Raw genomic sequence first — 72,089 nt, forward strand, 5'->3', positions numbered from 1 at the left:
TTCTGGTTTGTTCACACAGCTGTTTGTGTCTGAAAAGCCCAAGTAGCTACGACAGTGCAGATCTAAAAGCTCAGAACGCGTCGCGGATGCGATGTGTTGTGAGCTTGTAGATCTGCTCCTTTGAAAGCCAGACCCGCTGTGCTGTACGGAGAAGTATAACTCGGGCAGTCAGGCTGTGTCGCCTCTCCACTGTGGAGAGGCGACTTTTGGGAAGATGATTGCAATATTTTGGCTTATCGCCGAACCTTAATTAATAGATACGGGGGTGCGGTAATTACCGCAGTACCGGCGGTAAATGGGAAGACGGTAATCGCGGTAACAAAATGTCCATACCGCCCCAGGCCTACTCTAGTCTCCATGGCGTGACTAATCAATAGAAAAAAAGTCATTTCGGGGGTGAACTACTCCTTTAAGACCAAATGAAAAGTCAATATTATATTGAATCCTGGCCAGAAGCCTTTTTTTTTTAGATATGTTGTAAAATGAAGTGATGCAGACAATGTAGCACAATTCAATTTACTTGGGAGGGTGAATTCCTCCATGCTGGCTCTCAATCATAAGGCCAGACATTCTGTGGCTGCAGTCAGACATGGATCTTTGTTTCTTTTTCATTATTTATCATTCCCTCTCATATCGCCTTTTTTTATCCCATGTAGAACGGGTACACATTTTGTGTATCATTATTTTATGCTTTAACTATTGAAAAATAGCAGATATACAAGCTCACAGCGCGGCACCGAGTGCCGCGCTGCGAGCTTGTAGATCTGCTATTTTTGAAAAATCGTGAAAATTAGAATTTTGACCCGATTCTATAAGTGTCTTTTGAATCCTTCTAAGATGTTTGGATAAAACCTATGTTTCTATGTCAGCAATCTGGCCAGCCATCGTCAAAGAAAAGGTCCTTTTCACTTAACTGGAGCTCAGTTAGTCTGTTCTTGAGAGACTACTATGTCAGTGGTTCTCAAACCTTTTCATGTGAAGGACCCCCAAAATGATATTTATTTGGCCACGGACCCCCATTTCAAAATATTTAGTTCCAGGGACCCCCCAGAAGCAAAAATGTAGTTACAAACGTTCGCTTTGAATATACATATATCCAAAGATTTGCACACATTTTCACGGCTTTTTCAAAAATAGCAGATCTACAAGCTCGCAGTGCGGCACTCGGTGCCGCGCTGTGAGCTTGTATATCTGCTATTTTTCACTGGTTAAAGCATTCAATAATTCTAGGCCTAAGTGGGTTAATGTAACATAATGTAACATAACGTCATTGTCGGGTGAAAACCTTGTATGTCCAAAACCGTTTGTTTTGCATTTATCCTTTTAAAAATGATTTAAACTAGTGAAAACAGCCGATCTACAAGCACGCAACGCCTCGCACCGCGAGGCGTTGTGTGCTTGTAGATCGGCTGTTTTCACTACTTTTGTGAGACGGCCTTGTATGATGTAGCAGGGCTTTACTTTGCGAAAGAACGTACACCGTTGAAACTTGGAGATACGAGGTTTCCACCCGACAACGACGATAAGCAATATGTTCTTTTGCCTGGACAAGAAGATTCTGCAAGATATAATGCACACAGCAGAGACAAATACGATGTTAATAGCCTACTGCTCCTCACACAGTCATTATTTGGCCAAGTCATACATTGTAATTGCTTTGGAATGTTGCATATGCAAAGTATGCTCATACAGACAGCACAATTATGCATGTTGCCCACTCCAGCTATGAATAACGGGTGAAGTATTTATGACTGTACTGTATAATTATCCCGGCAAACAATTATCACAGCCATACAACAACTACAGCATAATCCCATGTTTAGGATACTAGCAACGTGTGTGTGTGTGTGTGTGTGTGTGTGTGTGTGTGCGTGCGTGCGTGCGTGCGTGCGTGCGTGCGTGCGTGCGTGCGTGCGTGTGTGTGTTTGTGTGTGTGTGTGTGTGTGTGTGTGTGTGTGTGTGTGTGCGCGCGTGCGTGCGTGCGTGCGTGCGTGTAGGTGTGTGTGTGTGTGTGTGTGTGTGTGTGTGTGTGTAGGTGTAGGTGTAGGTGTGTGTGTGTGTGTGTGTGTGTGTGTGTGTGTGTGTGTGTGTGTGTGTGTGTGTGTGTGTGTGTGTGCGTGCGTGCGTGCGTGCGTGCGTGTGTGTGTGAGAGAGAGAGTGTTTTGACGCATGCAGTGCCACACACACACACACATGTGTGTGTGTGTGTGTGTGTGTGTGAGAGAGAGAGTGTTTTGACGCATGCAGTGCCACACACACACACGTGTGTGTTTGTTAAAGGGGATGTGACTTCTGCAGCCAAAGGATGAATATTTGAAAGGCCCGGTGCCTTTGTCAGGGCCAAGCCACAACAATGAAAGGAGAAAGTAGCCTTTTGAGGTAAACGATCAAAAGGCAAAGCATTTCTGCAGTCGAAACTGAGGATATAGACGCGGCAAATGGACCCTGTGCCTTCTGCGTGTCGTCATTGTGTTCTATTTTGTCTAAGAACGCAGATGGCCTGGTTCGATTCATGTTCTCACACCTCCATGTATGACTGTTCTTCCCTGTAAACTGATTGGTGAATGGTCCCCATCTGGGATTGGCCAAGGCGTCTGTGAATGGAGCTGGGTTCAGCACCGCGGACAGCTCCGGGTCTAAATGCTCCCATAAAGACGTTCTCACTAACAAAATAAACTAGATAATAGAAACGTCCTTTAGTGAAAGAACCCACCAATATGCCCCATGTACACAGGGACGTGCAGAGAATGTTAGAGAGGCAGGGGCTGAAAGTTCTAAAAGGGCCTTTTGGTGAAAATATCGAACATAGCAGACCTCCAAGCTTTCAGTGCTTGATACCACAAAGCATAGTCTTCAGGAATGGCATGGAAAGCATTTGCATTTCTTTCACCATAGTAAAAACTGCATTCGTGGTCTGGAGAGGGCACTTTTTACAGACGGATAAAAAGGGCAGGGCCTCAAGCCCCCGTTTATGTCTATGTGTGCGCGTGCCTGTTATAACTCATAGTTTGGAAACAAACTGGGATCATGGCAAGGTTATTAAATCCCAAGGCTGTTGTAGGTTGTCAGTTAACCACTTAAGCCCAATTCAGAAATGTTCAATATAGCCGATCTACAATTGCAAAATGTCACATTGCTACTGGTTGTGATCTTGTCTGATCTGCTATTTTCTAAAACATTGGGAAATGTTCTGTTATTAATGACCCATAATTGCAACTGGTAAAAACAAACCTAGCCCAGCCCAGACCTACTCCCCCCTGCCCTCGTTCTTTGTATATACTTTCTGTTTGTATAAACGTACTCTTTTTTTGTTCTTTAATTATTATTATTTTTTTACTGACTATATCTACAGCATAGTACTGTGTTCTATTCGTCTGTCATTCAATGTTATATGAGATACTTTAATGGTTTCCTGTGGAAATAAGCTTAGTCTTTTCTAGGATCTCCTTTTAGTAGACCTTGTACCAGTGAACTGTACCGTCATGAAACTGTACCCTTTTCTATGCAAACTTCTAATAAAGTCTTCAATCAATATGGGTGCCAGCTAGTGTGAAAGTGGTTAAGCAATAAGCATTACGAGACCTGTATGGTAGCATGTGGATGGAAAGAACGACTGTGCCTGCACTTTAATTCTTTAGTATAGCCTAATACTGCTGTAAGCATCTGGACAGCAACGAGGTCTGGCGGTGGAAGGCCTATACCTACACACAGGGGTGTCGCACCAAATTCCGGGCCCTGGGTACAAGGATTCACTCACATTTTGTGCTTTAGCTACTGAAAAATAGCAGATAAACAAGCTCGTAGATCTGCTATTTCTTTCTTTTTTTCCTTTTTTTTTTAATCGTGAAAATTCTGAATTCTGAGTCAGAATATTTCAAATCCTTCTAAGGTTTTTTGAAAAACCTATGTTTCTATGAAAGTGGTGCTCAAATATTTTCATGTGAAGGACTCACAAAATGATATGTATTTGGCCACGGAGCCACATCTCAAAATATTTAGTTCCAGGGACCACCCAGAAGCAACATTTGAGTTACAAATGTTCGCTTAAAAAGTACATATATTTGCACACATTTTCACGACTTTTCCTAACATAGCTGATCTACAAGCTCGCAGCGCGGCACTCGGTGACGCGCTGTGAGCTTGTATATCTGCTATTTTTCACTGGTTAAAGCAGTCAATAACTCTAAGCCTAAATGGGGTAAAAAGTACATATATTTGCACACATTTTCACAACTTTTCAAAAAATGCTTGTGGCGCGCTGTGAGCTTGTATATCTACTATTATTAAGGCCCATCCACCTTGGGCCCTATAGTAACTCAGTCCCACATTCCCCCCCACTTGTGACGCCCATGCTTACACACAGGCTGTAATGAGCAAACACATGGGGTTGGGAAAAGAGCTTTCCAGCACATTAGGCAGGGAAAGCACCTCTCCACTTTAATGAAATGCACTCGACATGAAGTGCTGCGGCCATGTCGAACACCTGCGACAGCCAGGCACGCTGACGTATGAACGTGGCTCGAAAGTTGCATTGGAATTACTGATAACAGCCCTATGTGCTGCTGCTGCTATAAAGGCGTATTGTTCCTCCCACACCGTGGGCATCATTAGGATTCTTGTGCGTTGTGGTAATTGGGTTATCGATAGCTATGCAGAGTGGACCGACCTCGGGCCTGTAGGCTACAGTTTCATATATATATATATATATATATATATATTATATATATATATATATATATATATATATATATATATATATATATATATAGGCCTGTCAATGTCAAAGAATACGGGACGCCTCGGCACCTATAGGCTAACAGTGGAAGGGCTTTGAAAGCCAATAGCTGTCGCTGCCATGTCCACATTAGCCCTGTAAGACCCAAAAATAGAAATACTTTTTTTCTGTCAGATGGTGTTGTATGAGTATTTTGGAGAGGAAAATGTTGTTCTTGTTGTTGTTTTTTTTTTTTTTTTTTTTTAAGGTTTTATAGCCATAAATCATAAATCATGTTTTTTTCCTAAATAACATATGTACATGTTCTAGACATTCTAATGATCACCCAAAAAAAATATTACAGGCATCTTACTTATGTTTTTGTGAGGAATAGCTTCAGTGGAAAAAGTGAGATGTTGTTCGTCCAGACTCTGGACTCCAGAGATCTTTAAGATGTGTGAATGTCAGCCTCTGTGGGGGGTATTCATAGCCTATATTCATATGCAAATATCGTGGCCAATGGCATTTTAATACTAAACAACAGGATCCAATGGTGATGTTTTTAGGTGTTTTTTTTTTTTTAAATAAAATACAAATGTTGTAATACTGCAACAGCGGGCCTTACAGGGTTAGAATAGGCTCCTGCGGGGGCCTGTGTGAGCACAATGTGGAGATGAATGAACATGAGGCCTCCGCCTGGAGCCCGGAGTCTCCTTGAATCTGTCATCCCGTCTCCATGGCGACAGGCGGAGGAAGCAGCATCCATACCTACTGGCCCAAATCAACAGATGGATAGAGAAGATCCCCCGGCTTAGAAAAAAAAGAAAAAGAGCAGAGAGGGGGGCGAGAAAAAAAACGCTTTTTTTATCTTACCTTGCACTGCTCCATGCACGTCCTCACCGAGTACGCGTCCGTCTCGTATTTCAGAGTCATGAGCTCAAAGTCCTCGTATTTCTCCTGGGCGTGCATGTCGTAGCGCTGGTACGCCTGCACACACAGGCTGCACCTGCCCGTGTCGCCGTCGCTCATGTCGCCGGCGACCTGCTGCAGCACGTCCAGGCTGCAGTTCAAATTGTCCGGACTCGTCGACCCGTTGAAGAGGTCCAGTAGCGAGTAGGAGTTACAAAAGGAAAGGTACAAATCACTCATATTTACAGTCCGCGGCGGCCCCTCCTCCTCCCCCGCCGCTCGCTCGGAGGAGAAGGAGGAGAAGAGGCCCTTGCACAAAGTGTCGGCGTCTCCAAAAGTGAAGCAGTCTTTAGATAAACTATCGCCGTGGTGGTGGTGGTGGCGCGTTTCGAGCCGCCACAAGTGTTTGGTAGAATTTCCTATAAAAATATCACGTTGGTTTCCTCTGAGGCTGCTGTGTGCTAAGTGGGTACTTCGGGTGCTGGACGGGTAGGCGCCTGCTGCTACTCCCGCGTCGTCGTCGTCGCCTCCTCCTCCGTCGGCGGACGATAACTTGTCGCGGAGCTTGGCCTCGGCGCAGAACCACAGGTGATCGGAGAGGAGGATGGTGAGGAACAGGAGCGACGCCAAGGACAGTCGCCATCGCTGGGTCCGCTCCGAGTCGGTGAATGGCTTTTCGTTGTCGCGGGGCCGCTCGAGCCAGATCTGGAAGCCGTGCTCGTCCTGGTGCTGCCAACACGTCCAAACAGCCCGGGTCATATTTTGGGAACGGGCTGCTGCTGCTTCTTCTTCGCCAGTGGCCGACTGCTCCACCGCGGGGGCTCCTCTCTCACTGCCACAACGGTCATTGACGGGAGCTCCACCGCGCGTCGTTCTCCTCTTAACGGGGGTTGTCCTGGCGTACCTCCGCGACGATCGGCGATAATTCCCATTAAATTGACGTGCCGGCGGAGAAATGATATGCCGCATGAGCCACGGGCCGCATCCTCCTCCACGGATGCTCTCCGGTGAAGATGCTATTCTTTAGCAACATGTCTCTCGCCTCCTCTACCTTAGCGCCTCCTCTGTTGGTGTAGCCTCCTCTTCTCTCTTCTTTTACCTCCCCGTGCAGGCGGTGCTGGTGGTGCAGCTGCTCTGCGTATTTCGGCGCACACACACACTTCCACACCGTGCATTTACATTTTCCCCGGCTGCTGCTGCTGCTCCGGTCGTGCTGGCGGCGGGACGAGGAGGGCCCGGACGTGTTTCAACATGGCGAGGAGGTTTTCGCACGGCAGATGGCCTGGGATGTGGTGGTGTGGTGTTTTTTTTTTTTTTTTTTTTATGCCCACACTGTCATCATCATCATCCTGTGCTCCCGGATCAAGTTGCCGACGCCATGATGTTCGCCCCGGAGACGCGCGCGCGCCTCACTCGCCGTGCATGGAGCTTGCGCCGTGCGTGCGCCGCGGAGCGTCAGCTTTAAGCGCCCGTGACCGCGGCTCACACCTCGCACTACGCACGCGCACACGCAAACACACGCACACGAACACAGGTATGCAGCTGCCATACCCTGGGTCCAGGGGGGGCAATAAAAGTTACTTTTAAATATAAATCCATGAATGTCTCTTTGTCTATCTGTGCTGGTTATTAGGCCTATGTTGTTAAATTACAGTAAAATAACTACAAATGCGAAAATGTAACAAAATGGTCACTTTAACAAGGTAGGCTATTATAATTATATTCTCCACACTTTTATTCTCCCCATCTTGACAAATGGTATATTCCCAGGTTCCGCAGGTCAGCTGCACAGGTTCAATTCATTATTGTTAATTGTGGCACTTTTACTAACATGCCAAGTTTAGCTGCAATTGAACAACCGTTCCAGGCAGATATACAGTATAGGCCTGCTTTTTCCTGTAGGCTATTTTCTGGCATAGCCTACCTCCATCTGCTGCTGCTATTCCGATGTAGGCTAATTATATTTTCTGATTCTGCAAAAATAATAATATTACGAGGCCTATTATTGTTATTCAAAAGAATCGGTCCTCAATTCACCCTTTGTCAAGTCCCGTCCGTTGTCCCGCCCCTCTTCGCACCCATTGGTTGCTGTGTCTTGGTGGGACAAAAGTCCTTTCTCTCCATCCACTTATTCTTATTTTGTGTGTTCAATTCTCATTTTAAACTTGGTTTCAGTAAACAAAAAAACAAAAAAGGAGTCTCTCAGGTGCAGTATAGTGACTGGTGCATGTTTTTAAATGTGTTTCTCTCCAAAAACAATGTTTTAGCAAATTTAACTTAAAAAAGGCGTAACCAGGACGGGACAAGCCAGAAAGAGCCTGCTGGTTGGTCAGTCAAGGACCAATCAGAAGGCTGACAAAGGGAGAATTACTTACAACCAGCAGAGTGCTCAAGTAGGCTACTAGCCTGGCATTAGGCAGACTGATAAGTTTAACATGGATTCACTCACACGTTCCTCCACTGTGGAGGACGTGTGAGTGAATCCACATTCTCAGTCTGGCTATGCAATCGGTGCAGTCTGTTTCCGGCTGTCTGTTTTTTTCCGGCCGACAGTATAGGTCAGGGTTGGGCAACTTTGATGATGGAGAGGGCCACTATATTTTCACACTCACTCAAGAGGGCCACAGTCAAAAATAGCCGATCTACAAGCTCAAAACACGCTGCACTGCGACTGCGTTTTTTAAATTGGAATCCTGATTTTTTTTTTTGCTATTTATTAATTGGAATTGGAATTGGAAGTAATTATTTTATATAATTTAAATGCATTTACTGTATGTTCTTATGTTAACTTTAAATAAACTTAAATACAAATGCATTGGACATTTAAAAAAAGGGTGGTAATAGTCATTAAGCTACTATAGACTGAAGTAATTAAAACGGGTCATGTTTGTATGTTTGGATTTCTAACAGCTGAAATCAATAATATACGGTATCAGTATTCTGACGTTAACGTGAGGGCCGCATTGAGTGAAGGTCGGGGCCGCATGTGGCCCCTACGGCCGCTAGTTGCCCATGTATGGTATAGGTCTACATTAAAGACAGGGCATTTGAGGGAGCAGCTTTCATAAGTGCCAATGAGGGAGCAGCGTTCTCGGCGACGGCACCACCAACAAGTGCGACGAAAAAATAAAGACTTGCCCACCCACATACACACTAACTACACTAGGGCATTAACGAAAAAGTCGACAAGTCGACTCAGTCGACTTCATTACACAAGTCGACTCCTACCACAGAATGTCGAAAGTCGAAAAAAAATTAAAATAATACTTTCTATTGTGAAAATAGCAGATCTACATGCTCACAACGCCTCGCGATGCGAGGCGTTGTGAGCATGTAGATCTGCTATTTTCACAATTTCTGCCTCTATATATTTGACAATTTGGCCAATGCTTAATTTGTCATTTTAGAGGTATTAAGGTATTAAAAAGTCCTTAAATTGGCACTTTAGAAATGTGCAGATACCCTCTATACACTTAAACTTTATGTTGGTTTGTTTACAGTTGAGTGAGAAAACAATGTTTCACATTAAGTTAATCATCTGGGGACCCCCCAAAATAATTGGGGTGTCGTGTGTGATGTGATGACGTCATCAAACGATAAAGTCGACTTCAACTCAACTTTTTACTGAGTCGAGTTGACTTGCAAAGATCACAAGTCGTTAATGCCCTAATACATACAGAGTAGACAACACCGAACAGCACCGATCGCAGTACTTGCGCACTCTGCTGGCACACAAGTAGGCCATATATGGCCAGGCGTGCACGAAGTTGGCACCTGGACAGAGTGCAGTCTAGCATCGAATCTTTAATCTTTCGTCTTGACGCAGAATTGAGTGAGTCGACCTGAGCTGTCCATGGTGCTGAGAGTAAAACACCCATACCACCTGTGTGTGTGTGTGTGTGTGTGTGTGTGTGTGTGTGTGTGTGTACGTGTGTGTGTGTGTGTGTGTGTGTGTGTGTGTGTGTGTGTGTGTGTGTGTGTGTGTACGTGTGTGTGTGTACGTGTGTGTGTGTGTGTGTGTGTGTGTGTGTGTGTGTGTGTGTGTGTGTGTGTGTGTGTACGTGTGTGTGTGTACGTGTGTGTGTGTGCGTGTGTGTGTGTGTGTGTGTGTGTGTGTGTTTGTGTGTGTGTGTGTGTGTGTGTGTGTGTGTGTGTGTGTGTGTGTGTGTGTGTGTGTGTGTGTGTGCGTGCGTGTGTGTGTGCGTGTGTGTGTGTGTGTGTGTGTGTGTGTGTGTGTGCGTGCGTAGGTGCGCATGTGTGTGTGTGTGTGTGTGTGGGCGCGAGCTCGAGCACATATATAAGAAAGTGCTGTAAAATGTAATGTATTAGCTGTGACCAGGTCATAAAAGTAACTTTTCTTATCAACTGGCACACGGTGGCTTGATGGATTCAAAAGGTCACCAGCAGCAAATTTAATTTGTAATGTGGTTTTATTAGGCTGTAGGAAAGAAAAAAAAACGGAATGAAGGTAAGGTAACAGTAAAAACTTTATTTATAAAATATGCGACTTTCAAACCAGGAGTTACAGTATAGGCTACTGGACAATGAAAAGTAATCACATAATTAAAGCTGCAAGCAGCAAAGGAGATTAAACAAGAAAACAAAGGTGTGTGAGCATAGCAGCATCAGTGTGAACTGTCTGTGCATGATATACTTATGAAAGATAGGCCTAGAATTATTGAATGCTTTAACCGGTGAAAAATAGCAGATATACAAGCTCACAGCGCGGCACCGAGTGCCGCGCTGCGAGCTTGTAGATCTGCTATTTTTGAAAAAGTCGTGAAAATGTGTGCAACTCTTTGAATATTATGTATTTTCAAAGCGAACGTTTGTAACTCAAATTTTGCTTCTGGGTGGTCCCTGGAACTAAATATTTTGAGATGGGGGTCCGTGGCCAAATACATATAATTTTGGGGGTCCTTCACATGAAAAAAAATTTAGCACCACTGACAGAAACAAAGAAGGATTTTAAATATGCAAAGGCTTGCAAAAAAATTCGCAGCGCGGCAAAGCTTGTATATATGCTATTTTTCAATAGTTAAAGCACAAAATAATGTGTAATAATGTGTTCCCAGTCTAAATGGGTTAAACCCCCCCCCCCCCCCCCCCCCCCCCTATGAAGAACATTCATGGGGGGCCCGTAGTGAATCCTTGTACCCAGGGCCCAGAATTTGGTGCGACACCCCTGAGTAAATAATGTCGATGAACACCATTCAGAACCTACAGACCCCCCCCTCTAGTGTACTGATTAGGTGCGTGGTCTACCTATGTTATTGTTTTTCTAGATTGATATTCCTATGCCTTGTTATATTGTTGTTGATGTTCTGATTTATTACTTATTATATTGATGTACTGTATTACCTGCTTATTGTAAATCGCTTTGGATTAAAAGCGTCTGCTAAATGCCTAAATTGTAAAATTGTAAATTGTACAACTGTTATTCACCAGAAATTAAAGGAAGTGTAAGTGAATTTATTTTTATTTATTTACTTTTTTAATATATATATATATATATATATATATGTCACGGTTTGATAGAGAAACAGTACGGTCGAGAAACGGAGCACTCGTCGTGCGGCACGGGGCGGAACAAGCGGTCGCCACAACAACGTCCTCCAGGCGGAGCCGCTCGATTGTCCACGACATTGCAAGCGGCGCGAAGGCCAGCGGACCTTGGTCCTGCTCTTCGCCCCCGAGCGCCACAGGCGCGAGTGGCCGCGAAGCCGTGGTGAATGCAATCGTTATATTTATGCCCAGGCCGTAAGGCCTGGGCAAGCCCACGATAAACGCCCTGTCCAAGTGACTACAATGGAGCGTTCCCTAGCTCATAGTAAGCTAATGGCTAAACACTGCCGAGCTAGGCTAGTAAATAAAGAAAGAGAGTCGCAAACGAGTGACGTCAGCGCCTTCACTAGTGAATGGCTGTCGTCGCCATCTGGTGGTGATTGGTGTGTGGTGAACGACAAAACAAGCGCTCTTACAATGAACGTACTGAGTTACCCAAACATACTGTAACATATATACACAGTATGTATTTATTTATGTTTGTGAAAAGGTGAAAGTTCTATATTCTGATAGTAATCGTTGCTATAGAGTGTTCGTTCACGTTCAGCAACTGGGGTCTCAATAAAAAGAAAATACATATTGAGGTGGGTTAGCTTGTTTCATCCTACTTATCAGCTTCATTTATTATAGCAGGGGTTTTCAAAGTGGGTGATGGGGCACCCTGGGGTGCCGCGACGGCAGTCCAGGGGTGCCACAAGATAATTTGATAGTATTTAGAATTTATTTGGACACAAAAAAATATTTAGTATCATTTTAAACTTGAAGTACAAAGTTATTTTCAATCAGTTCTAACCAAAATGGCTATTATCTCAGCATTTTCCTCGCAACTTAATCACTAAAATTCGAGCAGAAACCTTGTATCATCAAGTTTCAAATGTGTACATCTTTTTGTAAAGCAAAGCCCTGCTTCATCATACAAGACTGTCGCACAAAATTAGTGAATTAGTGCTGTTTTCACTAGTTTAGTACTTTTTATAGATGATAAATACAAAACGAACAGTTTTGGACATACATGGTTTCCACCCGACAACGACGATATGCTATAAATATAAATTGCTGGTTGTGAAAATTATAATGTAGGGTTGACTCGGATTAAAAAAAATATTTACGAGGTGCCCTGAGACAAAAAGGTTTGGGAACCCCTGGTTTATAGTGTTCCAGTTTAAAAAGTGTGTGCTTATTTATTTGCGTCATCACTTCCAATTTCACTTGCTCATCCTGTATGCTGTATGAGTTCTCTCTGCTGATTGGTTGAAATTGGTATCCTGACCTTTTTCATGCGTTTTCTGTTCACTAAAGAGCTGGAGAGACCCCTGTTTCTGAACAAACACTCAGAACAGTGAAGTCATGATGTGACTCGCTCATCCCGTGGTTCCACGGAAGTAACTCTCTATGGAGAATAACATTGGGTCATCTTAAATCGTCTCATATAAGCATTGTGGTCCAAAAATAAACAAACGGCCTTTGCGATATTGTCGGCGAGGTGGCTCTGTATGGTTTATGATAGTCAGTCACTCATATTTGATAAAGCCTGTTTCTAGCGAAAATGTACATAATTCGGCGACAGTAACATTAGCGTTTTTTCACCATCAGTTGATTCTTCATATCCATATGAGTCAAACCGCTGAGATAATTTGTTTACAATTGGAACACAGTTCTTATATGACACGATATGAAAAAGGTCTATGGGAATTCAGAATGGGGGAAGAAAACCGCGAACCAGGTAGGATGTGTAAATTACGTCACACTTCACTATCATCATAACATAGAGCTATTTGATTCTTATTTTAACAAAAGAAAACCACTCACTGCACCTCTAACCTGATTCAGCCCGGGAAAAAGAGTTGGAGAGGCCCTCATTGCGCGCTATAGAGAGAGATCTCTCTCTGTAGCGCTGCTGCTACTCAAAGATTTGCCATTTCAGATCACGACAAGTGACAAGACAGTGGGCCAATTACATGAATTAGGCCTATATTTCGTTGTTGTCGGGTGGAAACCTTGTATGTCCAAAACCGTTTGTTTTGTATTTATCATTTAGAAAATGATTTAAACTAGTGAAAACAGCCGATCTACAAGCACACAACGCCTCGCGGTGCAAGGCGTTGTGTGGTTGTAGATCTGCTATTTTCACTACTTTTGTGCAAACAGTTGAATTTTTACTTTTGTGCAAACAGTTTAATTTTTTCCTAATGGCCCGGCCTGGACCGGCCGAGAATGAGCCGGCCGTTCGGGAGTTGTCCCGCTTTTCCCAATGGCCAGCACGTCCCTGCCTCTAACTGATGGTACATTTAAAGCCAAGGCTAGCCTCAAGGACTATAGGGTGTTATAAGCTGCAGACCAGGTCAGAGTGGCATAACCGAGTTGTCAAGGACATGAGCAAAACATGTTTGCTGTAAAAATAAAATAAAAAATAAAGACTTAGAATTAACCACTTAAAGGACAACTTTATTTTTTTTTACAACAAGGGTTCATATTTTAGATTGTAATTAGAGAAGAGAGTGTTAAAATCTTTTCATTAAGTGCTTTCTATTGTTTTTGCCATTTTAGTATTTTGATTTCAGTGGGTGGGGGGGCTGGGGGCATGCGTACAAGTGGCTAAATATGTGTTTTTAGACACAAGAAGGTGACAATTTCTTTGTTACTATTTACACCAGCCCCCATAAGTCACTTATGCACATGAAAGGTTGCGGTGCATCTTGGGAATGGGCTTATTGAGTCTAAAAACACATATTTAGCATGCAAATCAAAATTGTTAAAATCAACAAAACAATAGAAAGCAGTAAATGAAAGCATTTTAACACTCATCTTTTCTTTTCTCTGATATCTATCTAAAATATGAACCCTTGTTGTAAAAAAACAAGTTGCCCTATATCGAACATAGGGCAAATAGTTGAAAAGATCTGCTATTTTCACTATTGTTGATTTAGTTTAATCTCGAAAATCTCAAAATTTCAATACAGCTATGCTGCATTGGTATTAAAAATAAACTTCACTTTGTAATTTGAACTTTTGAATACTTAAGTAGATACATTTTTATAAAAATCTTTAGAAAATAGGAGATCTACTGTAGTTCACAATGCTTGGCATCACTACATGTTGTGAGCTTGTATATATATTGTAGGGCTGCAGAGGTTAATGTGTTTTTTTGTAATACTTCAAATAAACAAATTAACTTGTAACTGGAGTTTGCTAATAATTATGGTGGAGTAAAATTACAACATTTTCCTCTGAAATGTAGTGGAGTAATAGTTAAAGTATTGGAAATACTCCAGTAAACCACTGGAGTATTTCCAGTACAAGTACTGTACTCACAATTGTAAGTTATTTAAATAACTTACAATTGTAAGTACAACACTTGAGTACAAGTACTTTACACCAGGGGTCTTCAACGTTTTCAGGCCAAGAACCTCTTAGTTGAGAGAGAGATGAAGCAGGGACCCCCACAACCTTTTCATAGATTCCATATAGTTTCATCGTTTGACAGCACAATCATCAGTGTATTTTGGATTCATGTCAATTTGTGTTTTCAGATATTTAACCACTTGAACTGGCAATACTTAATAAACTTGACCTTTCACTCTGTACTTAGTCTGCTCTTTTTCCCCTCTACACCAAAGCTCCTTGCCAAAAATAACAGATCTACAAGCTCACAACGCCTCTCGCTGCGAGGCGTTGTGAGTAGATCTGCTATTTTTGGCTAAAGTTCTCCGAATATGGACGCTAGGGTTCAAGTGGTTAATAAAAACCAAGAAGAAAAAAGGTTTCTATCACTCAAAGATTTGGAGGACCCCCTGTAGTAACTCTGGGGACCCCCTAGGGGTCCTGGACCCCCTGTTGAAGACCCGTGCTTTACACTATACTGGCAGGCAGCCACAGTCTGTTTCCAAACCATTTGTTTGTTATGTCATGGTACAGTCCCTCCACTGACCCAGACCAGTCTAATTAGGGCATTTATCCCATTAGGAAATGGCATTTCTGCAATGCTAGCTTTCAATGACTATTAGCAAAGCTGTCGTTCTGTCGAGCAGATTCTTATGACTCATTATCTGCTCTTTTAAGTGCTCAGCTGTGGATTCCTTGTCCAGGGGCGCGGTGACAACAACAAAACACATTATGTGCGTCGTGTGCACCCTGCCGCCGCACTTTACAAGTTCACTAGTTGAGTATGCACTCATTAAAGCCTGATTTATACTTGGTTGTGTGCCCGTGGTGTCATGTGTTGAAAATAGCAGATGGCCAGTGAGCTTGTAGATCTGCTATTTTTGGAAACATTGAGCTTGTCATTTCATGTGTCATTCATGCACAGCCTCACCTGAACATAGTGGTGCTGTGCAGGGGCGTCAATTGGGTATGGCAGGGGTATGCAGCTGCCATACCCTGGGTCCAGGGGGGAAAATAAAAGTTACTTTTAAATATAAATCCATGAATCTCTCTTTGTCTATCTGTGCTGGTTATGTTGTTAAATTACAGTAAAATAACTACAAATGCTAAATGTAACATAATGGATACTTTAATTCGGTATTATAATTATATAATTATATTATATTCTGGAATTGTAGGTATTACATTTAATATGACTCGGTTCTGCAGATAAATATTGTAAAAATAGACAAACTACATGCTCACAACGCCTCGAACTGCGAGGCGTTGTGAGCATGGCTATTTTCACAATGTTCGCCTCTTGCTTACTTACTTAATATTTGACAGTATGGCCAGGCATTAAAACTGTCTCGAAAGTCCTTAAATTGTCACTTTATACATGTGCAGACACCCTGTATACACTTATACTGTATGTCGGTTTGCTTACCGTTGAGTGAGAAAAATAAATAATTATATTAAGCTAATCATCATGGGGACCCCACAAAATAATTTGGGGACCCCACTTGGGGTCCCTACCCCAAATTTGAGAACCACTGCGAGCCTAAAACTATAGGCAATAAGGCAGGTTAAGACAATGCTCCCCACATACCCTAACTAAAAGATAATGGTGATAATAAATGATAATGGATATTTCTTTAGAGACAAATTAATGTGGCTACACCTGGCTCTGTCAGCCAGCTGGACACACAGCATTTCACAGAACTGTGTAGTATATTATGAATAAAGAAACATTGTTGGACAATCGTAAATGATAATTGCAGAAATTCCACAATGCCATTTTATTTCAAAATATTGATTCCCTTTATACATCAGTGGCAGAATAGTCAAAGATTCCAGTGCAATAAAAAAACTAAAGATGGGAGAAAATAATCTGGTTACGGTATCTAAAAACGGATACCAACATTTGAGTCTAGAAGGGTTAATTAGGCCTAAGCAAAATGCAGAGCAACTACAAATTCTTGTCATATTTCGTTTGAGCTTCACCAAATAATGTGTTTTGTTGTTTAATCAGTTTGTATGTTCTGATGATCTGAAATCTTTCCAAAAATGTAAGAAAAACTACCTAAAACAGAGGAAATCGTTAATCGCATTAACAATAAGCTTACCCCTAAAATCAAATATTTCATTGATAAATTAACCAGTCTTTAGATCAGGGCAGTGGAAACACAGGGCTGATATAGGCATGTATCCAATACCAATGGATTCCCTTAATCAGCTGTTTAAATCAATACATAATGCGATTCATATAATTGGTTTGGAAGAAATAAGTGCCCCAAAATGAAATCACTCTCCATCAAATGTCTTTGCGTTGCGCCGTGTTTTGAGCTTGTAGATCTGCTATTTTTTGGCAAATGTTCCACCCCAGGACAATGGATTTTGATTATCGCGATATCGTAAATCGCGATTTCTTTTGGCACAATAATCGTGATATGACATTTTCATATCGTCCCATACCTAAACAAGTAAATAATGACATTATAGGAATTAAGGCTATCTGGATGATGCATTAGTCCTTTCAGCAATTATGTCTTGAACCCACTTTACTTACAAATCAAGGACATATCCAGGGGTCATCACCTTGTTGGCTTGTGGACATTTTGGTCATGGACAAAAGGACAAACAAAATGAGCGGACAATGATATTACCAGAAACACATGAAGCGATAGCCCTGAATGACCATCACAGGCCTGTAACTCTGAGAGTGCACTGGCTTCATTTTCGGCAAATGAAACTTGACCCTTGGGTGGGCCCCCAAATAATTGTCAAAACACTACGATTTTGATATGGTATGTCTTCTTTCAAACCTTGAAAATGTTTTCATTGTGATAAATAGGAACCTTTAAAGTACACTAATCCAAACTGGAACGCACTCGATTGACTGATATACTCTGAAAACGCACACGGCCCACCCATCTGACCACTTAACACGACAGCCGAAAAAGTCTATCATGTTGAGTGATAAGATGGGTGGGCCACGAACGCTTCGGAGATTTTCAAGTGGGCCCTCATCCAGAAAAGATTGAGAGCCACTGACCTAGAAGATGCCAAACATTAATTTTCATTCATGCTTGTTGATGACAACATGCTGGTCTTCTGTTCAAATTGAATTAACCACGCCCCCTAGCATCCCTATTGTGGGTATGTCATAATAGACAAACATGTGTCAAGAATAGATGATAGATGAGAAAATAGAAATATATACTTCTGGAATGGCATTTTGAATTGCCACAAACTTGGAATACGTTTAATCTCTAAAATGCACTTTTGTAACTTGTCAAGCAAAAGTGTTGAAGTGAGACAGCTAATCCTCTCAGCCGGTTTATCTCACTGGCCCTCGTTTAGCTTATTTGTTTTATGTATGACAATGTACATATCACTGCATCGAAAAGTGAGTTCATTCTCCAACAAAGGCCATTTCAACTTCCAGTTTAGGAAATTATGAAGTGAATTTGACAAAGCAGTAGATTACATAAAAGAAGGGCCTGTCCAGTGTAGACTTAAAGGGATATTCCACTTTCAAAAACACTTTTTGTCATTGTATGGTCTAATCAGGCTTGTATGAACACCCTGAACAGTTTTTAATTTTCTTCATTCAGTATTTAGATATTTGATGTAAAAGTTACCAGGCCCGACACGCCCATGCCTCTCCCCACACACACTCATTATAACTTCAAACTCCATTTTAACCATGATAGATTCATTAAAAATACCCATTATTTTTTCTGGTGACTCATAATACCCTCCTAGTACGTGAGCAGGCCGTGTTTTTTCCATAACGTTTTTCATGTCTTTTTTATATATTTTTATTGTATTTAATTTTTTCCATTTTCACAAAGAATTATTAAAAATACATGAAAAACGTTATGGAAAAAACACGGCCTGCTCACGTATTAGGAGGGTAGTTTGAGTCACCAGAAAAAATAATGGGTATTTTTAATGAATCTATCATGGTTAAAATGGAGTTTGAAGTTACAATGAGTGTGTGTGGGGAGAGGCCCTGGGCCCTGGAGGGCCAGATAACTTTTACATCAAATATCTAAATACTGAATGAAGAAAACTAAAAACTGTTCAGGGTGTTCATACAAGCCTGATAAGACCATACAATGACAAAAAGTTTTTTGAAAGTGTAATATCCCTTTAAGGGTTTCAGATTTCCCTACAGTACAGTCTTCACACCAAGTAGTCACTGTCATCCTTCACATAACCTACTTTAATGGACTCCGTCACCCACGACTCTCGCACAATCTTAAACTTCTTCCTAAAGGTCCGCCGTAGGGCCTTCAAATCCGACACTCTCGTGTCGTCGTCTGCTACGATGACGTGGGAGACGCCCTCTTTGAGCTTCTCCGCCACGGACCCTCCGTGGTAGCGAAACTCCAGTGCCCTCGTGTCCAGACACGAGGCGGGAACGGCGGCCCGGGGGTCTCGTATGTCCGCGTGGCGGTCCATGTAAGCCTCGTAGGGCCTGAACATGCTGGTGGGCAGGTCCTCCCAGCCGTAGCGCGCCTCCACCTGGCCCACGTCCAGGGCTGCCGAGGCCTCCACGCTGCTGATCCTGTTGATAGGACCAGCGGCGTCAGTTCAGAAAAGGCTAAGGTATGGCAACATGACTGTTGTCTTGCGCGCGTGCAAGACACCAGTCATGTTGCCATACCTTAGCAACAGGCATGATACATTTATTTTAAGAAGTACATTCGATTTTTTTCCCCCGTTTCTACGGTTTCTTTGGCTGGATATGGCAGCCTGGAACGGTTGTTCAAGTGCAGCTAAACTTGGCATTACAATAATGAATTGCACCTGTGCAGCTGACCTGCGGAACCTGGGAATTTACCATTTTGTCAAGTTAGGGAGAATAGTAAGTGTTGAGAGAATATATGGTAATTATAATACCTTGTTAAAAGTGACCATTTTGTAAAATTTTGCATTTGTAGTTATTTTACTGTAATTTAACAACATAATAACCAGCACTGATAGACAAAGAGACATTCATGGATTTATAGTTACATTTTAAAACTTTTATTTTCCCCCCTGGACCCAGGGTATGGCTGCTGCATACCCCCCCGCCATACCCAATTATTATTCTTTTTTTTTTTTAATTATCCCACGATTTTGTAACCCATTTTTCACCCAGTGCCAATTGCCTATGTAATCCTGGGCTCTGCTCTCCCTCTGCAGCGCCTGGGGAGATGCTTCCTTCTATGTATGAGGAGCCCAAGTTGCTTCTTTTCACCTGACAGTGGAGATTTCCCTGGTTTGGACGTAGCGCGTGGAAGGAACACGTTATTCCAACCAGTTCCTTTCCCCTCCATCAGGCGCCCCGGCTGGCCAGGGGGAGGCATTATTGAGACCAGGATTACAGCATGTTTTTGTGAGGGTGTCATTCATGTGAGGGCGGTCACGATTATTACATAATTGCCTAATTACTTGACATGATCGCAATTATCGTCATAATCGTGAATGTTGAAAAACGTTCATACATTTTCAGATATAGTGGAAATAGCCGATCTACAAGCTTGTAGATCGGCTATTTCCACTATCAATGTTATTTATTTAAGTAGTCAGTTGTCAAATATGTCAGTAATGTATTTGTATATTTAGGTTATGTGTCATATCTGCCATGTGCAACTTCAAAGCCTAAAAGCCAAACAGAAATGCAATTATCAACGACAAAAACACAATTAAATCGTCAATCGCAATTATTTGAGTGACAATTAATCGTCACGTAATGTCACATCGTGACTGTGACAGCCCTACCTGTTGAACACCTCCCGCAGCTGCTGCTCGTCCGTGTCCACGAAGTAGCTGTCGCCGAAGCCGTCGTACTCCTTGGCGAAGTACTCCCGGGTGGAGGGCGACGTGTGGATCATGTGGCGCGGCTGCCACGGCACCACCTGTAGTAGAAATGATTGATACCGACTGTCAATATGTAATATTGTGTATTCCCCAAACTTACTGTATGCCAGAGGTCTTCAACAGGGGGGGTCCGGGACCCTTAGGGGGTCCTCAGTTACTATAGGGGGTCCTCCAAATCTTTGAGTGATAGAAACTTTTTTTTCCTTCATTTTTATATCAATCACTTGAACCCTAGTGTCCATATTCTGAGAACCTTTGCCAAAAATAGCCGATCTACAAGCTCACAACGCCTCGCGCTGCGAGGCGTTGTGAGCTTGTAGATCTGCTATTTTCGGCAAAGAGCTTTGGTGTAGAGGGGAACAATAACTAGGGATGGGTATCGTTCACCTCTGAATCGATACGATACCTTTTTCGATACCTGGGAATCGATACGATACCTGTTTCGATACTGTTTTCGATACTTTTTTATTTATTTATTATTATTATTATTATTATTATTAACTTTTTTCTATAGGCTATTTTACACACCACAATAGGTTATTAAGGCCGCCTAAGACAGCCATTTTCATGTCATTACTGTTACTATGGCTGCTATTTTATATACAAGTGTTTGTCTGCATAGAACACATTCTTTATACAGCTATTCTATGGCTATACTGTTGACGGTTTATTATTTGTACTATTATTGTTATTATTATTATCATCATCATCATCATCATCTTACCTTATCTTAGTTTTTCTTATTATTATTATCACCTCGATCACAACATTGCATTTTGCTTCTTGTCCCTGAGTAGTGACAATAAAACCTTGCTTCTCTTTTTTCTTAAACCTCACATCAGCAATTTGCGTTGCTGAATGCAACTCCATTGAACGCGAATGCGCGTTCGCGTCTACATGCATACATGAACGTGCAGCATGGAGTTACACAGAGGCAGGGTGTCTGCCCTGCACTGGCGAAACAAACACAAACATGCGTAAAAAGTTTGTTTCAACCGATCCATTACTTTTTCTAGACGGTCGGAACTAAAGACACATGTACCGCCATACTACACATCTCTCCCGGGACTGTATTCTTTTTTTTTATACGACACAGAAAAAGGCTTTCACTTATTCAACACGGAAAGGGTGAAAGCCAGACAGAGCAGCGAGCGGAGACGTTATGGGGAAGAGTAGCTCTGGTCCATAGCGTTAGCGTGGGGACTGGGGAGAGGTGACGATCGATGCTCACACAGTGTCACAGCCGGAGATCATAGACGTTGGATCATCGGATGTTTTCAGTTGTGGGCCATTTTCACAGTAACGCAACTACGCAAGTTTACTAAAGCAATTCAATGTTGTTACGGATGCGACTGGCCACGGGTACGTTCAAGAGTATCGAAACGAGGTACCGTTTGTTTTTATGTGAACCGATACTCGATAGTACCGACGTCATGCATTCGATACCAATAAAAGTACCGACTTCGGTACCCAACCCTAACAATAACTGACTAAGGACAGAGTGAAAGGTCAAGTTCATAAAGTATTGACGGTTCATGTGGTTAAATATCTGAAAACACAAATTAACATGAATCCAAAATACACTGATGATTGTGGTGTCAAACGATGAAACTATATGGAATCTATGAACAGGTTGTGGGGGTCCCTGCTTCATCTCTCTCTCAACTAAGGGGTCCTTGGCCTGAAAACGTTGAAGACCCCTGGTTGTATGCTATATTAGACGAGTCACTTTCCACATGAACTAAATCGACAGCAGCTGTGATACGAACAGCTGCCAAATGCTGACTGGCTCCTACGTCACCAGTCCATATACGGAAGACTCTTCACAACGGAATTGTATCTTTAGACACTGTGTCGTAGACACCCTTTCACCTATTCTTGTCACACTGTCCTGTATAAATGAGAGACTGAGAACGGGAGTACACTAGGGATGTTAATCGACGCATTATTTGCGAATCGACGCGTCGCGGCCGAAAATCGACGCGGCGATCGACTTTTTTCACATTCCCCCCCCCCCCCCCCCCCGCCCCGCTAAGCTGCAGCAGAGAGGAGACCACAACGGCGCATTACTTTAAGCAACACAACTTGCAGCAGCACCCACCAGAACTTGCATCAAAGCCATAATAATAATTATAATAAACAATTGCTCTTCCTTGCGTTAGCATGGAGTCTGTTCTCTATAGACTAGAAGCGGAGTGACAAAGTCCATGGAACCGTTCCGTAGTGGGGGCGCTCAGGCTGGCACTCCAGAATAGTGTATCAAATGTGGAGCTTTGTTTGGTCTGCCTCGCTGGCTCGCTCTCCCTCCCCGACCGTGTCCACGGGTGTGTCGCATTAACGGCGAGTAGTGTATTTATTTTGTGTTGTTTTATTGTCAATCTTGACAAAATCACTGCACACGAGGCGACGTTGCCATTAAATAAGCGAGCTTTCGTGTCAAGCATGCATGCAAAGGCAGGAGGTAAACAAAACACATCCAGTCAGCGCGCACTGCTATGGCGCGTGCATACGAACAGTCCAGCAGTGTTTCTCAAACAGTAGTCCGCGGACCTGACCAGCGCCACATGCATGCGAATCTGCGATCCATGCATGCAACACAGACATTCACTCGTCCCCGACACAGACACACACACACACACACACACACACACACCGGTCCTCTCACATTTGGAAAACATTTGACGCTTATAACGAACAAGCGATTAAAACATTTTTGGGGGAAAAACTTTAGTAAGAAAAAAAAATGATTTTTTTTTCACATCCCTAGAGGACACAGCATGTGTGTTCCTCAGAGCTCTTAAACATTGTTGCTAAATAAACGCATTGTATTCATTGTCACTCTACCTTGTGGAAATTCGATTCATATATTATATATACAATAGTATGATCTGAAGATTTCTATTACACACCTCCTTCCGGTCCAGGCACTGCTGCAGCCAGGCGGCCCACACCACGTCGTGCTCGTTGGCGGCGATCAGGTTCTTCACGCGCATGTTCTCCGTGGCCGCGATCACGCAGTACGTGTCCCGCCCGGGGTTCTGCACCACGATGCCCCCGCACCTGAGACATGACCGGAGACAATGTGAATGTTCATTCATGCTGGGATAGGGATAAATAAACCTTTCAAAATTAAGCAGCACAACTAGGGCTGTCGCAATTATTACATAATCGTCTAATCGCAATTATGTTGCATATTCGTCATAATCGTTTCCATGTTGAGAAATGTTAATATCGTTTATCGTATATACACTTTAAAAAAGTACTGGAAACAGCCGATCTACAAGCTCACTCACAACGCGTCGCATAGATCGGCTATTTCCACTGCCAATGTTCTTTTTTAAGTAGTTGTCAAATATGTCAGTAATGTTTTTTGTATATTTATTTAAGTTATGTGTCATAATTGCCATGTGAAACTTCAAAGCCTAAAAAGCCAAACAAATGGAATTGTCAACGACAAAAACACAATTAAATCGTTAATCGCAGTTATTTGAGTGCCAATTAATCGTCATGTAAAATGTCGTAATCGTGACAGCCCTAAGCACAACCCAAGAGCTTACGGATGTCTCTGCTAACCGTCTGTCTCTGCCAGTTGTTGGTCTTTAACCCTGTTAAAACTGGCGTCCTTTACTTATTGTGGGCATTTTATTGTACTATTTAAAAACGTTTCAAAATAAAACTGCTAAAATAACTAAACAAGCTTGTAAGGGGGTCAATCTTGCTTTTCGTTGTACAAAGTATACTGGGCTGATTGCTAAAATGGTGCACAGTGCACTACAATTAATCTCAAAGACCATCATCTGTTGATTTTGGACACAAGGATATTATTTCATCATAATAAACAGATTATAACTAAGAATTAGGGCTGTCATGATTATGATATTTTACATGATGATTAATTGTCACTCAAATAATTGCGATTAACAATTTAATTGTGTTTTTGTCGTTGACAATTACATTTCTGTTTGGCTTTTAGGCTTTGAAGTTGCACATGGCAGATATGACACATAACCCATAACTTTACACTTTAAAAAGAACACTGATAGTGGAAATAGACAATCTACAAGCTCACAACGCGTCGCAACGCGTTGTGTGCTTGTAGATCTGCTATTTCCACACTTTTTTAAATGTTTGAACACATATAAACATTTTTCAACATGTAAACAATTATGACGATTATCACAAAATAATTGGGATTATGTCAAATAATTGCGATTAGACGATTATGTAATAATTGTGACAGCCATACTTGTAAAAGCAGTCAATTTTGCTTTGCATTGTACAAAGTATACTGGGCTGATTGCTAAAATGGTGCACAGTGCACTACATTTAATCTCAAAGACCATCATCTGTTGATTTTGGACATGAGGATATTATTTAATTATAATAAACAGATTATAACTAAGAATGGAATTCTACCTGGCCACACCCTTTTCCAGCTCAGCCTTTGGGTATTCGTCGCTGCCGTTCAGGATGCAGAACTCCACGTCCTCAAACATGTCCGTCTCCTTGGTCACCCCGGACAGGTCTTGGGATTTAAAGTGGCCGATGACGCCCACTATCTTCTTGGGCTTGACCGGAACCTTGCGTTTCTTCTTCTCCGGCTCGTTGCCATCTAGGAAGAGGTGCCGCGAGAACAGCTTGCCGGACGCCTTGCTACGGAACCCGTCCAATTCCGCCAGCGTCATACACTGGTGCCACTCCTTGTCCTCTCGGGTCTTCTCGATCCTGGGGAAACGCAGGGTGCAGTTTGTCTTGTACATGTCGCTTCCCACTATTTCAGCCGCCTTCACCTGGATGATGACCGAGTTGCAGGGCTCGATGTAGACCTCCGGTTTCTCCGTGCCACACAGGATGTTTGCCGGAGGGTCATTTTTACGGTAGACCTTCCAGTGCTTGGCGAGCCTCAAGCCGAGGTCGTACAGTTCCTTCATGGTGTACCCAGAGCCGATGCGACAGAGGCTGTGGAAGGCGAAGGGTTTCTCGCCGGCTTTGGGAGCTTCGGCGACCCCGCATAAGAAGTGAGACATCATGCCACCGCGGCGTCCTTTTCCCCAATATCCACCGATGATCAGCAGGTCGAGCTCGTCCATCAAACCGTCCTGATATTCCGGTTTTATCTTCAGCCAGCCCTCGCCCCGCTTGTCAGGTTTGTAGATGGATAACGGATCTTTCACCATGATCCCTTCCTCTCTGTTGTCGATGGCCTCGTTGAGAGCGTTCACCACTTCCTGCATGGTTTTGCCGTCCGTCTTGGGCACCAAGTGGATCCTCCCCTTTACAGGAGTGAAGACTGTCTGAAGGGCGGCGTATCGCGCCTGCAGTGGCTCCTTGCCGAACTTCTGGCCATTGATCAACAACACGTCGAACACACAGTAGCACGTCTGTAGCTCTGAGTCTTCCATGAGCCTCTTAATGTCAAATTTGCTCCCTTTTTGCATGAAGGTCTCTGCGGTGGGGTTATATGCCATCATCTCGCCATCGAGTATACAGCTCACCACGTTGGGCTTGAAAACATTGTGGATGGAAGGTGTCAGCGAGCCCTCCAGCGGCGACGCCCCAAACTGCTGTGTGTATTCATAAGCGTTCCGGGTGAAATACTTGTAGACGTCCCCGTCTTTGTGCAACTGGATACGCTCTCCGTCCAGCTTGGTCTGAATAAAGAACGGGCTGTTACCCATCTTTTTCTCCACATGGCTGATGTTGGCCACAGCCGCCAACATGGGCTTGAAGGCAGAGAAAAGTCCGATAGAGACGTCGCATAGGGACACAGCAGGGTCGTGAAGCGTCTGGCACAGCTTGTTCAGGTCGGTGTTGACGTTGAACAGCTCAGCGGCATCAGGGTGGAACACGCGGAGGACTATTTCTTTGCTGATTCCAAGCGTCATGTGCTTTAGGATCATCCGGATGAGCCACTTCTGCTCCAGAGCCGAGCTCTGGGTGATGAGGTGCAGGAGGCTCTTTTTCACCTGGTCCTTCTGCTTGCCAGAATTGCTGGCCGCCACAGAGTCGAGAAAGTCGTTGACCTCCTTGACGGTGAGGCTCCCTTGGCTGCTGCACCGTTTCTTCAGCACAAAGTAAGCCATGCCGGCGAAGTCTCCGGCGTCCCCCTGGGAGGGCAGTCACGATATGACATTTTACATGACGATTAATTGTCACTCAAATAATTGGCGATTAACGATTTAATTGTGTATTTGTCGTTGATAATTACATTTCTGTTTGGCTTTTAGGCTTTGAAGTTGTACATGGTAGATATGACACATAACCTAAATATACAAAGAAATTACTGACATATTTGACAACTTACTACTTAAAAAATAACTTTGATAGTGGAAATAGCCGATCTACAAGCTCACAACGTGTCGCACCGCGACGCGTTGTGAGCTTGTAGATCTGCTATTTCCACTATTTTTGACTTTCTTAAAAATATATGAACATTTTTCACCATGGAAACGATTATGACGATTATGAAAAAATAATCACGATTATGTAAAATAATGACGATTAGACGATAATTATGTAATAATTGTGACAGCCCTACCCCCTGGGACGTGGTGGGAGCCCTGTAGTTCAGCAGTTTGTTTGCCTCGGGGCCGTTCTTCGGGAGGCCCAACACGTCTATGTAGAGCTTAGCCAACATGCTCTCTTTGATGCCATAGGCCATCCGCTCTCGTTCACAAGAGGGAACTATGAGACGCATGGCCGGATAGAAAGAGTCTGTCGTTTGGGGAGTGTCTTTGTGAAGGGCCGCGTGGAATTTCCTCCATGACTCGATGAATTCTCCGAGGACATTTGATTTATCCGGGCGTAGTTTAGTCTTCTGGATTTTCTCTAGTGTGGTGCACAGGTGAAGGAAGGGAACCTGCGCTGCGACAGAGGCCTGGTCAGCAGTGGCACTCTTGGAAGTTCCCTCCATGGTAGAAGCTGTAATATCAAACCAAAAAGTATAGTTAGTAGACCTAGCCTATATGTTCTTTGCCCTTCAATCCGGGAAAGCATTTATGTCCTTATTTTTTGTCAAGGATTGATATATTGATATATTTGGCAATAGTCCCCCCCCCCCCCCCCCCCATCTGAAAATGTTTTTTTTTTTACCCCAAATTTGTTCAGAAATAGCAGATGTACAAGCTTGCAGCATGGCACGAAGTGAGCTTGTATATCTGCTATTTTGTATAGCCAAATAAGCCAATACATTTTTTGAATACAGTTTTCAAGTTTTCTGAAAAACTAAACTTTAGAGGGTGTTTTAACCCATCAAAAACTACCTGAGGCCGAGGCAACAAATGCCTTCTAAATCAGTAGTTCTCACACTTTTCAAGAATGTTGTGAGAACGTTGCAAGAAAGCTGTGAGCTTCTTGTTTGTCTGCTATTTTTTGAATAGCCAGCACAAACATCTAAAATGAAACGTATGCTTTGCTGGTTTTAATGTCAGCTAGATATAGGACTGAATTGGAATTTGTAGAACAAGATTGTTATAGTTTTAAGAGTCGTGGTCCATCCTATGCAAGATTATATTATCATAATACTATGTTGCACCAGTTGCACATTATGTTTTGAATAACTAAATATGAGAGTAACTTTGATCAGTCAAGGTAACCAATTAGCCAGTAGCTATGCCCCTCCCAAAAAGCTTTTGTCCAATGCTAGCTTAGAATAACTTCCTGCTTGCCAAGGTTTGCCTTGGCAACAGCCTTGGCAAGCTGCCGGTTGCTAAGCTAGCATTGGACAAAAGCTTTTAATGGAGGGGCATAGCTACTGGCTAATTAGAGACGGCTAATTGTTTACCTTCTTTCTAAAATACAGTAAATAGTTACACAATATACAATTTCATGTAATTAATATATAAAGAAAATGGCACAATATAAAAACACCCTCTTCTATACGTTGACAGAGATCTTCAGTTTTCATTATTTTTTATTTTTAATAAACAGCGATATAACACATTTTCAGTACTTTTACTTGTACTTTTACTCCACTACAAGTATGTTAATCTTTAGTTACTAGTTAGTAGTTACTTTGTAGATTTTGTCATTCTTAACCCATTTAGGCCTAACCTATAGAATAGGGCTAAATCAGAAATTATCCGAAAGACAGACGGATAGAACACAGTACTTTGCATAGGATATAATCAATAACAAAGGGAGAAAAAAGCATTCAAAAAAGGAAAATAGAATAAAAAGAAAAGGTATAGGCCTACTGTAAATATTGTTGCACTGTTACTTTATTTTCCTTCTTTTTTCTGACTCTAACTACAGCATAGTAGGCCTACTGTGTTCTATCCGTCTGTCATTCAATGTTATATGAGATACTTTAATGGTTTCCTGTGCAAATAAGCCAAGTGCTTATAGGATCTCCTTTAAGTTGACCTTGTACCAGTGAACTGTACCGTCATGAAAACTGTACCTTTTCCTAAGCAAACTTCTAATAAAGTCTTCAATCAATCATATATTTACAGGGGAGGTAAATATGGGCTTATCAGTGGATAACTGCAACAAACAAAGAAAACCTACTAGCAAAGACTCGTTCACAAACGGTCAACAGAACTACTTGTGTGAGAAACAGTCCGTCTCAAAGGGACTTGTTTCTCACTGTATTAATATTGTTGTTGTTGTTGCACCGTATTTTAATTAAACCTTAGTTAATTACCTTGATCTGAGTCACTTAAAAGAAGGTAGAGTTGAATTAGTATCAAACGTCTCCATACAGCAAGCTAAGCTAAATGTCCACGGCTCCTTCCAAACGAACGTACAGGAAGCGGAAACCTTCAACTGTAATCTTCCCGTGGAAACATGAGCTGAACCAGAGCCATGGAGAGTTGCGTCACTCCCGTTCACTTCATGGGGCCAGGTCTTCTACGCACACATCTATTGGCGTATAGTGACAAACGGCGAACCGGAAGTTTACAAAATGCATTGAAGTCTATGAGGTGTAAAGTGACAATGAACCACGTGACCAGCGCTGTTTCTGACCCCGCGGTGACACCACTCTCTGATTATACTGCTCTGAGCTGAACTGATGAGCTCCGTGAAGTGAGCTACATTAGCGTTTCCGGCCTGGGAGGAAGCTGGGCACTAGCCAGGCTCCAGCCTTCAAAATAAAAGACACAAATGTATTTAAAAAACACGTGTATAATGTATGTCTCTAATTGTCCAAACACATTTTCCAGGTTCTTTCAGATTGAAATTCGCCTATAGGCCACTTAACATGTTAATTCCATTCTTTCTATTGTAATCCATAGAAGAGCTATCAATTGGTTGTTGATACAAGTAGGCTACACCTAATTAGGTCTAGTTACTTAATTATCAATTGTACTTTATCTGTTTATTTAGATTGGGCAGATGTAATGTATGGTAGGCTACTATAGGCTATATTAATGTAAGTAATGAAAATATACCTTGTGTGCATCTACACCAGGGGGTCCAGGACCCCTAGGGGGAATTACTACAGCTGCATAGCTCAGGGGAAGAGAAACCGTTATTAGAGCACGAAGGGTTCCCAGTTCGAATCCGGGCTCCCCCTGAGTTAATGTGGAAGAGTCCTTGAGCAAAACCCTGAACCCCTAATTGCTCCTGGTGAGTAGGTTGGTGCCTTGCATGGAATGTAATGCACAATCTATGTAAAGCGCCTTGGATAAAAGCGCTATATAAATGCACCATTTACTACAGGGGAAGGCACCAAATCTGTGTGATAGGACCATTCTTTTAGAATAAATGAACAACCCTCTCTCTCTCATTCCTTTTCTGTGGAGAACTTTATCCAAAAATAGCAGATCTACAAGCTTGTAGATCGGCTATTTTTGGCAAATAGATTTGGTGTAGAAGTGAAAAAAAGGAGACCAAGTACAGAGTGAAAGGTCAAATGTAGGCCTACTAAGTAAAAGATGGAACAAAGATGTAAGGAGTAAAAAAAAAACGCCCCCAAAAGCTCTAGTGGACACTAGACAGGAGACAACTCTTCGTGTCGACACTTTTGACCCACGCACACGTTCGCAGAGACCTCCTCTGCCACACCACACTCTCCACTAAGCGAGAGAAAAGCGGCACGGCAAGTGCTGCTGGCCGTCCAGCGCAGCCAGGAGCACAAAATGCCCTCAAAAGGTGCCCTCAAAATGCCATTTTCTGACTCTAGTGGGCACTGGACAGGAGGCGGCTCTTTGCGTCGGCACTTTGAACACACGCACGTGTTCGGGGAGACCTCCTCTTCCACACACGCTAAGCAGGAGAGGCGGCATTGCAAGTGCTGCATGGCCTTCCAGTGCAGCCAGGCACACAGAATGGCCTCAAAAGGCACCCTCAACAAACGCCATTTTCGGACTCTAGTGGGTGCTGGGCGGGAGGCGGCTCTTTGCGTCGGCACTATGAACACACGCATGTGTTACCCGAAAGCGTGCATGTGATCAAAGTGCAGACGCAAAGAGCCGCCTCCTGTCCAGTGCTCAAGTTGTAAAGGCTATGCACTCCAGTGAACTGCATTTATCCATTTATAATAGTTTTTAATGTTATTAAAACTTTACCCAGAAACATAATTAGCATTGGTTGTGTATGTTCGTTTAAATGCTTAATCTATATTTTGAATGTGCATATCATGGGACAGTTACTAGTTTTTCAACATTTTTCAATTGCCTCAGGGGTACTCTTATTCTGAAGAGATCGGCACCGGAAGTCTTATTGCAGCTAATGCTGCTAATGCAGCCCACTTCACATAGGCCCTAGTAGTTCACCCCCAAAATGAAATTTTGTCGCATTCCTAAGACAAAAATTTGATTTTAGTAAATTTACCCCCATTGTTTCCGGATGGGGACCCAAATGCAATCGGGTCCCCATCTGTAATCAGTGGAGGTAAAATCATTCTAATCAAATTATTGTCTTTGAATACAACAAAAACTAACAAATATCCATGAATTCAAGTCTCCATGGCGTGAGTAATCAATGGAAAAAAAGTCATTTTGGGGGTGAACTACTCCTTTAAGGCTTAGACGTCTTCCTCTTGGCTCCATCAGTGTGTAAGTGATGGCCAGGGTCAAACTTTGAACGTCCTGGACTAAACTCATTGTGGACCCCTCCTTTCTCTCTAGGTCATCCACGGACGAGCCCTCCCGTGGCGTCTCTGGCCATCTCCATCCTTCATACATGCTGGCTCGCTAGTAGGCATTAATGAGAGATTGTTCTCTCATTGAGTCTGTTGAGCTACTGGACTTCAGTTTCCACTAGATGGCAGCAGAGTCTTTTTTTTGAGCGGTGGTCACACCGTCTCCTATACGTGGCCGTGTGTGTGTGGGTATCCGTCCGTCCGGCCGGCTATTATTCCTACCGTAGGAGACGCCGTTTGAAGGAGCGCTCGTTTTATTGTCCACGACATTGCAAGCGGCGCGAAGGCCAGCGGCCCTTGGTCCTGCTCTTCGCCCCCGAGCGCCGCAGGCGCGAGTGGCCGCGAAGAGCGGGCCAGGCCGCGCGAGTTACGAAGCCGTGGTGAATGCAATCGTTATATTTATGCCCAGGCCGTAAGGCCTGGGCAAGCCCACGATAAACGCCCTGTCCACGATAAACGCATTCACACCCGCCCGCGCAGTCCAAGTGACCACAGCCGAGCGCTCCAGAACTCCGCTCCAGCCAATCACAGGCCGCGCTTTCTAATTTATGCACACGCGTCTCCTATGGTAGGAACACTCGCGTCCGGCCGTGTATGTAGCCTCAAGCCTGCAGTACCTTTTCTGACCACACATGTTAAGGGAGGGGCGCTGTTGTTCTCTCTCTCTCACACACACACACACACACACACACACACACACACACACACACACACACACACACACACACACACACACACACACACACACACACAGTCAGCATGTGTGGTCAAGTATTATTATTATTATTAACAAACTGAATGTTTTAGGGTCAAATAAATTAGAGTGTGTGAAGAAACTACAGCATTGTAAAGCACACTAACCCCGCTGCACCCACCCAGTAGTGCTGTTGCACAGCCTCCACGACCACCGCTCAGTTCACACGGGTGTGATTTTTTTTTGACAGGTTTTCCAGCAGAAACAGATTGTATCAGACCATTACTGCATCACAAGTAATCAACAAACTACACTATAAAAACTGGGAAAACATTGGTTGAATTGTCAAATAATATGAGATAAAAAAGATGGGGGAAAAAATCCTCTACTTCAGTTCAGGGGACCCCATGGGGTCCTTGATCGGTTCTTTGCCATTTTTGAAAAAAGTATTTGGAAGTGGAATAGGGTCTACGGGCAATGGGAGTCCTTGACATGAAAACGTTTGAGAGCCCCTGCTCTACTTTACCACTTTGTTGAGAGCTGTTGCTTTTTATTCATAAGAAAGTACAGTTTCATACATGGATATTTGGTTCTCTGACTCTGACAACAAAGACATTGTTCACTCTCTCTCTCGCACGCACGCACGCACGCACGCACGCACGCACGCACGCACGCACGCACGCACGCACGCACACACACACACACACACACACACACACACACACACACACACACACACACACACACACACAGATATTTTTATCTGTGGCAGATATCTGTGGCAGATATTTTTTTTTATCTGTATCTACCATCCACTTTGAATGGAAAAATATCTGGAGAAAGAGATTTTTTTTATCTGTTATCTGGCCCAGTGGGAATGGGCCTTTAGGCCTACAACATAATTCAATTCTCTTAACTTGAAATGTTAATGCTAAACAGCTCTTTAACTACTCACCTCAAAACCTTGAAAATGACCAATGCAGTTTGTTGTGAAGACGCCCCTTTCAAATTATTTGGACCAACAGGTTGAGAACCACTGGTATAGACCACCATTGCCTTGCTCAGTGGTGGTAAAAATATCAATACTGCAAGGAAGAATCTACTTGAGTAAAAGTAAAAAAGTATGGGTATCAAAATGTATAAAGAATCAAAAATACCTAAAAAATTTACAAAAGTACAGTACTTAGCCTAAGTAAATACTTTACACCACCGGCCTTGTTGATGTGGGACCTGAAATGAGAGTGTGTGTGACTGCACAACACTAATTGTTGCTGATGATGATTCACAAAAGAAGAAGCATAAGGATGTCGAGTGGATTCTTTATTGAGAAACAAACAAATCCTGCTGGGAAGATACTGTTCGTTTTTAAATGGATAAGCTCTACATTGTATCACTGATCTGCTAACTACATATATTGTCACTGTCGGGCAGAAACCATGTATCTCCAGTTTCAAGTTTTTTGGTAAAGCCCTGCTTCGCCATACAAGACTGTCGCACAAAACTGGTGGAAAATATGTTTTTCATGACTTCAACCAAAACTTGTTTATGTTAAATAATGAATGGCTAGTACAACATGATGTCCATTGCGTCCATCAGGACGATAATGGGCAAATTATATCCATTTTGGTGACACAGAGTAGTGGAGCCAAGCTGGCATGGTGAAAGTGTTTCTGTGTTTGTATGAAAACTCTCTGTTGAGTCACAGCACATTCAGCCCAGGACGCTCTTGAGTGATTGAATGAAATCAAACACACAATTGTGTAAAAGCTAATGGATGTACATGGATAATTCTTTCTTTTATGTGATCAAAATCCACCCCAAACTCAAAAATGGCTACAAATAGATGGAGATGGAGTGTTAAAAGACCTTTTCACCAATTTTCAGCCTATCTTCATACAATTGGCCCTCCTGCTCATTATAAGATCGGACCATTTCTGTCTACTTTCGTCTTAGGAGGAGGGCTGTGGACAGTTCAGAGAAAGAGAGCACAAACTCTCATGAGTTCATAAAGTGAAGTGAAAGTGGGGGTAGAACAACAAGGGCAACTAGCAGAGGGGACTGTGAGGTACCATTCAGACAGAGTGCGTTTGGGAAAACAGTCCTCTCCTCAATGGAACAGTCTCCCCTACTGAAGTGAGAGAGACCGCCAACTACCTTACCTTCAAACTCAACCTTAAGAGGTGGCTTAAACCAACTAAATTTGTAATCATGGGTAATTACGGCTCCATTTGACACTGGTGTCATAATTTACAGTTTTTTCTCTTTAACTATTTACTATTTTACTATTAACTACTTACTATTTACCATTTACTACTTAATATTTACTAGTTTCACATATTGTGTTGTATTGTATTGTACTGTATTGTACAGATTGTTGTATGAATGTTCATATCTCAACTTTTTACAGCCTGCTCAAGGACTACTGATGAAAATTAGCTTATGGCTAACTCTTGCATATTTACATTGATGTGAAAGCTGACATGTTGATTAATGTGCTTTGTCCCTGATAAATAAATAAATAAAATGTGTTGTGTGGCCCCTGACTTTAAGTCATTTTACAATTGTGGCCCCCTGCGTAACCTAGTTGTATACCCCTGACATACAAGGTTTCCACCTGACATGACTAAAAACCAAAGGTGATCAGGCTTTCTCTGTAACTGTCAACCCTAATAACCCCTACAATGAAATATTCTCTACCTGCAGTGCCTGGGATTATTACAAGGAGTTGGGTAACAAGGGCCAGCAAATCAAACAGCCTGTCCAAGTACACATGCTAAGAGAATACCAGCCCAGAAAAATAAAATACAGTTGAGTGTTCCCATTTTATTTCAAACAGAACACCCCAAAATATGCAAAAACCAAGACAAGTTGAAATTTAAAGGGATGATGGTTGAAATTAGAAGTGTACAGTATATAGCAAAGAAACAACATTTCTGCTCAACTTGTAACTTCCTTCATTTGGAATAAGAAAACGCCACGATAATGAAAGGTCTCCTAAAGGTACACAAAAATAATAGGAATAGTAATACTAACCAATAACAGAAACATGACATGTTGGATGGATCCTAGATCAATTGTCATAAACTTCAGACATCCTTCAAGGGTGCAGATTGAAGAGTCCTGCACATCCTCATATTTAGCCTCTCCATTATGTGTACCGCTTCCCTTTTCAATAGCACAGCAGCTCACTTCTATCTACAATCTCATTGTGTAACAGTCACTGAGGATTTGTCTTCAGTTTAGATTTTTCCCACTCTGCCTCTACGTGTATGCCAATAAATAACAACCACATGTTTTGCCCTCGTGTGACGAGTTCCTTTGACATACTGTATGGTAGTTACTGTAAATGGTATCTGTGTCTGTATTGATCTTTCCATAGATAACTTGCTTCCTTAGACCAACTAATTCAGAAAATGTAGACCCAGCATCTCCAATCGGGTATCTATAGCTAAACAGCATTGGACCTTTAGTACATTGCAATATGGCAGCTATAATGGGATTTTTCCTCATATTCTTCTCCACTCGTGTCTCTTCGGGTCACCTGACTCACCATCACTTGTTAATGACTATGGAATATTTTTTTTGTGAGATATTCAAGGGAAACCTTTCTCCTGTGTGGATACGCTGCTGTGACCTGATTGACTGAAACTTTACAATTATTTTACTTTCATGCCGGGTGGCAACCATTGCTTTTAGCAAAATATACAGGGACCCTGTATATTTTTATACTTAAATGATGTTCCCTCAAGGTCAAGCTGTCACTGGTTTGGCCCAGGACAAAGCTATTGGTTCAATTCCAAAATACAAAATGTTATTGAGTCAGCAATAACTTCCTTACGTGGATTTATTGATGTGCATTTTGAATCAAATCGCAATCACATTGATATAAAGTTGCATCAAAAACATTCAGTATCATCACAAGTATACAGTAAAAAATCACTACATGTACAGAGTAGAAAATAGGGTGGCGTACAATAAAGAGACTTCTCATCTGTCCAAGGGAGAAGTGATAACTACCTCCCCCTTTGGCCTCCTCCAAGATGGATTGTCAGGTTTTAAAGATGGTTTTGAAGGATGTGAACTACATTGTTTAAGGTTCGAAAAATCTCTTTACCCATGAATTTAAAACAGTCAAACATTTTCTAAGCATTTTACATTCAATTTCCAGTAACCTTTTCTTTTTAACCTGAACGACAGTGGAAAGGTCTTTCTCCTGTGTGGTCACGCTGGTGTTTCTTAAGATAGGCAGAGTCTCTAAAACTCTTGTCACAAAGTTTACAGTGGAATGTTTTTTTTTCTCCAGTTTGGACAATCTGGATGCCAGGGACCACTTAAATTAAACCCTCAATAACAAACCTCTTTGCTGAAAACAGACAATCTACATACTCACATGAGCTTGTAGGCTAGGGTTCAAGTGTTTAATGTAAAAGAAAATACAAACATTCTATCACACCGTTTTAGTGCCCCCCTGTAGTAACTCTGAGGACCCCTTAACACATCTACTGCCTTTTAATCTGAAGGGATGCTTGGTGCCTTGGTGCCGCGCCGCTTTCTCCGTAGGCCGCCGCTATTATTTTGAAGGGCCGGAAGGGGGTTGTTTTTGTTTTTTTGGGGATTATCACTTGACGGCAACGATTACGTCATCTAGTCACATGACAGTGTGGGGCCAGAAGAGAAACATGGCTGCGCCCAGCCGAGTGAATTTTGTACAGTAATCAGACCACGCTTTGGCTCAAAATGTCTCTTTTGGAGTAAATGAAGTCTCTTTATGGGCCTCTCAGTGGATTTACTATGGCGGAGCTTCACTTCGCGTGCACGTCCAACGTGCGTTTTAAACAAATCGCGGACATTACCGATGCGGGCGGGACCGGAGCGACGTAATGTAAGTAATTATACTTTTACGGTAAATACAGTAAGATTCACAGTCCTCACTGTCAACGGCGCCATGGTTTTAACCCTTTCAATGACGGTGAGGATTGTCAACGGCAGCAGAACTGTTAAGGGTCCTGGACCCCCTTTTGAAGACCCCTAATATAGGGGGTTAAGATTGGTGAGCTTGTGAAGCTCATGTTCATATATTTGATGTGATGTGGACTACAGTTCCTTCACATCAACTGTGAAGATTATGTTCATAAAATCATGCCATTTCAACATACTATGTTAAAACTATGTCATCAGAGCATGTACACTTAAAACATATATATATATCCTCAACGCTGCATGTAGACGTAACACCAGTTATATACATTCTATACAAACTGCAGTTTACCTTATGTAAAGCACTTTGAATGGCCTTTTGTGTGATGTGCTACACAAATAAACTAGCCATGCCTTGACTTACTTTATATTACATATAATTCTAGTTAAATGTGTCTCGTCAACAGAGGTAGATAATGTATAACACAAAGACAGTTTGCCCAAGAACATGCTTTTTTTTTTGTATTATCGGTTCTCCGTGTCACTGTCAACACTTGAGGCCTGAGGCTCAAACTCGTATTCAGCAACCAGCTGCATCATCTTTATCTTAAACTGTGCCTTGTTTCGTGGAGTCATTCGTCTGCAGGCTGGGACCAAGCTCAGACAAAAGTATTCGTCTTCATCTTTAGCCTCAAGTCCATTATGGTACTCTGTCATCTCCGGTCTTGAACGTTTTCTGGTAGAGAGTTGGATGGTTAGATTAGATTCATTTGAAAAGCAATAAAACCACATGGTTGTACTGGTCTCAAGGTCATTCCACTGTGTGGCTCCTATGTAAGCAAATGATTCCTTGCCCACTTTACTTTTAAAAGCAGGATGGCTCACATCTGCTACACTGGCTCTGGTGAAAACATTGTGCCCTTTGTTTACCTGTGCAAAACATGCATTTTAATATAGGGTGACGTCTGTAATTTGGGACGCTTTTTGGTATTTGGCCTAGGAAATTAAGAAAAAACAATGTGTGACACTGAATTGTGTTTTTATGATTAATAAGGACTGCTGTCAACATGTCTAAGTTAAATATATGTAATAAAATACATTTGTTTTGATCCTACAGCTTTTGAAACATCAGCTGTCACACATTTTCCTGATTAGAAGTTTTCAGGTAATTTGGGCCACCTCAACAGCTAAAATGGGCCATTTTAGGGTTGAGCCAATTAGCTCCTTGCTCTTTAAGGTTTAACACCCAATGGATACACGATTCTTGCCACAGTTGTACTTGACGAAAACAGTTGCTTTGATTGGTCTGTGGTTCTTACGGTGGGTGGTGCAATGCCTTACATCTGATATGATGCAATCACATTTTGTAGGGGGCGAGACATTAGGCCACAACCCCTTTTGAGTTCTTTTTTAATACGTAATTCTTCGCCACTTGTGATGTGCGTGCAAAGTTGCGCAACTTTTGTAGTACGTTTGGCGCCTCAAAAACACGATTCTTTATCAGGAAGAATAATAATAATCTTTGCAAATACAATAGGGTCCTCACACCACTGTGTGGTGCTTGGGCCCTAATAATAATCTTTGCAATTACAATAGGGACCTCAAACCACTGTGTGGTGCTCGGGCCCTAATAAGAATAAGAATAAACATTGTGATTACAATAGGGTCCTCACACTACTCTGTGTGCTCGGGCCCTAATCTTTGCAATTACAATAGGTCCTCACACTACTGTGCAGTGCTCGGGCCTTAATAATCACAGCCTCTACGCAATGAATGTAAAGAAGGACAGTAAAGAGTGTTAAATGTGATGTAAAGTGTCATAAATAAAACACTCATCTAAAGTGCTGTTCTTTTCTTTTTGGAGCTGCACCCTCTAGTTGAGTCCCCAGAAGTTATTTTGCTCACCACTAGGGGGTTGTACCCTCAAGCCCTTACCATGTTGACATCACATAAGTGAGTGAGTTAGCAGTCAACAGGGCTTAGGGGGGACATTGGAATTAGCCCTATTCACAGCCCGCCCACTCAGCAACTTCCTGGTGCTGAAGTCACGTTTTGAAGGGTATAACCCTGCTAAAAGCCCATAGAGTTAACACAGAAATTGCAAACGTAATGCAATTTCCGAATAGTAAAGTATAAAATACGGCTAGCATGATCAAGAACACAAGATAGTAAAAGGCACAAAGCATTATAATGTACTTTACCGTCGAATGATTGTTGGCTTTAAGTCCAGCAATTTCTGTGTTATTTTACCCTTCAAAGCTGACGTCACCACCAGGAAGTTGCTGAGAAGTTTGCCGAGTGGGCAGGCCGTGAATAGGGCTTATTGGGCCACACATAGACATAGAAAGGTAGACGCCTCCTTCGGCTAGGGGGCGTATGCATTGAGCAACTAAGGGAATCTTCGTCGCTTCCGTGTTCATTGCTTCCGCGTGCGTCACACATACGGAAGTCGGTAAGCCAATCAGAGGCAGGTGGGGGCTGGTCTTTACGTATGCAGCCTATTAGAACAGCTGAACAGCGCAACATCGGAACTGGCTCTGTTGAATTGAATTGTGGTCCTTGGATAAGTCACGGAAAAGACACGCTGTGATTGGCCAGTAGTCACTTTGACTGACAGCGTTCCCTTAGTTTTTTTCAGGAAGTCCGGTCTAAAACTTTTGCACATCGCTCCAATTAACTGCAGAGGCGAACGAGGCATCTAGCTCTTTATATCTGTGGGGCCACAGGCGCCTTTCTAAACCTGCCCCCAATCGCTTTTGCATGCTGGTTGAAAGACACATGTGTAAACGAATCACAAAGCACAGCAGTAAGCCTCAACAATAGAGTTATAATAAGAATAGAGAGGACACCAGATATCCCCGCCCGTCCACTTGCATTGAGTTGCTCACCCAGCGCATGAGGCGTTTTCACCCCTCCTTCCGGCTAGTAAAACCGTGACGTAGTGGGTCTACTGTGACGCGTTTTGCGTCATAATTTGTGTTCATGGACGCGCTTTCATGAACGAGCACTTCCGGTATGAACGCGCGTCAATACAAAGAAGCCTAGACGCGCGTTCATGTGAGTAGACCCAACTGCAGTACCTCAGAACGGCCACCATGTCCATTTGGTTTCAGGGCGCCCCCAGGGTTCTGGGGGCTTGGCCTCAACACCCCGCCTGCCAATTGTTGTGATTGGTTTAGTTTCAGAGCAGGAAGGAATACTAGGGATGCCTCAAAGAGTCATTTTTCTCACCCTTTTTGTTGCGCTAAATGTGTTAAAAAGATTATTGCTGTTAGTGTTGGGCGTGTTACTTTAAAAAGCAATTAGTTAGTTACTAGTTACTTCTCCAAAAAAGTAACTGAGTTAGTAACTGAATTACTCAATTGTTAAAGTAACCAGTTACTAGGAAAAGTAGCCTAACTATTTGCATTAAAACAATTGTAACATGTCAAAGAATGTATTGGATTGTTTTTGGGAGCAGGTTTCACAAGATATGTGCATAGAGTAGAACAGCATAGACAGGTACTTTTTTTTGGGCAACATGTTCTCAATTGCATACCTGTCTCTCATACTGTTTAGTTCAGTCTGTGTCAGAGGAGGAGTAAAATCCAGCTTTTGCTGCTTGGACGGCGTGGCACCGTGTCCATCTGTGGCGGTGTCATCATCGGTGTTCTTAGCCACTAGTTTAGTGGAAGCATGTGCCGTGGAGAGATGCTTTATTAAATTGGAGTTGCTTTGGAAAGATGTGGACAAACGCTTTCCCCCGGCACACAATGTGCACGTCACGTGTACATTCTTCCCTTTCCTCTCAATAAAGGAGAAGTAGTGCTTGTACCGCCAATTTGCGAAAGTCCTATTTTCTGATTGCTCGGGACTCGCCATCTCTTCTCTACTGATCGTTAAATTCACAAGTTTTTGTGGAGGAGTAAAATCCAGCTTTTGCTGCTTGGGCGGCGTGGCACCGTGTCCATCTGTGGCGGCGTCATCGTCGGTGTTCGTGTTTTTGGCCACTAGTTTGGTGGAAGCATGTGCCACGGAGAGATGCTTTCTTAAGTTGGAGTTGCTTTGGAAAGATGTGGACAAACGCTTTTCCCCGTCACACAATGTGCACATCACATGTACATTCTTTCCTTTCCTCTCAATAAAGGTGAAGTAGTGTTTGTACCGCCAATTTGCGAAAGTCATATTTTCTGATGGCTCGGGACTCGCCATCTCAAGTTTTTGTGGAGGAGTACAATCCAGCTTTTGCTGCTTGGACGGCGTGGCACCGTGTCCATCTGTGGCGGCGTCATCATCATCGGTGTTCGTGTTTTTGGCCACTAGTTTAGTGGAAGCAATGGCATGTGCAGCGGAGAGATGCTTACTTAAATTGGAGTTGCTCCGGACAGACGTGGACAAACGCTTTTCCCCGTCACACAATGTGCACTTAACGTGTATGTTCATTCCTTTCCTCTCAATAAAGGTGAAGTAGTGCTTGTACCGCCAATTTGTGAAAGCCGTCGTTTCTGATTGCTCGGGACTCGCCATCTCTTCTTCTAGTAATAGGTTTTCCGGCAGTGTTGAACTCGCCATCTCTTCTCTACTGGTTAGTTTTTACCAGTTAGTTTGTTATTGTTTGTGTGTGAGCGCGCGCGCGCGCTGGGTTTGAGCAAATCTAGGCTAGCAAATATAAGACACCCGGTGGTCGATCTCTTCAGATTAAGAGTACCCTAAAGTAGGGTGACCATATTTTCAGCCACTCAAACCGGGACGCAAAACACTGTTGCCTAAAACTGGGACCCTAAAAGCAATGCGCACGTTACCGCGCACGCGTGTGCCCATTCTCTAACGTTCATGCACGCGCACACACGCACCGCAGGGTTGCAAACAGGCAGTGAGTCAGTGATTGACAAACAGCCTGCCTCAGCGTTGACACGCAATGAATTTGTTCCTTTTTTCTGATTGTTTAGGTGAGCATGTTTTCATGAAAAGAACATGATAAATGTCTATGCAACCACTGAAAACAGCTACTATTATTTTAATTCAGCCGAAAACCGGGAAAATTTTGCAGTGAATGTTGAAAAGCGGGACATATTAGTGTTTTAGAGATATTTGTCGGGACACCGGGACACGCAGCTTGAAAACGGGACTGTCCCGGGTAAAACGGGACGTCTGGTCACCCTACCCTAAAGCTATTGAAAAACGATTAATTTGTATGATGATATACACATTAAAAATATAGATTAAGAATGTAATTAAAGCTATACAACAAAAAATATGTTTCTGTGTAAAAACAAAGACTTAATGACACTGGACAGCAGGCAACTCTTCGTGTCGGCACTTCTTCTGACCCATGCACGCGTTCAGGGACACCTCCTCTACCACACCACACTCTCCGCTTCCGAGAGTTCCGACACGAAGAACCGCCTTTCTGTCCAGTGTCCAATTTGTAAAGGCTATCAATGCACTCCAGTGAACAGCATTTAGGCCTATCTATATTTTTTTGTTATTAACCCTTAAGTGCTGTTCGGGTCATTTTGACCCGTTTTACATTTTCATTTGGAAAAAAAAGGTAGAAGTTAAAAATGTTTCCACCTGAAACTCACTGGCCTTAAAGATTCTTCTGAGATGAACATGTAAAAAAAATATTTTTGCACTACACCCATGCTACACCCCCCTCATATTTTTTGAACCTTAAGTGCTGTTCGGGTCATTTTGACCCGGAAGCACAGAAATACACAGTATTATGCCAAAACACAGACACACAGTCACCCCCACTTCTAACACCCCCCTCCCGAAGCCCCATTCCGAACCCTCCCCGCCTTCCTATAAGCATGAGCAATATTGCCCAGTATTAAATGAAGTAGTTTTTTTTACATGGATTTCAGCTAAATCAGTAAAAACGCCTAGCTCTTTCAGTGTTTAATGTGATATAGCAAAGCAGAAATGCAAACATTTACCAAATATATCATATGAATTGTTTGGTATTGAGTCAAAGTCAATGTATCATGATGATTTGTTAAGTTAAAATTTATATTAGTGTTGTTTTTTTAAACCAAATATCCACCGGGTCAAAATGACCCGAACAGAACGAAGGTGTAGTGAATCTGAACAGAACTTAAGGGTTAAAACGTTTTTTTTACACAAACATATTTTTTGTTATATAGCTTTGTTTAAATGCTTAATTCATATTTTTAAGGAGCATATCATTTGCAAATTCAAGTTTTTCAATGGCATTAAGTACTAGCATTTTATTTTGAAAGCGAATGAATCAAACCGGAAGTTTTAGATTTGTTTACTCTAACACTGGAAGTTCAACACTGGATGTTCTATATTTGCCAAAGGAACACAACTAAGTCGGTGTTACTTCCTGGTTGCGTAAAAGCAAAAAGTAAGAGACATCATTACACACACACGCGCGCACACGCACGCACGCACGCGCACACACACACACACACACACACACACACACACACACACACACACACAAAAATGTTTGTTTGCAGTGGTTGGTCAGCAGGGGGAGCTAGAACACAGAGATTGCAGAACCAGCAGAGATGGGCGAAAATACATCAAAAAGTATTTTGATACAAATTACAAATACTGTGTCAAAAAATGTATCAAAATACAAAATAGAAATACTTGTCTGAGAAATGTATTTGAGATACAAATACGTATTTTGAAAATACATAAACATACATTAAATAAAAATGTATGCAAAGATTAGTAAATTCATAGATTGATTGCCAAATATTAATTTAATTGCTTGTCAGAATGTCTGAGAATAAATTAACCATACAAGCAGAGTGTTTGTAGCTGTCACAGGTTCAATGAATAGGGTCCACGCCTCATACAGATGTCTTTCAGGTTTTTTAATGTCACAAAACTCCTCCAATCTCCTCCAACAGACATAGACACCATGACACCGTGAAAACTATAAAGAAAATAAACATACAGTGAGTCCACAGGCTAATCATTGTGGAGCAGTCCTCAGATCATGCCCACACAGGTGCATTAATTATCCACACAGTCTCTCAAAGTTTATATTTTACAATAATACAGAAATCACATCACCGATCAATAACAGACACAAAATAAACAATTACCGTGTGCGCCTTTGAACCATGTGCAGAATCTGTAGCAATGATAATATTTCTCTCTCTCTTTCTCTGTTTCTCTCTGGAGTTTTCTGCGTGGCTTCTCTCTGTAACTCTGCTCTGATCTAACAGGCTTCACTCTGACCAGGTGTAACTCCCTGCTCTAATTACCGTACACCCTCTAGATCACAGGCACATCAGTTTTTACCTTAGATCCATGTAATATAAAACCTTTTAACACTTTGAGTGCCAGCCCCCCCTGCCCCCCGTCCCTTACCAGTGCCACCATTAGGTCCCATTCATTTCTGCCCCAATTCCAGGGAATAAATTGGAAATGATCCGATATTCACATCGGAACAAAAATGGGAGGTTTGGTAAAAGAGGATTTTTTTTTTACCAAAAAAAATTTGGAGTGATTTCGGTGAGCGGTTTTGGAGATAGGTGCTCGAGAGTGCGCACTGCGCAAACCAGTCAATAACCTCAGAAATCTAGATTCTGAGATATTTGAGTTCAAAGAAAAAAAACTTTAGGAAGCCATAGCAACAAATTGGTAAATGGTAACGGAACACAAGTACCCTTGACAGAAAGAATGACATGCCTACTTTCATTATGTGCAAAAAAAGTTAAAAAAATATTGTACCATCGTCTAGTTTCAAGGGGGCAAAGTGAAAAAGTATGAAATGACTCAGAAGGTAGAAATTGCCTTACATTTTGATAGAACTATGCACTGTGAATTCACTGTGTTTTTACCTGGTCTAGAAGGTCAGGAAGACAAAAAGTCAGAAAAGCGATGTCAACCTTTTATTTTATGGCAACATCGAACCCTAACCCTGGTGAGTACCTCACACATCCAGCATGAACATATTTATGTTCAACAATATTTACAAATATTTCCAAAAAAAAAGAAATCACAAATATGACTTCACAAAAATAAAATATAACTGGATAAAAGTAAAATAAAATAAATGTGCAGCAAATAAAGAATAAATAAAATAATATAAAAGTCAGTACTGTACTGTACTGTATTCTCAAAAAAAGGCATTCAACAAGCCAACATTCAGGAGTCAAAGGCACCACAAATAAAGGTCAAAGATGGTACTGTTCACCGTGTGTGTGTGTGTGTGTGTGTGTGTGTGTGTGTGTGTGTGTGTGTGTGTGTGTGTGTGTGTGTGTGTGTGTTTGTGTGTGTGTGTGTGTGTGTGTGCGTGCGCGTGTGTGTACCTCAGGTGCCTCAAAATGGCCTGGTACCTGTTCCTTGCCATTGTTCTGGGAAAGTACGGCATGGCAATGTTTTTTTGACCACTGCATGGCAATCTCCGGCTTGTGAACGATAGCTGTGAGGAAGAGAAGTCCCAGAAAGTTCTTCAGCTCCCCTAGAGTGACATTGGTCCAGGCAGCGAACCTACAGTGTGTATGACCTATGCCTGACTCCTCCGCTCTCGCTATCTCCGCCATCATACTGTCCTCTGCGTTGTCATTGGTCTGGTTGCAGATCGGGCTCCCATCCTTCCTCCATCCAGTCAGACTCCACGGGCCCTGTATATGATAGAAATAAATACAAAATACTAAATGAACGTGCTTCTGTATAATTTGTATGTTCTTTAGCAAAGGCTGTCGCACAAAAGTAGTGAAAACAGCAGATCTACAAGCGAGGCGTTGTGTGCTTGTAGATCGGCTGTTTTCACTAGTCTAAATAATTTCAAATGTATATATGTATATATACGTGGCCACTGAATTCTATAGGCTCTGCTTTGATACAAATTTGATACAGATTTGAGATCGATTTGATAGATTATTATGTCACACACACACACACACACACACACACACACACACACACACACACACACACACACACACACACACACACACACACACACACACACACACACTGATTGTATTACTAAACTATCTATCTAGGTATACACACACAATAAAAAACTAAACTATAAAGAAATGTATTCTTACTGGAAGAAGTTGGAGGAACTTCATACACCTACTACAAACCATGGATTGACATCTAGACCTACTGCACATACAGTATGAAACAGAGCTGATACCTTTATGTACTATGAGGAAAATAATGCTGCTATTTGTACCCTGTATATATATAAAACTAGACCAGGTCAACCTGGTTGTGCCAGACCCCGGTTCTGCCAACCCTCTGGGCCTATAAATTTAATGGTACATTTATAGGCTGTCTGTCCCTTTATAGGCTGTCTGTCCCTCCCTCATGTCATCATCATTTGTGACATTGTGATGACATGAAGGCTTTGTCTGTCGGTCTATCCCTCCCTCATGTCATCATCATGTCATCATCATGACCATCTATGGAGAAAAACCGGACAGACCGACATTTGCTTATGTAGGCCTACCCATTTCATGGGTCTGGCAATGACAATGCGACATAGCTCTGTTTGAACAATGCTGTACCCCCTCCAACTGTATATTTTCAACTGTTTTTTGCCAGACCCATGAAATGGGTAGGCCTACATAAGCAAATGTCGGTCTGTCTGTCCTGGTTTTCTATATAAAGGGTATATATGATGATGACATGATGATGACATGCCTACAAAAGGCATGATGTCATAAATGATGATGACAGACAGGGGGTCTGGCACAACCAGGTTGACCTGGTCTAGTTTTATTGTATGTGTGATACTTGCTTTGGCAATGTAAACGTATGTTTTCTCATGCCAATAACGCTCCTTTGAATTGAATTGTATATTACCAAATGCACCCTACGTGGAAAAAAAACAATAGCAGGTCAGGCTTATTGACATCGGTTATTGATTGATTGAAGAATGTATTACAAGCTTGCATTAGAGTAGACCTACAGATTCATGGCTCATTTCCACAGGAACACACTTTATGCATATCATACAGTGGTGTGTTCTAGACTTTTTTTGAGGGCATACGATCAGCTACTATTCGTTTGGCCAGGGCAGACGCTATAGTACATAATCCCTATCAAATACGCTACTTTGAAAGGTTCACGAGGGCAGACGCCGTTCATATTTTATTGTTCCTCCATCACGGAGGTATAGAGGCCGGCGCCTGGCGGCGCCGTGCCTGCGAGGGTGTACCAAGTCGGGCGAGGTGTGGAGGGTAGTCCCCGGTGAGTCCCCAGAACACAGCACTGATCTCATATAACATTGAAAGACAGACAGACGTATAGAACATATTGAAACGTAAAAAGCATAGCTTTATAATGCTTACCCGGTTCGCTGATCGCAGCACACCGCAGCGACCGGGTCGTCCTCCTTGGCTAAGTCCACGCACGGCCTCATTTGGGTGTATTAGCGCCCGCTGCAACTCCGCTCTCCGGGGCCATACCTATCGGTGCAGCCGGTGGGCGCCGTAAGATGATACACTGCTCCAAACAGCCTGCCTCCGGTCCGGATCACCGCCGTAGCTCCTCCGTCCACTGTGGATGGCTGGCGACGTTCCTTGGCTCCCCCGACACAGCAGCAAAAACACAGAATTCTCTTCAAATCGCCGGCATCAGCGTTCAACGGCATCACCGTTCATCCTCACACGTCGCCTCAGTCAAGTCCCAAACGCAGCCGCGCAGCAACAAACGAAAGTCCAACTGGTGCTTCGGGTTTTGATTATGGTCGGTGGCGGCGCTGGGCAGCAGCAGGCTGCGGGCTTGGTGGTGTCCACGGCCACGGGGCATGGTTCGGCTGCCTGCTTGGTCTCCATGTGCGGCCATGACTTGCTCTCTGATCAGCGGAGGTAAAACCTCTACCTTCCGATCTCTCTCTCTATCTCTATCTCTCTAAATAATACTACATCTAATGATTTTATAACTAATTCTAGCTCATTCTCTCAATATATCTCTCTCTCCCTCTGATTGCTGTGTGTCCGGACGGTAAAAGTCACTGAACTCGTCTTTGAGACCTGATGATATGATGTGATGACATTGTAAATACTTTTTGTACCAAAACGTTTGCTAAATATCTGATCTAAGCTGATTTAAGTAAATCTATATTTTTATATTATATCTAAGTACCAAAAGCCAATGTTTTACAGTATTGTCCCACAGTCAGGTTACTAGAGTTCATTTTAAGGTTCATCCACTCACGCACAGTCCTGTCTCACACGCACGCCAGCATGCACCTAGAGCGTGATCAGCTCATGCTCACCTCATGTCACCAATGATATAGTAGTGCATGCTCTGTGAATGTTGTTTTGCATGAGTTAGCTTGTGCGCACCGATACTCCTCAGCCGCCTTGAAAAAGCTACATTTCTCTGTTATCTTCTGTGAATGATGTTTTGCACCTGTTTTGCACAAGTCAGCCTGTACGTGCAGATACCCGCACCCACGCACTTGCGGGGTCTCAGCCGCCTTGGAAAAGCTACATTTCTCTGTTATCTGTAAAGAGAAACCCAACGATTCCTGGCACAGCCCAGGGGCGGGGGAAGGAGGAGTGAAGATCACGTGGTGATGGGGCGGAGGCAGACAGCCTTGCCCCTTTGAGTGTGTGGCCCAATCATGCCTGCTCAGCTGAAGAAACAGCCAATAGAGTCCAGCCCGGGACTCCTCCCACGAACCAATCAGAAAGTCTCACCTCCCCTGCTGAAGACCTGCGAAATACTATAAAGACTCTTGTTACTTTCATTTTGCGTCCGTCTCTACGAGAACACTACAGCTGGCTGTTGTGTGCTTTACTGAACGAACCTCTTGGTACCGGTACTTGGATTATTTTCTCTTTTGTCTCCTTACATAGATTTTACTTAGAACTTAGAATAGCCCATTTGTGCAAACGGTATTGATATAATAAAGTTAACTGCTATTATTTTAAATAGAAGTCTCCTGTTTTTAGTATTGATTTTACTGGCACATTCATACTCATTTCTGTTCTACGCATAACCTCACCTTCTGAAGTTTTAGTGCAACTTAGGCGGAGTAGAGAGGCTCGGGCCTCGAGCCTTGTTCTTCTCGTTTGGAGAGAGGTTCTTCCAAAATCCTGGTGACCCCGACGTGATGAGTTTTGTGCCTTTTTAACAATTTTCGAGATTCAACATTTTCGGAAAAAACGCGTTGTTGCTTTCCCTGAGTGTTCCAGTTCCAACCAGTACAACAGGTGGCCACCTACGACATCTAACAAGGTAAGCACAAACCTCTTACACTGAAATTGTGCACATTGGCATAGGTTCTAAATTTAGTTGTGCTGTTGTATGAACTGTCAAACATTCTAGCTCGATAGGAATATTACAGTAAAATCTGCGGGACAAACACTATTAAGAACGTAGTATAAATACAGATTCTTACTGTAGGGACACAGTTTAAAGATAGATCCTACCGTGAACAGAGCGCGGTATATAAATAAGTCGTCTGCAACGCCGGGTAGCGCCTGGGTTGAATAAAGTAAAAGGTGAGGGGGGTAGTTATAATAAATCCTAGCCCAAGACCCAAAAGAAAAGCGTGAGGGGGTATCTATAATAAATCCTAGCCAAGAACGCAAGAGATAAACGTGAGGGGGGTACATTTACTTTAAACCCTAGCCCAAGAACGAAAAAGTGTGATATAACTGTGTTGTGAATGTTATAACGGTGTCTCTGGAGGACGAGAGGGACTGTAAGAGCGAGTGGAATAAAGTGAATGTTTGATGGTTTGAATGAGCTCGATGTACAACGGACTGTTTAAAAAATAGTTAACTTGTTTTGTATTACTGCTAAATAATTTTAGTAGATAGAATACATCCCAGCGCTCCTTCTGAGCCTCAAATTTTTGAATTAAAATCATTTTTACACATTTTAGAATAAAAACCAATTTTGACGGACTCGAAGAGTACAAAAATTAGAAAGACTCAAGGAGCTCCTGAGCATTAGACGGGTTAGATGAAAATCCTAAAATAGGTTTAAATCATTAGAATAACCTAACAAAAGTAAATAAAATACATTTTGAGATAAAATAACTAGGCTAAACACCTTTTAATGCAAATAGAACAATTTTTAAGTAAATAAATAACTGGATGGGATGTATTAAAACTATAAAAAAGGTAGCACCAGGACTAAACCCTAGAAGTAAACAACGGAGAAATCCGTGCAGATCAAATAGCATTACTCAAATAAAGGTTGAACATAGTATTGTGATATTCATTGCATTTTGGAGTATTGCTGTCGTTTTGGTACACTCTCTGTGTATTTAGTTTAAGTCAAGGTAAGTGACACAAACACACACCACTGATATATAGAGATCCTTTAGAGTCAGATATGAACACAGAACCACCCCAGAAGTTCGAGGCCGCTTGGGCCTTCTTGGTGGAGAGGACAGCATCCCGCCTCTTTCCCCAGAATGCCTTCTCTAGGCAGTCCTTGTTAGCGGACGCCGCACACTACTTAGTGGAGTGGCAAAAGGACAAATCACTCCCACAAAATAATGAGCCAATAGTAGTAGACCCCAAAGGCATTCTCCAGCCAGAATATGTCACCAGAATCCATGCATTAATCCACAAGCTGGAAAAGAAGTTCGAAGAAGCCACTCAAAAATCTACCACCCTATGGGGGGCAGATGCAAAAGCCAGAAAAATAGCTGGTTATCAAAGTAGGCTAGAGATTCTCAAAGAAATCATCAGAGTCCGATCCAGGCACCTCCAACTGGACACGTCTGGTAGGGCTCATTTCAAAAGCAGATATTCTGATGCAAAACAAATGGTGATTTCACCACAACCTGACTCTGACTTGTATCCAGACCCTGGCGAGTATGAGTCCACTTTAGAACCACCCAGGGCCCTAGCTAGTGCCCCTCCAGCACAACAAACACAAACACAGCCTCCACCATACACACCTGCCACTGGAGGCTCGTCCACAGCCCCGTCCACAAAACCCAAAGAAAGACCACCCATGCAAATGCCACTAGTAGGAGGCAGTGGGGATGAAGGAGAAGTCCTCAAAGTCACTGGCTTCCTCCAATTGCAGCCCTGCACTAACTCCACTGAAATCATGGTAGCCGATCTCATTGCTAAGGATGAGATAGAAAGAGAAATGGAAAAAATAGAACAACTCCAACGTGCACTCCCAGGCGACCCATCCCATTCCACCCCACTTGCTAGGGGATCCCCTGCTCATAATACTGAGACTGGAGAGTATAGGAGACAAGGTAGAAGTAAGAAAAGGGAAAAGCATGCGAGAAGAAGGAGAACTGTAAGTATGGATAGTAGTACATCCTCCAGTGAGGATGAGAGCAGAGACAGGAGAAGTAAGCAAAAGAGAAGCTTCGAGACGAGGCCAAGGATGAGTGAAAATGCTCACTCATCTGAGGGCTCAGAGCGGGATCGGATAGATGAGGCTAGAGCAAGGGCCAGAGACAGGTACCCAGCAGGGGACAGTACACTCATGACAAACAGTGAGATACAGGAAGAGATGAGGAAGTTAGAGTTGGAAAGGGAAAAGTTGTCAGAATGGCGGGAGCAAGCAGAGAGGGCTGAGAAAAGGAGAAGAGAAGGTTATGGTTTTCCTCCATCTCAGCCAAATGAACAGGGGCCACCTCCGACCGGTCCAAATGGCCCACCACCCTATCCGGGTCACCCTTCCCCAGGAATAGAAGGTCTTTCACAGGGCATACAGACCTTCACAATCTCCACCTCTATGTCCGCCCCACTAGGCCAGCAGCAAGCTGAAGCCACGGGATATACGCCCACCTCCCCACTAGGCACAGGGTATACATCCACCTTCCCGCCGAGAACAAATCCCGCCACCGCTCCATGGGGAGCTGGTGTGTCTGCAGCTAACATCCTTAATTACTGTCCCCACTGTGGCATACCAGAACCAGATAGGCGCCACACGGCTGAATGTAAAGAGAAAACCTTTACTCAAGCCCCTGTTTTCCAGGCCCCACTTCTGTACAAACCTCAGCCTAATAGCGGTGCACCCCTGCCCATGTACAACCCACTCTCAACAGGAGAGATGGAGGGCGTTCTTGCCAAGCTCCCAAAACCATCTGATGTTGGCTGGAGAAAGTTCTATGACGAACTCAGACCCCACTTTTCAGGACGCACCATAGCCATTGGTGACATCAGAGCTCTAGTAGCTATGGCCACCTCAGAGTACGAGCTCAACCAAATAGAAACAGCCATTAACTCAGTCGGCCAACCTCACAACGAGGAATGGCGTTTAATCTCCCGTGCTTTTAATACTGAGGCTGCACGCAAATGGCCCCTAAAAATCCCAGAAGGTAAACTCATCTCCTACTCCCCAGACCAAACAGGTGTCCAGTTTCTCACACAGGCATGCAAAGCATGGACTGACATCACAGCCACCCATCCCAGCCGAGATGCAGCCTTACAGGTTCTGTTCAGGGGACAAGTAGTCGAAGCACTACCAGCCCCGGTAAAAGAGTCACTCAAAATGGTTGTCAACCCCATGAACATGCCATTCGATGCTTGGTCCGACACCATAGCACATTACATAAATGCACACAAAAGCACCACTGATGTTTCCAAACAACAACAACAGCAAATGACCAATGACCTGCTCAAAACACAGCTTAAAATAGCTGAAGCCAACCTCAAAGAGCTAACCAAAGCAACAAAAGACAAGGCTACTGCAGCCAAAAACATGACTCAGACCGAGGCTAAACCAGTCACTCCCACTCCCATACTGCCCCTCATGCAGTATCAAATGTCCTGCCTCCCAGATGTAGACAGTCCCAATCCAAATGTCCTGACATACGCACCAGTCCCAATCAATGGCATGTACACCCCAGCCGCTTCCTACCCTAACACCCCATACAGAGGACAGCAACAAGGGGGAGGGTATAGGGGTAACAGGGGAGGGTACAATAGAGGGGGTGGATATAACCGGGGAGGTTATAGGGGTAGAGGTAATGGGTACCAGTCCAACTATCAACAAAATGACGGCTGTTGTTTCGAGTGCGGGGCCCCAGATCATTTTGCCAGAGACTGTCCAAACAGACAAAACCAGACCCAGCATTACCAGCAACAGGGATATGGGCAGAACCAAGGGGGAGGATATAGAGGTAACAGGGGAGGGGGATACAGAGGGGGAAGAGGTAACTTTGCACCAAGGGGACAGGCCCAGCAGCCGTTCCACCCACCCCCTAACGGCAACCACGACCGTGCCCCATCCCAGTACCCATATCCAGTCCCCAACACAGCCCCACAAGATCATCCAGCAGTTCAAGCTGTGATATCAGATTATCACACCCAAAATCAGGACTACAACCAGGAAGGCTACTAGGGCTGCCCAAGAGAAACCTTAGCTGCAGCAGAGGAACCAATGATCCCACTCATAATCAATGACAAAACATACATGTTCATGTGTGACACGGGAGCACGTTATTCTACACTTAACGAAGGCAAACCTCTCCTCTCAAGCAGCAGAATTAGTGTAATAGGATTCTCTGGGAAATTAGAAAGCCAACCATTTACTCAGCCACTACGCACTCAAATGGGTAGACAAGTGTTTAACCACAAATTCCTGTTCGCTCCAAAATGTCCAGTCAATCTGTTAGGAAGAGACATTCTCATCAAAATAAATCCTACCATACACTGCACCCAGTCAGGCATGTTAATGACCCTACCAGGCTCAGGTCTGATGTACAATATGTCAGGTTTTGATGACAAAGAAATCACTAGAGTAATGGCTCAAATAGGACAAGTACCCACTCTGTTTCACCATCTAGAACCCATTAAGGGACAAGCTGACATCTTTTGGGGCCTGCTTCAGCCCAACCTTCACCCACTCAACTCACTCATGCAGTTTCTCAGTGAATGGAAGACCACTATCCTTGACCTCAGACCTTATCATGAATTGAAAGACCCACCTCATGTCACTTTAAATTATACCAGGACCCAGACTGAAACTGACACTGCTTATCAGGAAGCATGGTCAGAGCACACTGAAGATAAGACTACGACCATTCAGGCCCTTTATGTATATGCAGGGGAAGAGGGAGTGGCAGTTTCTGTCCAGCTCTCAGATGACACCTCCAACCTGTATATGCTAGGGAGAACAGCTGTGCCTCACATCTCATTATTTCTGACCGCAGGACAAGAAGCAAGAGCTCTCGGGCCCATGTGTAAAAGGTTGGCAGCACTGCCTGAAAATGAATGGGAAAGGACCGAGCATTCCCAATATGTTGTGCATCCTCAATCTAGTGCTGTGAGGATAGGCCCAATTAACACCTCAGAAACAGTGAGATGGGAACATACTGTTATGACTAGGTTCCACGGTCGGGAACAAACTGACCATGAAGCAGCCCCTCAGTTGCTGGACTCTTTGCCACCCACCCTGTGGCCTGACGACGACCAGGATGTGGGCCATTGCCATAACATCCCACCCCAGACTGTCTCCTTCACTAAAGATGCACCAGTCGTGAATAAAAGGCAGTACCCTATTAAAACAGAAGCTTATCCAGATATAGATGCCACCATTAGGAGCCACCAGTCTAAAGGTGTCATAGAGCCCTCCACCTCACCTTGGAACACAGCCATTATGGCTGTCAGGAAACCAGGTTCCTCAAACTATCGTATGGTTCAAGACTTTAGGGAAGTTAATGATCACTTGTCCACAGCAGACATAACAGTCCCAGACCCATCTGTCTTGCTCAACTGCCTTACACCAGCACACTGCTATTTCAGCTGCGTGGACTTAAAAAACGCTTTCTTTAGCATAGCTTTAGCTGAGGCATCTAGGGAATACTTTGCGTTCACTTTTCCACCAGGAAGTGATCAGAAATGGCAGTACACAGTTTTGCCCCAAGGGATGAAACTTAGTCCAGGGTTGTTTAACAAAGCACTGAAAAGTCAGCTCAACCGTCTCATTCCTCCCAAGGGTACTGTCATCCTCCAGTACGTAGACGACATCCTGGTGGCGTCAGAGAACGCCCAGGACTGTCTCCAGGCCACTAAGGACCTCCTCCTCCTGCTTGCAGAGGAAGGATACAAAGTGTCCAGGAAAAAACTCCAGATAGCAAGGGCTCAGGTTAACTTCCTAGGTAGGATCCTTAAAGAAGGCTCCCTCAACATCAGCCACTCCCACCAGTCTTCCATTCTAGAGCACAGGCTGCCCATGACCATAGCAGACCTCATGTCTTTCATTGGTCTGACCAGTTATAGCAGGTCCTTTATCCCCAATTATGAGACTAACATCTCTGCGCTGAGAGCAATTGTCAAGCAATATGGCTCCTTAAACGGTCACCTTAAGTTTGACTGGACCCGAGAGGCTAGAGCCCAATTTCACCAGATGAAAGTGTTCTGTAGGCAGGCAACCACTAGGGCTGTGCCGGACTACACCCAAGAGGCCAACAAACCTTTTATCTTAGATGTTTCTGAGAAAGACGGCATTTTTAATGCAGTCCTATATCAGAAACATAAGGGGGATGGAGGGGAACGTAGTGTCATAGCATACTATTCGAAAACTTTGCCACCTTATGAGAAAGCCCAACTCCCATGTGCCCGTTATGTTTTAGGCTTAAAACTAGCGGTGGAGAGTCTGTCACACATCATTATGTTCCATCCACTTGTTGTCAACACCAACCATAGCATCAGAGCCTTCCTTAGGAGCCAAACTTTTGCAGTCACCCTAGATCGAAGAGATAAAGTTACTGAATGCCTGACTGCACCACACATCTCGTACATCAGCGAGACTCCAAATATTGCCCACAAACTGCACGCACTTCCAACCACCCCAGAAGAGGTACACATATGTGAAGAAAGAGCAGCACAAGATGCCAAAGTTAGACAGGATCTATCCACCATAGAGATTGAAGACGAGTTCGATGAGCCACTAGTAAAACACTTCTTTGTAGACGGCTCCTCGTGGAGAGATCCCACTAAGGGGATCAGAGCAGGTTACTCAGTGGTAGAGGGCAGAGTAAAGGGGGTGCCATTAGAGATGTGGGAACTAAAAGAGGCAGAAGAATTAGCCACAGGTACGCGATCAGCTCAGAAGGCAGAAATTATGGCCCTAATAAGAGCATGTGAACTAGCTAAGGATCAATCAGTTAACATCTATACTGACTCGGCCTATGCACACCAGGCTGTCCACTATAACCTAGCCAGCTGGATTAGAAACCAATGGATAAACTCCACAGGCAAATATGTGCTACACAAGGCCCTAATGGAAAGGTTAGCCTTAGCCCTTATGGAACCAAAAAGAATAGCTGTACTAAAAGTTCAAGGCCATAGTCTAGCTAAAACATTCACTGCAAGGGGCAATGCCCAAGCTGACCAAGCAGCTAAAAAGGCCTGTGGCTATGTAGAACCCACTCTTGAAATGGTAACCAGACAAGTATCTGTCTCTCTAGTCCCACCTGACCCACCCACGTACAAACCAGAGTACAACCTAGCATGGCTTAAAAAGGACCAGGAGCAATGTAGCCCAGAAGAAAAAACTCAATGGTTAGCGAAGGGCTGCAAAAAGGACGACACAGGCGTGTGGCGTTCAAAAGAAGAAGGCATATGCTGCTCTCAGAATCTCATGCAACTCCTAATCATAGAAACTCATGGTCCTTCTCATCTCCATGCCAGAGCAGTCTTAGAACGTATCAAAATCAATTGGTACCATCCTGAACTTAATGCCTTGGTAAATCTCTACTGTAAAGCTTGTCCAACCTGTCTTAAAATGAATAGCCAAGGGGGACTCAGAATGCCCACAGGGGCTCGTCCCCTGCCTTCAGCTCCGTTTGAAACCATAACCATAGATTTCACAGACATGATAGATCAAGTAAATGGTTTTAGGTACCTTTTAGTTGCAGTCTGTGAATTCTCCAAATGGATAGATGCCATTCCCTGTAAGAAAGAAGATGCGAAGTCAGTGGTCAAATGGCTAATCAACCATCACCTCCCACTTCATGGTCCACCACGTTTTATCCGTAGTGACAACGGCAGCCATTTCAGCAACAAACACCTAGCTGAGGTAGAGTCTGCTATGGGACTACAACATAAGTTTGGAAGCGTCTATAGGCCAGAAAGTCAAGGTTCTTGTGAAAATGCCAACAAGCAGATTAAGGCTAAAATAAGCAAAATTATGGAAGACTCAGATCCCAAGAAAAAGCTAAACTGGATCCAGGCATTACCAATCGCCCTTTATGCCCTTAGGTGTAATACCAACAGCACTCTAACAATCTCCCCATACCGTATGGTACATGGATATGAGATGCAGGGCCCAGCTAGTCTTAACCTGAACCATTCTTCCACTCCACCTGCCTACACAGACAGGCAGAGAACCACCTGGCACCGAGAGCTAACCTCTCTAATAAGTGAAATGCATGCCCATAGGTTGAGTCAGGACAAATCAGGAGATCCTAAAACTTTCAAGCCCAAATACATCCCCATAGGCCAGATGGTCTATGTCAAAAGGTTCAAGAGAAAGTGGAACATGGTAAGATGGTCAGGTCCATTCAAGGTAACAGACGCAACAGAATTTGCAGTCAAGGTTGAAGGTCAACATGTTTGGTACCACAAAGTGCACGTTAAGGTAATGCCAGAAGGAGATAGCACTAGGAGTGTAGATCAGATTCAGGAAGATCTAACTCAGCTCAACCAAGAAGAGGAACAGGCAGCAAAAAGAAATAAGCAGTACCCCTTGCCAGTAGATATGGAATGGGAGCAAGACCAAGGTTTTGAGGACAAACGTTAGACTTAGCGTCCTTTGTCCTTCTCCAGAGTACCATATTACTCTGAGTAGCTCCACAATGATAATAAGTCTGTTAAATGTTTGTATGTAATGTCATGTACTGATATCTGTTGTTCTATGTCTCCACAGAAATCATCTATTGATAACTACATGAACACCACCTCTGACACCAGAAAGGATAACTGAAAGATCTGGGCGTTTAGATAAGTATCTACACTTACACATAATTTAGAAATTGACTACGCCCAGATTTAAAAGAAAGATCTGAAAACATATAGTAAGTCAGAGAGTGATATTAGGATATATAGGAACACTATGCCCAGCCGTAGGAAGTATGCCATGCTCTTGACTGTACTTACACTCCTTAAAATATGGGTGTTTGTACACTTGCTAACTCCTGTCCAAAGTGCAAACCGCATATCCGGAGGTTATCAAGCATCAGATTATTATCATCATCACATGTTCTGTACTGAAGGGGTGGATTGTTTCACCCACGTGAGAGGGGATTGGTATACTTACTACGGCGCTGGTTACCATGTAGACGCATGCATAAGGAACTGTCAGAGAAATTGCCAGATTATTGCAAACTCAGCCGGCAGACTCCCAATTCGCCATGACGGAGACTGCAGAGCCCAAAGGGAACAATGGGGATCCTCTGAAGGTGACTCAACTGGGAGAGCTAACGGAAGGTTAACTCTGGCCACAGCTGGTCCTTACGTGATCGTAAAAATAAAAAACCCTCAACTCAGCGACACAGGTCAAATATGGTTAAGTGTGTCTCTGTCAGGACGAGACTCTTATGCCAAACTATTTATTGACGTTTCTCCCAAACCTAACGCCACAGCTAAACTTCCTGAACGCATCATTTATGAAGAAGAAATCAATGATGAGGAGGAGCTCGATGAATGGCTTACTAGAGACCTCAACTCTGAACTGCCAGACATCACCAAACATCGTGTCCACGGATACCTGGAGAGGTGCGAAGGTAATACTGCATGTGTTAAGGCAGCGATTGCCGCCCACCATGCAATGCAGGACGCTGACTGTTGGGTCTGTGTCCATCACCGTCCTGATCTTAGGGTAACCCCCATTTCTCTCACTGACCATGATAGCTCCACTGAAAACTGCACCTCTCCCCGTGACATGCTCCAGCTACTAGCAATGTCCCATTTAATAGACAGGAACATAACCATCACCAACTCCTCCCTAGATGGTACCCTGAAGTGTATTGAACCAGCCCAATCAATGACCCAACGTACTCACGTTCTACCTGTCAAACCCATCAAAGCCCCCGTATGTTTGTGTTCCCACGACACCTCCCCAGGCACTGTAGCGTTAGGTATATCTCTGTGCGAACGCAATATCCATCTTAATGACGGTTATTGCACCTCTATGGCTCTAGATGGCACCCTGCTAAATGTCTCATGTCCATGGTTTAATGTATCCGTTTCTCACCTCAGCTATGCAGCTGTGTGGACTTGCGGCAGAGCCGCAAGACATTTTCTCCCACCCAAATGGAACGGCTGCTGCCACCCGGGTTATATTTTTACCAGTGTTATAATTTACCCTGTTGTTCCCCCAGAAGATGACAATGCCCACAATAGAGTTAAGAGAAGCCTAACACCCACCACTGCCTGGGCCACTCCAGACCAGACTCAGACTAACTTAGAATACATTAGGGCCAAGTACCCAGGTTACACATTCAAGGACCCATGGACTGACTCAGACTCCCAAATGGCCTATGGCCTAGGTGCCACCACCTTTATCACCTCTGGTGTGACTGAAGAGTTCACCCTGAAAAAGATTAACACTCTAGCTGCCGAACTGCTAATGTTACATGACTCCCTCTCTGACCTCCAGCTGGCAGGTCAGCTCCTAACCAACGAACAGTCCCAAATCAGGACAGTAGTCCTCAGAAATCGTGCTGCCCTGGACTGGATGACGGCTAAGGAAGGTGGTGTGTGCAAAATGCTAGGTGGAAAATGTTGTTTCTTAATCCCTAATAATCATGCTAACATTTCTTCCCTCATCTCTCATTCTCGTGATGCCATAGCTACCATCCCACAGCCCCAGATTCCAAACACTTGGTTTGACTTTAGCTTACTAGGGGGCTTTAGCAACTGGTTTGTCACCACCATTCTCCCAGTCCTGTTGATCGTAGGGCTCATCATTTTCGTAGCCATACCAATGTTGAAATGCATGATTAACAAAGCTGTCCGCACTGTTTACCCTTCTACTGACTTCCAGCTAGCCCAACTGACCGAAGGAGAGGTCCACCAACCTCTCCTGGATCTTGTTACGGACCAGGTCCGTCCACCTCCTGTTTACGAGGAGGCATTTGAGTGAGCTTTTGTTTTTTTTACATACTGATGGTTTAATCCACCCACGCATAGACCAGCCTCCAGTCTACTTACACATTGAACCCGTTGTTTTCTATAAGAAATTGTTTTTCCCTGCTTGTGTGAATCCCTAGCATCCCCAAAGGACTAGGTGATATAGTTTTAGGTATTTTCTGCACTGATTTCTGTTTTACCCCGAAGGGGGTCTTGTGTCAATTCATGTTTTCTGATGTCATCTTATGGATGTTGTCTTACAACCAAAAAAGTAAAGTTGGACAGTCACACAGGAATGACAGGGGTATGTTGATCACAATTGTAACAGAAAAAGTTAGGGAATCTGATCAACAATACCCCACTATAGACTGACATGTCAGTGGCTAAAAACTGTGGTCTGTCCAACCAAGTGAAAACTCTGGATTCAGGGACCAAGTTGACCTTATGGTCAAAAGATAGAAACTGACAAGTATGAAATAGATGTCATCAGAAACATAGAATCCTGTGCCATTGTTTATGTGTTAGTTGCATCCCAAAGGGGGTGCCATTTATTGTTTCTAAGTTATTAAAAAAACAAGTGTTGATTCTGTTGACCCCCGCTCACCATATTTTTCAGAAACGTTACCCAGTTTAGGTGGACTTCTTAAAAGAAGTCCAAAGGGGGAGTTTAAACTTTTCTGAAAAATGTGCCAAGTATCACATCACTAGTTAGTGATCTGCCCTGGAGGCAGATCAAAGGGGGATTTGATGATATGATGTGATGACATTGTAAATACTTTTTGTACCAAAACGTTTGCTAAATATCTGATCTAAGCTGATTTAAGTAAATCTATATTTTTATATTATATCTAAGTACCAAAAGCCAATGTTTTACAGTATTGTCCCACAGTCAGGTTACTAGAGTTCATTTTAAGGTTCATCCACTCACGCACAGTCCTGTCTCACACGCACGCCAGCATGCACCTAGAGCGTGATCAGCTCATGCTCACCTCATGTCACCAATGATATAGTAGTGCATGCTCTGTGAATGTTGTTTTGCATGAGTTAGCTTGTGCGCACCGATACTCCTCAGCCGCCTTGAAAAAGCTACATTTCTCTGTTATCTTCTGTGAATGATGTTTTGCACCTGTTTTGCACAAGTCAGCCTGTACGTGCAGATACCCGCACCCACGCACTTGCGGGGTCTCAGCCGCCTTGGAAAAGCTACATTTCTCTGTTATCTGTAAAGAGAAACCCAACGATTCCTGGCACAGCCCAGGGGCGGGGGAAGGAGGAGTGAAGATCACGTGGTGATGGGGCGGAGGCAGACAGCCTTGCCCCTTTGAGTGTGTGGCCCAATCATGCCTGCTCAGCTGAAGAAACAGCCAATAGAGTCCAGCCCGGGACTCCTCCCACGAACCAATCAGAAAGTCTCACCTCCCCTGCTGAAGACCTGCGAAATACTATAAAGACTCTTGTTACTTTCATTTTGCGTCCGTCTCTACGAGAACACTACAGCTGGCTGTTGTGTGCTTTACTGAACGAACCTCTTGGTACCGGTACTTGGATTATTTTCTCTTTTGTCTCCTTACATAGATTTTACTTAGAACTTAGAATAGCCCATTTGTGCAAACGGTATTGATATAATAAAGTTAACTGCTATTATTTTAAATAGAAGTCTCCTGTTTTTAGTATTGATTTTACTGGCACATTCATACTCATTTCTGTTCTACGCATAACCTCACCTTCTGAAGTTTTAGTGCAACTTAGGCGGAGTAGAGAGGCTCGGGCCTCGAGCCTTGTTCTTCTCGTTTGGAGAGAGGTTCTTCCAGACCCTTGTTTCTGGGGGGAACCGGCCAATCAGCATGCTTGAATTTGGTCACATAAGCGTGTGATGTCATGCAGGGGCGTCAATTGGGTATGGCAGGGGTATGCAGCTGCCATACCTTGACAGGGGGAAATAATAAAAATGTACTTTTCATCGTGCCTGTTGCTAAGGTATGGCAACATGACTGGTGTCTTCACCAGACACCAGTCATGTTGCCATACCTTAGCTTGTTCTGAACTGACGCCACTGAATTGTCATGCATGACGACCGTCCCATCGTCCAAAAGGGCTGTATCTTGGTTACCGCATAGATCCAACACTGTACTACTGTAATATGAAAAAAAAGCATCTGGCGTCATATGACGCCAATATTATTTTCTGGCATCATTGCCAAGGTCGTGTCGGACGTCATATGACGCCCTGGCACTGAAAGTGTTAACATATTTATTTGTCATTTTAATACCAATTATTTATCATGAAATTACCTTTTTTAATCCCAGAATGTATATGAATTATAAACCAAACAAAACACATATTTATATTAATTAAATCACTGTCTCGACCTCTGGGACAGTTACACTCCCACCAAATTACTGTAATTTAAGATAAACTAGTGTAATAAATTCAGCAATTTCCTGAACCATTCTTTTACTGTTGACTCAAAACCTTTGACCTTAAGTAAGATGAAATACACTTTTTTTTCCCACAGGTGTGTATGTATCACAGTCATAAACACATTGTTTCACATTATACCAATCTCTTTTCACTCATCAATAGGAACTCAAGTAAATATTTACAGATTAGTTCAATCAGACCTCATATTAGTTGTTTTCAACCAGAACAATCAACTTATGAATAGGGCGATCAAGAATGGATGGAGAGCTGAGACGTTGACCGTTTTGCCCCAGCCTTTTATCCCCTATTTGTATAGTGGCTTTCCGCACCAATCCATCCTTATCTTTGCAGACATCTAGCACTCTTCCTAGCTTCCACTCGTTTCGGGGAGCTTCTTTCTCTAGGACCAGGACAACATCCCCTATCTTCACATTCCGTCTAGGAGAATGCCAGCGTTGTCTGAGGGCGATATTTGCGAGATATTCCCTCCTCCATTTGTTCCAGAATTGCTCTGTCAGGTATTGTACCCTGCGCCACCGCTTCCTTGCATATAGATCTTCAGCTACGAATCGACCTGGTGGAGGCAGCGGGACCAAGGTTTTCATGGTAATCAAATGGTTTGGGGTAAGTGGCTCTGAACTTTTGGGATCACTGATACTGTCAGTAGTGAGTGGGCGGCCATTTACAATCGACATCGCTTCATAGAAAAATGTCCTTAAGGAAGCATCATCGATTCTTCCAGCGCTCTGTGAGAGGACTGAGCTTAGCACGCTCCTTACTGTCCTTATTTGGCATTCCCAAACACCTCCCATGTGACTAGCATCTGGTACGTTCATCACAAAGTCACACTGCTTTTCAGCAAGATAAGTAGACAATCTGTCGTTGTCCACTTCTTTCAGGGCCTTTGCCAGTTCGGTTTTTGCCCCGACAAAGTTTGTCCCTTGGTCTGATCTGATTTGTCTTACGGCCCCACGAATGGCTATGAAACACCGCAAGGAATTTAGGAAAGCGTCAGTTGTTAGATCCTCTACCATCTCTATGTGAATTGCCCTTGACGATAGGCAGGTGAATATGAGGCCATACCTCTTATATTCCTTTCGACCTTGCTTGGTTAGATATGGTCCAAAACAATCCATTCCACAGTATGTGAATGGTGGTGAGGGATCAACACGGTCTGCAGGAAGATCAGACATCTTTTGCCCTTCGGCTGGCCTGCGAGCTTTCCTGCACGTTACACATTGTTTAATGTGGTTTGCCACAGCTTTGCTGCCATTAACAATCCAGTAGCCATTTGCCCTCAGTTCATTCAAGGTTTGCCCTCTGCCTTGATGCTGAGTTTTGTTATGGTAGTAATCCATTACCAAACGTGTAACCACACCATCTCTCGGCAAGATGACTGGATGCTTCGAGTCAAGAGGTGAGGAAGCGTTTCTCAAACGCCCTCCCACCCTGAGTACACCATCCATCAATACAGGATCCAGTTGATACAATGAGTGACTGTGCGACAGGTTGCCTTGATTAAGTGCTTGCATTTCTTCTTTAAAGGCATGCTTTTGTGCCAACTTTACAAGCGCAATACTGGCCCTTCTCCTGTCTTCCACATTTATGGGTCCTGTTACCTTTTCCCTTTTTGCCAGGCGTTGTATCCGAGCAACAACATTCAGTGTTGTGTGCCAGTTTGAGAACCGTTCAATCCGTTCCAACAGACTGTCCTCTTCTACTACATCAGTTAGTAGAGAATGTGTCAATTTGACTTCCGGATCACCCATCAGAAGCACTGGAGTTATCTCTGGTGTTAAGAGCTCTCTTTCCCACAGGAAATTGGGTCCAGTTAGCCAGTTTGAATTAATCAATTCTGATACCTTAAGGCCTCTGGAGGCATGATCTGCTGGATTTTGATCAGTGTCGATATAGTACCACTGCGTTGGGTCAGTTATTTCTCTGATTCTTTGAACTCGATTCGCCACAAAGACATGGAACCTTCGGGCATCATTATTGATGTAGCCCAGGACCACTTGTGAATCAGTCCAGAAATATTGTTGGTCAATTTCGAGCTCTAGCTCCTCTTTCAGCATGCTGCTGACTGCTGACGATACTACTGCAGCAGTTAACTCTAACCTTGGTATCGTGACAACTTTTGTGGGTGCAACCCTCGCCTTGCCCATTACGAAGGAACAATGCACCTTTTCTTCACCCACTATTCGAATGTAAGAGCACTGCCCGTACCCTTGGGTACTTGCATCCGAAAAGTGGTGTAATTCAACTCTTTGAATCTTTCCTAGATCTCCAGGTACAAAACATCTCTCAATCTTGAGGTTTTGTAGGTTTTCTAGATCACTAAGCCAACTTTCCCATCGTGGCTGCAATTCTATTGGCAGTGGTTCATCCCATTCAATGCCCTTTTGGCACATCTCCTGCAATATTTTCTTTCCTAGCAATAGGAAAGGGGATAAGAATCCTAATGGGTCAAACACAGATGCTACAGTGGAGAGAATTCCTCGCCGTGTTGCTGGTTTCTCGTCCAAGGTGACCTTGAAGGAGAATGTGTCACTATTTACACTCCATCTTACTCCCAACACGGTCTGGATTAGGAGATCATCATGGCTGAGATCCACATCTCGAACTCCACTGGCTCGTTCACTGTCAGGAATTGCCTCCAAAACTTCTCTGTTATTGGAGATGAACTTGTGGAGATGTAATCTCCCATTTTCACACACAGTTTGAGCCTCTTTTACCAGTCGAATGGCTGTATTCGCATGCTCCACACTGACAAGCCCATCATCAACATAGAAGTTGTTTTTGATGAAGTTGGCTGCCATGGGATAGTCACTCTCATTTTGACTTGCAAGGTATTTTAGTCCATAATTAGCGCAGCCGGGAGACGATGCCGCTCCGAAAATATGAACTTTCATACGATACTCCTTCGGCTCTAACTGCGTATCACCGTTCTCCCACCACAAGAACCGCAAGTAGTCTCTGTCTTCTTGATTTACATGGAATCTGTGAAACATTTTTTCCACATCGCACATAACTGCAATTGGGTGCTTACGGAATCGGCAGAGCACACCTGTCAGTCCATTCGTGAGATCAGGTCCACTCAGTAAGTGATCATTCAGAGCTGTGCCACCATATTTGGCTGAGCAGTCAAACACAACCCTTATTTTCTCTGGTTTTTTCGGGTGATAGACCCCTGGGTGAGGTATATACCACACCTGTCCTTCTTTAGGTGGGTCTTCAGCTAACTCTGCGTCGCCATCCTTGAAAACACCATCCATGAATTTATTATAATCATCCTTGAACTTGGGATTCTTCTCAAACTTTCTTTTAAGGTGATTCAGTCTCACCAAAGCCAGTTGCTTATTATTTGGCAACTGTGGGCGTTTCTTAAAGGGAAGGGGCATTTCTAAGTGACCGTCAGCGTTTTGATGAATTTCTCCATTCATAGTCTCTAGGAATTGTATGTCATCTTGTGATATGCTCTTTTCCCTCGGATTTGTGTCCTTGAAATCAGTTTCAAGGGCTTTGATGACAGTGGCTGGTGTCAATGACGGAATTTCCTTAACTGCTATCCGATGACACAGACCTGTCACATCTGTTGACTTAGCCTTCTGAGGTATGCTGCCAACGACGCTCCAGCCCAAGTCTGTCAATACAGCATACGGCTCGTAGTCACCTCCTGATTTAAAGTTGTACTATGTAACTTTTTTTATAAAACAAATCTTAAAATTCTCCTAACTATTAAATCACAAAAGTTTTAGAAGATCCGCGCCGTGAATTTCAGCCTGTAAAGCCTTCTCTGTATGTAAACTGAGATCCTTGCCGTGGACCGGATCTCGCGCGAAAATTGCGTCATCACACTACCGGCCAATCACAGCGAGGGTTATACAACTGCCGGCCAATCACAGCGCATCTTGAAGTGGGGTCGCTATGGCAGCCATATTTGTTGTCGCCCGTTTGTACCATCCCTTCTCTAGGTAATTTCGCCTACCAGGCAGGGTGAAGGAGTCCGTATCTCTGGAATTACTGAACGCACAGGAACAAGGGACCCCTTAAAAGATAGATCTCAGCGAGGTGGAGGCAGACGCGGGGGTCTGAAGGTACGAAAAACGTCCGAAAGACGCGGACGCGACCGCGGTTTGCTATAGGGCTAATGACCACTAGTTGGGCATCTTACACAGTATGGCTTTAACTTTTCGTGGCACTAATGCTCTAGAGCAGTCGTACCCTATTAGGAGCCCCACTTCACACTCCATTATCTCTGGTATTTTGCATGCTACGTCACTCATGTGCTGCCACCTTCTTGCCGTCTCTGGGTTAGGAATGTGTGAACGATCAAGCGGGATAAAATCTCTGGTATAGGTAGGTGGCAAGTCAATATACTTCTGCATAGAGAATCCTCTAACTCTAAGCCCATTAACTCTCGCACTCTCAACGATTGAGTCTTTTCCCATTATGGTGGAAAGCTTTAACTTGACTGGTTCCATAACTACCCCCATTTTCTTACACACTTCTTGGTCCACAAAGGTGTTGCTACTTTGAGTGTCCAATAGGGCATACACTAGGGTCTCTGGTTCAGGGCTGGTGGTCAAGGAAAGCCATACAGGCACTATCATAGATGTACTCCCACCATCACCGCTGTCCACACAGCAAGAAACAGAAGAAGTACTTGCTTCTACTTGCTCATCCTGAGAAGATGTATTGTCCTTAACAGGACGGTCTTCATGAAGGGGTGTCGGATGATTTCTCTTACATATGTTACAAGTAGCTTTTTTCTTGCATTCTTTTGACTTGTGTCCTCTTCTTAGACAGCCGAAACATAAGTCATTATCAAGTATGAACTTTTTCTTATCCTCAACAGACTTGTTACAGAATGTCTGGCATTTGTAGATGAAGTGGCTCTCTCCACAGCATATACATTTGATTGTGTTCGAGGATGCTTTTACTTCCTCCTCTCCGGAAGCCTCCTCTGAACCACTCTCCTCTATTTTTGGCTTATCTCTGGTACTTAGGTTTGTGACAAACACATTTGCTTTTGGGCGTTTAATTTCTCTCAACTGCCTCTCTTCAGTAGGCTTCAGTGCATGAAGTGAGGATACTGGATTGCACGCAATGTATGCTTCATGTGCAATAAACTCTGCGAATTCTTTGAAACCAGGGTATTCCTCATTGTCTCTCAGGCTTATAGAGACTATGCGATTCCATCGAGAGGTCACCCAGTCAGGAAGTTTTTGAAGCATCTCTTGATTCTTTTCACATATGTTGAGCACTTCAAGCCCCTTCACATGTGGTATGGCATTGCTGCAAGCTTTAAGAAAATCACCAAACTCTCTCAATTTAATTGCCTCTCGTGAACCAATCTTTGGCCAGTTCTTCAGTTTGTCACTGAAGGCTCGCTGGATTATGAATGGGTGGCCATAGCGCTCATTCAATGCCTCCCAGGCCTGGTCGTAGGCTTCCTCATCCTTTCTGAAGAAGCTTCCTTCCAAAACGGATCGTGCCTCTCCACTGATATATTTTGATAAGTAAAAGAGCCTGTCTGCCATATTTGTGCAGCGGCGCTCAATCAACGCTTTGAAGCTCATGCTCCACTCTAGGAATTTCAACGGGTCGCCCGTGAAGATAGAAGGCTCAGGTGCAGGAAGTCTGGTAAGCACCATTGTGTCATGAAGGTACTAAGTACTAATGACACTTCGTTGTTTGTACTGTTTGATTGTACTTTATCTTTACATAATATTTTACTTTTTATTTCCATCTTAGGTACTGGATGAGGAATAATAACTTTACTCCGAACTGATCCACTTTTTATTTACATCTTAAGTACTGGATGAGGAATGATAACTTTACTCCGAACTGATCCGTTATCACAACCTTCACTTTGGTCAGCTTCAGAGTATGCCTTAAGTTTGGCAGTTAGTACTTGTACATCCCTCTCATTTTCTAGCCGTTTAAGCTCTGCTTCCATCACTTGTTGCTGCGCTGCTATATCTGCTGCCATAGCTTGTTGCTGCGCTGCCATATCTGCTGCCATAGCTTGTTGCTGCGCTGCCATATCTGCTGCCATAGCTTGTTGCTGCGCTGCCATATCTGCTGCCATAGCTTGTTGCTGCGCTGCCATAGCTTGTTTCTTTTCTGCCATGGCTTGTTTTTGCGCAGCAATGGCATCCTCCATCTGCATTTCTACCTGTTTTGCAGCCAATTCTGCTGCACAATCTACAATTTTTGCAGTGACACTTGGTCGTTCTGATCCATGCTTTGACAGCTGCTTACTAACAGTAGATTTAGATATTGTAGACTCTATTACAGACTGGGCGTATTCCTTTTTAAACACCTCATTGAGTCTTGCTAATTCTGCTTCATCATTAAACTCCGATCCCAATTCAGTCTGGCGTGTTTTAATCAAATCGATCAGGTCTCTTGTTAGGTCTACACAGCCATCGATTCTTCTCCTAATTTCAAAGGAGGGTGTTGACTGTGCTCGTATGTTATGATACGCATCTTTTAACCGTCCCTCTGACACTGCAACACGATCAATAAATTCAAGCAATTCACCATCAGAGCACTCATATTTCAGACTTGCCCGTGCAGTTCTCACATTTCCTTTCCAAATTTCGTAGAGACCTTCAAATTTACCCTCCAGTTTGGATACTTCTTGCTGTTTTAGCTCCTGCATTTTTGGAGTTAACTTTCTCTCTCTACTAGATTTCCGTGTTCCGTCTTGTTTTGATGTGGAGTCTGGCTCTTCTTGTGGGACTCTGAGTATTTCTAATTTAGCATGAATTTCACCTATTAGTGTCTCCAGCTTTTCTCTTTCTTCTTCATCATCTTCTGTTTTTAGCTGTTCTTTTAGTTCTTCATATTCTTTTTGAAGAGACTCAATCTTTGTCTCATCACCTTGTGGTTCTTCACCGTCAGAAGGCATGATGTAATTCAAAAAACAACTTGCAGTATATCAAAATGCACATAGAACCTTGTTGCAAATAATGAATGCAAACCCAAATACAATACTGTATATAGCTCACTCAAAATATTATACCTTGTGCACTCTTATACTCTGTTTTCAATATCTAAACTCTCAAACACAAACAACATTGCAATGAAATGTCAGAAAAACAGCAAAATAACAATTTACAGTCAGTAATTGTATAGAATCTCTTTTTCTTTTAAATTCTTCTTTGTAACTTTTATCTTTTTACTTTTCTTAATGGGTTGCATTGTCAAACCTTGACGTCTGGGATGATGATGCAACCTTGCTGCTTGTGTAGTGCTTCGATGACGCTGATGCGATGAAACAGTCCGCACGCAAAGTCTCTTGTTGACTGCAGCTGTAGACTGAACATGAACAATTCTGCCCTCAGTGGGTGGCACCGCGGTACTGCAGCTTCAATTCTTCAAAGCAGTCAGTTGAGTTCTTTAATCTCCGTCGGACTTTCTCTCCACAACACGATGATAGCGTTCTCTCGGTCGCTGTTCTTTCACCGTCACGTTGCCTTGTTCAAGTTCTCTCTGGGACAACGCTGGCGTGGAGTTTTGTCGTTCTCTCTTGGGGACCACGCTGGGCGTTACGAGCTGTCACAGGTTCAATGAATAGGGTCCACGCCTCATACAGATGTCTTTCAGGTTTTTTAATGTCACAAAACTCCTCCAATCTCCTCCAACAGACATAGACACCATGACACCGTGAAAACTATAAAGAAAATAAACATACAGTGAGTCCACAGGCTAATCATTGTGGAGCAGTCCTCAGATCATGCCCACACAGGTGCATTAATTATCCACACAGTCTCTCAAAGTTTATATTTTACAATAATACAGAAATCACATCACCGATCAATAACAGACACAAAATAAACAATTACCGTGTGCGCCTTTGAACCATGTGCAGAATCTGTAGCAATGATAATATTTCTCTCTCTCTTTCTCTGTTTCTCTCTGGAGTTTTCTGCGTGGCTTCTCTCTGTAACTCTGCTCTGATCTAACAGGCTTCACTCTGACCAGGTGTAACTCCCTGCTCTAATTACCGTACACCCTCTAGATCACAGGCACATCAGTTTTTACCTTAGATCCATGTAATATAAAACCTTTTAACATATTTATTTGTCATTTTAATACCAATTATTTATCATGAAATTACCTTTTTTAATCCCAGAATGTATATGAATTATAAACCAAACAAAACACATATTTATATTAATTAAATCACTGTCTCGACCTCTGTGACAGTTACAGTGTTTCTCATGCCGTTTGGCTTTGGAGCAGGCATTATGTGCAGGCCAAGGCAATTGGATGTCTGAACAACCATGCGCCATCGAGTCCTCACTGCTGTGCGTGCAGAGTTTGAAGTTGGTCGGTCCCATGTATCCACATGACTATATGCAGGGGTGTACCAGGGGTGGGGGGTTACTAGGAGTTACTAGGGCCCAAGGTGGGCCCAAATTAAGAATACATAGGCCACATTAATGAGTCTTTGTACCCCTGACCATTTATGGGCATAGCGGTCGGATCCGTGGCTCAGGACAATCGGATGTCTGTATGTGTCCGTCCTTGTCCCTCATATGCCCATATACGGATATCCCTGATGTAATCAGTAGGCCTATATGCTCAGATATGGGCATGCCCCCTTGTACCCCCATATGGAGCTGACTGATTTGTTTGTGGCTGATGCCATAACGACACATAGGTTAGACAACTTATTGTGATCTCTATTACTCATGTGATCAGGACAGATCTGTCAGATATATTCCATCCTGATAAGCTAAGATTGGCTTCCGTTTTAACAAAATTAACGCAGTGTCCGCTTACCGTGAAACTTTGCAGTGAAACAATTTTGACCAAGTAACCTCACCCAAATTGGAACACCATATCTGTGTAATCATTCATTTTGATCAAGATGTAGCGTTCGATTTTTTGGATTCCATTGCGGTTGACTATGATTGGCTTTCAAAATTTGCAGAAAAAGAAGAAAAATCTCCTCACTTTCCATATAGGCCAGATTACGTTCTGCCATTTTTTCAAAACACTTTTTGCTACTACTCCATCAGATCTTTTCATCTGAGGGGGGTCTGTATCTTAAGATCCCATCCCAAGTGGCTATGACCACATTTTTCTGGCCTTGTAAAGCCCGGATCATAGTCGGGTCCGCGGTGGATACCCTTGTGTAGTCTTTTCGAGTCATGAAACTACAACGTTACATCATTCCTCGCGGTGGAGAGCTTTCCACCGCGAGTCCCAACACATCTCTCTGTTTTTACTATCAGACAGACAGGCTCTACACCCCGTTCACTGATTGGTCAATCTAGACTAGTCAGTCACGGTGAATAGGACTCCACCGTGGCGTACTATGATGGCCTGCACTTATTTTTAACCCTTTAAATTTGCGGTGGATAGCTCTCCACCATAGACTCTGATCCGGGCTTTAGGCAACCCGGGCTGGTGGAGACCTCTGCTCCGAAGGGCAAACTTTTAAAATGTTGTAAATCCAAGAAAGCTCTATGGGCTGGCTTGTTTATGTTGGGGTCCTTTGTAGGTCTACTCAATTTAAAAATAAATAAATTA

General features: G+C 43.3%; 2 protein-coding genes across 2 annotated transcripts in view; both read right to left on the reverse strand.

Moving 5' to 3' along the window:
• The window catches only part of LOC308280343 (NALCN channel auxiliary factor 1-like), a gene marked incomplete at both ends in the record, with an annotated part of 107,231 nt that extends 100,849 nt beyond the window's left edge, over positions 1-6,382 (reverse strand). The window contains one exon of the mRNA XM_080720605.1: positions 5,588-6,382. Coding sequence (XP_080576731.1) covers positions 5,588-6,382 — 795 coding nt within the window. The remainder of the gene's footprint in view (positions 1-5,587) is intronic.
• A 12,357-nt stretch (positions 6,383-18,739) lies between these two features.
• Positions 18,740-29,148, reverse strand: LOC308280427 (DNA ligase 4-like; the record flags this gene model as incomplete). Its single annotated transcript, XM_080720692.1, has 6 exons — positions 29,067-29,148; positions 26,961-27,343; positions 24,839-26,529; positions 23,332-23,482; positions 20,324-20,460; positions 18,740-19,124 (listed from the first exon to the last, which is right to left on the reverse strand). The coding sequence occupies exons 2-6, from the start codon at positions 27,333-27,335 to the stop codon at positions 18,740-18,742; spliced, it is 2,739 nt and encodes a 912-aa protein (XP_080576818.1). The 5' UTR covers positions 27,336-27,343; positions 29,067-29,148.
• Between the last annotated feature and the right edge of the window lie 42,941 nt (positions 29,149-72,089).

This window comes from Nannobrachium achirus (genome assembly GCF_963921795.1).
Source record: "Nannobrachium achirus genome assembly, chromosome: 24".
Taxonomy (NCBI): domain Eukaryota; kingdom Metazoa; phylum Chordata; class Actinopteri; order Myctophiformes; family Myctophidae; genus Nannobrachium; species Nannobrachium achirus.